At 33.0% G+C, this 71,056-nt stretch overlaps 5 protein-coding genes and 3 non-coding genes across 9 annotated transcripts in view; 2 read left to right on the top strand and 6 right to left on the bottom strand.

Annotated features, from left to right (window-relative positions):
* Positions 1-2,135, bottom strand: part of LOC130625658 (dual specificity protein phosphatase 7-like) — a 4,558-nt gene extending 2,423 nt beyond the window's left edge. Inside the window, exons 1-2 of the mRNA XM_057440758.1 lie at positions 1,669-2,135; positions 650-1,081 (exon numbers count right to left, since the gene is read on the bottom strand). Coding sequence (XP_057296741.1) covers positions 650-1,081; positions 1,669-2,044 — 808 coding nt within the window. The 5' untranslated portion in view covers positions 2,045-2,135. The remainder of the gene's footprint in view (positions 1-649; positions 1,082-1,668) is intronic.
* A 23,452-nt stretch (positions 2,136-25,587) lies between these two features.
* On the top strand, positions 25,588-54,253 carry LOC130625958 (trichohyalin-like). Of its 2 annotated transcripts, XM_057441081.1 has the most exons (53): positions 25,588-26,040; positions 28,275-28,389; positions 31,092-31,265; positions 32,386-32,492; positions 32,840-32,977; positions 33,510-33,703; positions 33,786-33,813; positions 34,809-34,872; positions 36,769-36,829; positions 36,899-37,134; positions 37,237-37,314; positions 37,434-37,449; positions 37,643-38,223; positions 38,323-38,521; positions 38,680-38,760; positions 39,824-42,179; positions 42,410-42,528; positions 42,716-42,857; positions 42,951-43,046; positions 43,203-43,242; positions 43,905-43,974; positions 44,077-44,209; positions 44,486-44,665; positions 44,944-45,094; positions 45,360-45,530; positions 45,649-45,753; positions 45,842-45,976; positions 46,158-46,322; positions 46,490-46,546; positions 46,634-46,753; positions 46,857-46,903; positions 47,142-47,241; positions 47,316-47,363; positions 47,781-47,906; positions 48,167-48,229; positions 48,460-48,525; positions 49,134-49,283; positions 49,360-49,479; positions 50,672-50,842; positions 51,102-51,152; positions 51,239-51,312; positions 51,606-51,675; positions 52,205-52,303; positions 52,405-52,486; positions 52,615-52,643; positions 52,726-52,866; positions 52,944-53,000; positions 53,084-53,173; positions 53,256-53,339; positions 53,426-53,499; positions 53,581-53,647; positions 53,718-53,778; positions 53,867-54,253. In XM_057441081.1, the coding sequence occupies exons 1-53, from the start codon at positions 25,754-25,756 to the stop codon at positions 53,980-53,982; spliced, it is 8,385 nt and encodes a 2,794-aa protein (XP_057297064.1). In that variant the 5' UTR covers positions 25,588-25,753; the 3' UTR covers positions 53,983-54,253. The 2 variants fall into 2 exon arrangements, with proteins under 2 accessions (XP_057297064.1, XP_057297065.1); XM_057441082.1 differs by lacking the exon at positions 47,781-47,906.
* Positions 43,082-43,155, bottom strand: Trnan-guu (transfer RNA asparagine (anticodon GUU)). Its single transcript has one exon. It is a non-coding gene; the product is annotated as a tRNA-Asn (tRNA).
* Trnae-cuc (transfer RNA glutamic acid (anticodon CUC)) lies at positions 48,567-48,638 on the bottom strand. Its single transcript has one exon. It is a non-coding gene; the product is annotated as a tRNA-Glu (tRNA).
* Positions 48,998-49,069, bottom strand: Trnah-gug (transfer RNA histidin (anticodon GUG)). The gene has a single exon. It is a non-coding gene; the product is annotated as a tRNA-His (tRNA).
* A 692-nt stretch (positions 54,254-54,945) lies between the features above and the next one.
* On the bottom strand, positions 54,946-61,399 carry LOC130625959 (transmembrane protein 209-like). The gene is made up of 17 exons (XM_057441083.1): positions 60,963-61,399; positions 60,610-60,668; positions 60,370-60,504; positions 60,132-60,269; positions 59,624-59,892; positions 59,397-59,467; positions 59,291-59,322; positions 58,833-58,922; positions 58,495-58,652; positions 58,244-58,306; positions 57,996-58,092; positions 57,555-57,680; positions 57,224-57,321; positions 56,748-56,862; positions 56,502-56,596; positions 56,098-56,171; positions 54,946-55,141 (listed from the first exon to the last, which is right to left on the bottom strand). Exons 1-17 carry the CDS (start codon positions 61,172-61,174, stop codon positions 55,084-55,086), a joined length of 1,890 nt encoding a protein of 629 aa, XP_057297066.1. The 5' UTR covers positions 61,175-61,399; the 3' UTR covers positions 54,946-55,083.
* Positions 61,400-61,598: 199 nt separating this feature from the next.
* Positions 61,599-67,025, bottom strand: LOC130625960 (smad nuclear-interacting protein 1-like). Its single transcript, XM_057441084.1, has 8 exons — positions 66,873-67,025; positions 63,993-64,574; positions 63,613-63,715; positions 62,986-63,076; positions 62,595-62,647; positions 62,359-62,468; positions 62,182-62,272; positions 61,599-61,964 (listed from the first exon to the last, which is right to left on the bottom strand). Exons 1-8 carry the CDS (start codon positions 67,019-67,021, stop codon positions 61,848-61,850), a joined length of 1,296 nt encoding a protein of 431 aa, XP_057297067.1. The 5' UTR covers positions 67,022-67,025; the 3' UTR covers positions 61,599-61,847.
* A 139-nt stretch (positions 67,026-67,164) lies between these two features.
* On the top strand, positions 67,165-70,855 carry LOC130625961 (mesencephalic astrocyte-derived neurotrophic factor homolog). Its single transcript, XM_057441085.1, has 3 exons — positions 67,165-67,385; positions 69,944-70,068; positions 70,235-70,855. Exons 1-3 carry the CDS (start codon positions 67,301-67,303, stop codon positions 70,535-70,537), a joined length of 513 nt encoding a protein of 170 aa, XP_057297068.1. The 5' UTR covers positions 67,165-67,300; the 3' UTR covers positions 70,538-70,855.
* The last annotated feature ends 201 nt before the right edge of the window (positions 70,856-71,056 follow it).

The raw sequence follows: 71,056 nt of genomic DNA, 5'->3' as shown, positions 1-71,056 counted from the left end.
CCATTTGACAGGATAAAAATGTATTGTGAAAGCATTAGTGACCCAAACCACTATTCTTATTAAAGCATTTAAAAAACAGTTTTTTAGAACAATAGCAGGCAAAACAAGATATAAAAGTACGAGCCTAGATTATCTCCCTGACGTAACTTTCATGGGGTGCTTAGTTGATAAATTTTCTTTAATGTTTTTTTTTCACTTTTTTTGGAACATTTCTAAAATATTTGCACAGGGTAATTGCTTGTGTTTTGTAAACAAAATCAAGTTGAATGTTATTATTTTTACTTTAAAACTTCATCAAGCAGATAAGCTACCTGTTCGTCATGTGATCTGGAAGAAAAAAATGTTTGCAGCACATCGTAAAAGTTCATTCAAACTATACTCAAATTGTAATTAATTTTTTATTATTGCCTTGCTGGTTTTTTTCGTTTTTAAAGAAATTACCTGTACTGACCGAGAAAAGAAAAAAAATGAAGAAAAAATAGTGCATATTTAACACACCTTCGTTTTACGCTCTCCAGCGTTGGTGTCATTTTGTAAAATTAACAACGAATGACGTCATAGGGAACAGTTCTTGTGAATGATTAAACAGAGGAGTAAATAAAAATAAAAACAAAAACAAAAATAACAATAAATTCAAAAGTATGCTTACCGATAAATGAAAATGCTTTGGGGAATAAATCCATCATATTTCCATCCCAATTATCTTGAATCGGAAGTTGTAGATACTCGAACTCGGATGAACTTTCGTAAACATTCGGAAGATCGTGTGTAACATTTAATATATGTGTGATTCCAGCGGTCTGAAGCAGATTCAACACCGAAGAGTCCTTCTTATTTCCTAAGTATAATCTAGGCATAATTTCAATTGGTCCCAGTGAGTCTGGTCGAAACAAGAGATCTTTAGCGTTGACAGTTTGTTGTTTTGGTGGAACGTTGTTGTTGGCATCTCGGAACGGCATGGGAGATGGAATATCAGAGTGTATGGATAGATTGGCCAATGAAAATAACGCATTGTTCAATTCAGTGCCCTCTCCACATTGACATAAATGTGGGAAACAGTCTTCAAATCTGCTAAAACCACCTATAAAAAACATAAAATATAAATATAAATATGAGATATTTTTAAATTGGCACTAATAATTATTATTTTTTTCATGATTTGTAACACCAACTAATGTTTTTCCTAAATATTTATTTAATAAACCATCATTGTTTATTTTACATATTTCATTGAAACCTATTATGGTAGAGGACAACACCATAGTCAGCTTTTGTGTGAAAATATAGACAAGTTTTTGTTTGCAGAACAAACACATGCTTGAGAGGAAAGGATGTATATTTTTAACACAAAAATTTTTGTGGTGGTGTTGAATAGTGATAATGATTGACGTCGCGTCAATTATGTGCTCGTTTGAGTGCATTGCAATAAAAGTTACGATGTAAGGTGTCCATTCATAAAGAATTAAAAATATATTTATAAATAAATATTCTATTTATTATTGTTACTGAAAAGAAGGAAAAATAATCTGTTTTTAAAAAGAGCAAGTTATGAATTATTAAAACTGTTTAAATATTTATAATCAATTCTCAATGGCGACATTCCAAAAATGAAGAAGTTATTTTCACCATTGCAAACCCAAAAGGTCAATTAAATATTCTTTTACTTACCATTCAAAAGTGCAACACTATTATCCTCAGACATCTTCTGTTGTAAAAAATCCAGCACTGAGCTCTCACGATAACATTCAGCTGTGGATTGATCATCATACAGGATAATCTTCTCAACTTGTCTTCGTTCGTCAAACTTTTCTTTGGCAATATCAGAGTTAATGAAGTTCTTAAGTGGCACGTTCCCTTTTCTAAGTCGACGTAACATTAAAGAAGGGACAGAGATATTAATTGCTCCTTCAATATGTGCTTTAGAATAGTCTGTAAATGGTCTGCAGTCAATTATAAGAAGGTTGGAACCTTGTTGGTACTGTGTAAATAACCATTGTGGATCCTCGCCAGATATTTTTGTATTCTCAATCATCCTTGAAGGCATCCTACTACGATTATGACAAGTGTAAACAATTGGATAGGTACTGTTTATAAATGCTTGCTCCCTCAGAGACTTCCAAACGTAACTGATTGTGTTTTATGCTCAACTATGCTTATAACTGTTTTTTGAAAACAAAGAAGGTAATTGAACATAATATTCTGTTAACCAATAGGAATACGTTGTTTTGTAATATGACTATAGTTAATTGTTTTCAAACAAAAGGTAATTCAATCCATCAAATTCCATTACATGAGAAGGGTGAACCAATATTTTTGTTAGGGGGTTAGGCCAGATCGAATTATTTTATTTTTACAGCGTAATTTTCTCGTTTATCTGACATTTTAAATATATTGTTATATTTTATGGCCACAAATTTTTGAAACATATATTTTTCATAAGTTGAAAATCAACATAAAAATGGATTTTTCCCAGCTTTAGAACATTGGAGTTAGAATTACGACGAAAAAAAAATTTAATAATGTTTTTAATGACATTTATAAACGTTTAACGAGCTGATTAATTAGAATATTTTTAATTTTTCAAAAAGGGGTACCTTAAAAGTAAAAAAAAAATTAATTTAATTCCTGAGAAAACTTTGAAATCAAGCAATGAATGTTATAGTTTTAAACCTTTTTAGGGCCGCTATTTGTTATTATCACTTCAATGAAACATTATTAAAGATGTTATTCTAGATGTCATAAAAAATGTACACTTATAAATAGGATCTTTTTTTAAAGCTTGGTACAAAAAACATAATCGAATTTTATTTTGAATCGATAAACTACTTGATTTTTGAAGAATAATTTAGAGTGGTAGGGTTTACATAAAGAAGAGAGTCTTTATTAAGAATAGTGAGATCACTATTGTCTCAGAGATTTGTCTAGTCGCCAAATATGTCGATAGTCTAGTGAATAACGGTGAAACTCTGGGCTGTTTTCATTACTTGAGCTTAAAGTTCAGCTAGATATTTGCGAAATCGACACCCTTGATCAGTTATTGTACCTAAAAATAAACGCACTCTTCTCCCCTGTGGTTTAAAAACTTTCACATTCTTAAAACTCTTCTTTGCATTCCAGCGTAGGCGAAGGAGAGAGTGATAATACATCAGAAAACATTGTGAAGTTTTTGTTTACCTACGTCACAAAGTAAACAAAATTTTCGTTCATCGTGTAAACAAGAAATGACTCCACGCTTGTTATTTTATTTTCTTTATAAACACATCCTTCCGTGGAAGACGAAGTAACTTAACGTAACAGTTACAATCATGAATGGAATGTTTATAATCACAAGAGTTTTGTTTACAACTTTATAAAAATAATTAGCAATATAATTTGTGAAGTTTCACTAACTAAATTTCTAGAGCTTTTCTGTCTGATGATACTTAAGAATATCTCTATTATGCGCATGCGCCCTGTCAGGTTAACCGCAGTCTCAAGTCATTAATTACAAGTCTGTATTAACCGCAATTTTTCCGACATATGCAGATAGATCCTTTTAAATTATCTGTATCATTTTCAAGTTGGCAAGAAAAATGGAACGTTTATTTTTATTATTAGTTCTTTACACACGTTCATGAAATCGAATAATTTCATGTTTGGTTACAGTTTGAATGAATACAAAAATTGACAGCGAGTTGAGTTGCCGTCGAATCTAAAAATTGACGGCGAATTGGGCTACCGTCAAATCAAAAATTGACGTCTAGGTAAGCGTCTAGAAAATTTGAATGAGGGTTTTCTAGCGACTTTATGATGACATTATTTTAATTTTAAAAAAACGTTTTTTAAAAAAAACTTTCTCATGTGTCGTTTGTGGACTTATCATTTTTGGTGTCTATAATCGATGTTAAACAGGCATAGCATGGTCCGATGTTTTTGCACACACAAAAAGAGGAAATAGCGGATATTTTTGCAGCCATAAGCGCCCTGATGTTATCACAAAAAGCTTTTTGGCGCGTCATTTCAGCAATGACCTGTAAAATTTTATAAGCTTCCAGCTGACACCATATTAGTGAGGTCGGCTGTCATTTCCTGGTCATATAACGTTTTTCATGAGGGTGAGTCACTCTCTAAAGTTACAAAAAAAAAGCATATAGGATTAAAGCGTCTGAGAAACGTGTTGAAATATTGACATTCATCAATCTCACAGTACCCACACACAGAAAAAAATAATATTTCTTTATTTATCTTCTACACTTTTTATTTTATCTTCTTTCAGGTATTTTATTTTTTACGCAATATCACTGATGGTGTAAAAATGACGTCACACCCTGTTTTTTAATTTTTTTATTTTGTTTATGTCAGCAGAGCATGTATTTTTACAAAAACAGGAGTAAACAATTTTGATGAAATTATCAGGTATAATTAATTGTGATTAAATTTTCGACATGATAAATTGTTTGGGAAATTAAAAAACATTGACAATTCACTTCTGCGCATGCGTAAATAACATTTGCGTTAAGTAAATTAGTTTTTTTTAATATATTTAATGTAAACAAAGCGCATTTATGTTATTATGGTGAATGTCATTTAGCTTCCAGACGATTTCTTTTCTTTTCCAGACACGGTAAAAGAAAAGAACTGGGAACTAATTTGTAAATGGCTTACTGTCAAGTTAACGGTTTGCCATTCTTTCGGATATTAGAAAGTCTCTTATCATTGCTTATAATTAGTTCCCGGATGAAGGGATAGCCATACCGGATAGAATGCATATATAAACAGAAGATCTTTTTTTAGCAAATTGAAAGACTTTCTAAGTTTTCGTACGACGAGAAAGAAAAGGACATTATATTGTGACTCACGAACTTTTGAGAATTCTTTACTAAATTTTTATGAGATGGCTTTTTGGGGAAAACAGATATAAATGACACAGGATAGGTGTTGTGTAGAATGGAAAAAATAGATGATATAATGACAAAATAAGAGTAACGACTTTTTAAAATTTTTATAAAAAATGTAACCCCGTCTTAAAAATGAAGGTTTACCACAATTAAGGAAATTCAAAATATATTAAAACTTCATTAATACGACAATTCTTGTTTCCAACAATCGTCGTGACGTACCGGTTTTATTTCGGTATGAAGAAAGAAAAAGTCCACCAATTTTTACGCAACATAGGGAAACAGAGAGACAAAATTATGTTCTTAATTTATGTAATTTGTTAATAAAAGCTTGCTTCCTTAGTAAAATTACAGAGGAAAGGAAGATATTTTGTCTAATATTAAGTAATTTCTCTTTAAATTCCTTCTTCTTCTCGTTGGTTTTATATCCTCTAATGTGGTCGGTCTCCATATTGACATGCACAAAGACTGTTGTTGAAGAGTTCTAAATATAGTTCTAATGTAAACATTATAAAAATGTTAAATTTGTCAAGTACGACATTTCCAACTTCCGTATTGCTTGTACGAATGCTTAATCTGCAACATCAACGAAATTTTATTTTCCACTAAATTTGTTAATACACATGCAATTTCAGTTAGTTGACAAATCTATTTCATTTGGCGCCAAATTACGCTTCGACAAATCTTCTGATAGAGTGTACATGCATTCTGGGATAAACTTGGGGACTTGCAATTTTATATTAATTCTTACCTGATTTTTTGTTTGTTTGTTTATTTATTTGCCTATTTGTTTGTTTGTTTGTTTTATTTTTTATCAACGAACGTTCTTTTTATAAGAAAGTCTAAATACACTTTAGCTATGTTGAATGTGCTTATTTTATTTTTACAGATTTTAGCCTGGAATTTTCTTATTTGTGTTGAAAAGTAGATGTAATCGTAATAAAGCAGTAAAAGTGCATAAAAGTAATTTTAGACTCGCCATAATGTTTCTCATCTACGAAAAAATTCAATCTTTTTATGGTTTTTTATTATCTTCTTGAGTAAATTCCAGTCTCGACGTTCTTATTAAACTAGGTTCTTATAAGAAAATGTTTTCTCGAATTTCTTCAAAATTTTCTCGTCAAACATATAATTTACCCTGTTTCGAAATTCATGCGCCATAAAAACACATAACGAGATCATAAATAAATACTTTCATATGAAATTGACGTGAGTAATACGCTTTTTTCTAATAAATGATCTGTTGTGTTTTTTGCTACTTGCTACAACTTTAGTTTCACAAAAAATTATGTTATGGAGCTGGTTGCTGATCTTTATTTTTTTATAATTTTTATTTCTGAAGAAATTTCAAGCGTTTATATATTTATTTCAGTTAGGAGGATAGATAAAAACTAATTTAAAACTATTTTTCAAAAAAATCATTCTGATTATGAAATTGAAGAATCGGGATGACAGGCAATGCAAACGTCAGCAAAATTATTGACAAAATCATCAGATTATTATCAGTATTTATTGCAAACGTCAGCAAGTTGTGTCAATTCTCACGTTCACTATATAACGTCATCTAATTTTAACAAAATACTAACGTAGCCGTAAACCCTCTACACATGTATAGGTTCAAAAGGTTAATAGTATAAACATGAAGAGCGGGGAGAAATGCTACTTAAGATTTACTCATATACATATCTCTATGTTACCCACTTATGTTTCTCTTGTCCATAGAGATTCTTGTTAATAGCGGTATTTTTTCTGTGTGTGTACGAGAAAAGATGCTGTGCTATGAACACACAAAGTTGCAAATGCGATATATTTTAATCGACCTTGTTGTGAATTCCTTTAAGGCTGCAACTAGCAACGGGCAAATTGCCGCGGGTTTTTTACGACCGAATTCCGCTGTCTTTTATAAATAGCGCGCGATGCATATGCTTCTATACATTGGCACGGTGGAGAATCTAAAACTGTTTTGGTGCGGAGTTCCTAGCAGAACATAATTGGAAAGCAGCTATCAGAAAATGTTGATAAATAACATGGTGATGGATATAATGATCTTCCTGAATCGTTTATATTTTTTTAAAAACAAACTTATAGTAGTCACATGATCACAAGAAGCACAACCCATAGTGTTTTAGATGTATCCGCTAACTGACGCAAATCAAAATTATAAATAATCAATAAACGATATTTCGTGCGACATATCGTGAAATTCCATCACGAGACGTGTCCAAAAGCAATGTATGACGTACGTCATATCAGTTTCCATGGCAACAAGTCCCAATCTTCGATATTAAAGGTTACGCGTTTATTTCATTATTTTGAATTGATTTCGCTACTTTATGTTGACTATTGTGGCGCGCACCATTTTTCTACGCAGGGGGGGGGGGGGGGGTATAGCTTTTTGAATTATATCAATGACGCACAGTTGCTGAAAGGTTTCCTCTACTTATTTTGTAAAGTGCCTTTATGTTAATCAGCTGAAAGAATTACAAGATAAACATCTTCATTGTTTAACTTTTTGTAATGTTGTTGATATTCAATAGATTTAATTTGTTAATGAATTTATTGTCTCAACGGGAAATGTCATCATATATTCAAATCATATACTATCAGTTAGATATGATGAACTAATTACATCTCAGACCAGCCAGGATAGTTTTTTTCCTTTTTTTTTAATAACTCATTCAGATTCTGTTTTTTATTGATGATTGCTTGACTAAGTCAGGATGACGTCAACACAGCTGGGCTATCGGGGTTTTTCGCCGCTATTGAGATAGTCAATTACTTTTGTGATAGCTTGCTGACGTCTTTGGAAAAGATAACTCTTTGATCACAGTGATTTCTCAACTGTATGTGGTAATCCATCATATCATTATTTTTTTTTAAAATTACCTCTACGTCTTCAGAAAGTTCTTGATTCTTTTCGTAGCTACTTTTTCTTACTCATTAAATATGTTTGAACAAACGGTGTTTTCTTGTAAGAGAAAATTAAAGGGAGCCACTCATTTGAGGAAGGTACTGTTTGAGGGAGGTACTCATTAACTGAAGGCACTGTTTCAAGGAAGACGCTTATTAAAGGGAGGTACTTGCTTAAAGAAAGCACTAGTATGAGAAAGGCACTTATTCCAGGGCCGCTTATTTGAGGGAGACGTTTATTTGAAGGAAGGAGGCGTGTGAAGGAGACACTCGTTAAATACGTAGAAAAATGAATAAAATAGTCTCCACTTTACAAAACAAAAGAAATAATGTAAAAACTTCAATTTTGAAATGAAAACATAATCCCAGTTTTGTTGTGTTATTTTGACTTTTTCTATAATTTTCAAATGAAATGTCACTACTGAGTGGTATTTTGTTAAATGGGGCTCTTTTTTGACATTATTCAAGGGAACGCTCATTAGATATTTTCTATCAAAAGGGCGCGTTTTCTTGAGTAATCACAGTATATCGGGCTAAGATCGTTGCCATGGCTACTTGCACACTATTGTTAAAAAGTTAAAAAAAAACTCTTGGAACAGGGTTAAGGAGTGCAAACGCGAGAGGGTCGGAGTCTGGTTTATTTGACAAGAAGAAAACAAGATACACAAATGAAGTTTTAACATTTTAGAAGATATATGAAGTTTATATGTTAATAAGAAACCATTTTGATTTTGAATTTTAAGAGGTTGTGTACACATGCGCAATGCGTCACAAAGTTTTACGACAACAAAAAATACTGTCTACAAAACAAATGGTCAACGCTACAAAAGATTCCTATACATGTTTACAAAACAAAACCACCCTAGCTTTGTTGTTATCGAAAGTACGGAAACGTTCTAATCGTTTTCGTATGCTTGACAACATGTTATGTTCAATTTACAGACGGGCGTTCGCAGTGATAAACTGTATAGTAGTTATAAACAAGTGTCGAATCCGGTTTATGAGCGCCAGATAAACTTTCAATCCAAAAATGTTTTTGCATTCATATATAATAGCAGGACGCGACACATTTATATGTTTTTTCCTCGTGTGATTGTTTGTGTTAACCAATGTTTATTCTATACTGTTTTTACATTCACTTCTAGATTTTAGAGGATTCTAAGAGCATCAAAATATTCAATATTTAACAAAGTTTCTCATTTTTAGGGGAATAAATATCCCATTCATTAGAATGGTCGATTTCTCACAATTAATGATAAAAACTGAAATGGGTCTAAATTTGTCTTGAAATAGGCCTAATTCTGTATGTCACATTAAATCGGAATCCATCTTTTAAATATTTTTTCTTTTTTTTTAAAAAACTTTTAAAATTGCTAAGAATGTTGATCCATTCATCTTGCTCCCACTTCTGTATATTTTCTGTTGTAACTCCCACTTAAAGCTCTTACGAATACACCTAATCATAAACGTTCATCTGAAAACACCTTCATTGTAGGTAGACCGGAAAGAAACACTCACATTTAAATTTTTAAAAAAAACAACTCTCACATTTTACCATAATATTATATAATATAAATATCTTTAATAAAAATAAATAGAATTATATCTTCATATATTTTTGAAGAGGTTTTTCAGGGGTATATGCCATGACAGTCCTACATCCGTCCCACCCTCGTTGAGAAGGCAGTTATTACATTCCTATCAAAGTTACATGATGTTAAAGTCAAAGTTATTACTGGCAACGGTCTGTAAATAAAAACATATTAAATTACTTTCAAATTCTTCGACAATTTATTTAATTTGAGGGACGATCAACTGAAATTGGTCACTTATGACGAATATGTCAACACAACATTGAGGTGGCAACACAAGTCTTGTAAGACAGACAACAATGTATCATAGGGAAGTCTGTGTTAACGGAGAAAGGGGTGCGGCCTGAGGATAAAGGGTTCAGTAACAATCCAAAAAAATTGGTAATTTATTTTTATCGATCTGTCTTGACAAACGATGAAATTTACCTATTCCGTTTTCTATTTCTTTCACTGTTATTTTTCTTACTTCTCTAATTTATATCTATTTTCTTTTGTTACTTTCTTTTTCACTCTTATTTTAAATAAGAACCGTACACAACTGTCTTTGTCCATGGAAAAATTTCTGAACTGGACAGCAGAATTATTTTCATCACCGCTGGAAACACTTAACTATATTTTATATTTGGGTTTTGAAAACCAAATTAACAATAATAATTAAAAGAAATAGACTAAAGTCTATCTTCGTCTTAAAAAAATGCTGCATTTGAAATTTTGATTTATTGGGAAACATGAAGCGTCAAAATAACCCCCAACCGAGTTGACCGCTTCCTCTAAATAATTGATTTATGTCATTAAAATAAAAGCGCCGAATTTCCTTCTGGATGTAAACAGGTAATGTGATTCAAGTAAATTTATTATTACGAAAAATTGCAGGATGGCAGCAAAATGTAAGTAAGATTGAGAGTGATTGAGGAGAGGTAAGCACGCGTGTATTACGCCTAAACAACAGGGCTAATGAAGATAAGGATTAAAAAGATTGTTAACAGGATACACCATAATAAGCTGGGAAATCTAATTTAAAAAAAAAACGATTATGAGCAATCTAGCTGGCTTTGCGCTTTGCACTATCAGCAAAAAATTGTATACACTTTGCCAACACAAGATTTCAGAGATTTTCCAATCAAAAAAAAAACAATAAGATAGAGTATGTCATTAAAAGCGATTAAATCGGAAAGTATTTTTTTCCTATAATTTGTTCCTTTCGATTTAATGAATTCTCTATAGAGTTTCTTTATGCGCAACAACTTATCAAAGTATCAAAGCAGGACAGCGTGACTTGTTTCGTATTTATGGCTCGCCACATTAAAGTAAGGTCTTGAGTTATTTGCAAATTAAAGATCCCTTACGGCATCAAAAATGCCACTGGGTATACATTTACTGAAACACAAACATGTTCGACAGTAGGGCATGTCATTCAGCCGTTACTAACTGCACAGGTTTTTTTAATAAACAACCGCTTAACAAACACCATTTGAAAATAAACTTAATTTGAAATAAGCAACAAGCCAGGTTCATGTGAAGTTGTGAGTTACATTGATAAGCAGCGTTGCCGAACTGCACGGTTAACCAAAAATAACATTGTTTACCTAACACTTAATCTGTTTTGATTTGGTCGACATGGCAACGCTATTTCTTTGGTTGCATGCGTAACTCAATGATATTTTACGTATTGACCTTTTTAAATCTTTTTTTTATCTCTGTTTAATTATGTTGACCAGTTATGTTATTTTATTTACATGGTTTTCACGGATCAATTATCCATGTTTCTTAATTGTTCTCTTGCAGTCAATAAATCAGAATCAACTAAAAATTGAATTTGTAACAACAAAAAAAGTATATTTTGTCTATAAATTTATATCCACTCGTTAATTTACTGATGAAACAAACATTCTTAACCTAACTATATTCTAGTTGCAGTGTTACATCAAAGAAAGATTGTGTTTGATGCATGACACCGGAATTTTTGCATGACAAAATCTTCCACTGACAAAAAAGCAAATTTGTAGCAATGTCTCCGCATTTGAGTGACAAGAACATTTGCAATTGGCAACAATATAATTATGAAAGGGAAAGATATTTGATCATCTTCTGTTTCTTGACCTTTTTAAAAACATTTTTCCCTTTTAGTAAATATAAAACAGTGAACTTTGCTGATCTCTAATAATGCCGATTTTGACCAAAAAATGTTTTGGTCATTTTCCAAGTTTTTTCTACTTTTCCCTCTATCTGGTTTTTTGCAAATTTAAAATAGCCTACTGTAGCTACGTAGCAGGAATTTTGCTATCATACATGAAATGATAAAAAAGACAAAACAGCTTTTTAAAAGCTCAATCGGACAGTTTTAGTATGCTTAAAAAACGTAATGGCAACAATTTCAGTTTCAATCACTAAATTTGCCCAACGTCATCAAAATTTAGACTCTCTTATAAATAACATGTTGTGAAAAAAAAAACGTTCAAATAATGTAATTTAGTTAGCTACTTAGTGTGTCTTTTCGAGTAAATAAAAGAAAATTTAGATTAAAGATAAGACAAGGAAAGAAAATCAATCCAATAAAACGCGTATTGTAATAAGTTCTTAACGATTGTAATAAAAAACTGTTCTGTCAGCTAAGCGTATTGATGGGATTACAACTGAACGTAGGTGTTTTTAAGATGAGGGATATCTTTGTTGACAAGAAATTCAAAAACATGTTTACATTACTCATTTTGTTTTGTTAAAAGAAGATTAAATAACTTTAAGAATTTGCAATCTTGTATAAAGCAATGATGAATTTTTTCTTCCCACTATAAACTTACTTAGCTACTCACTTTCGATTTCAAGCCCAAGCCGTGACAAAAACGTCCACAGAATTTAATGATGACATTGTGTTTGCTTAGACGACACAAAAGTTAAAAATTGATACAGTTCACACCTAAATTACGTGTAAAACCTAGAACGTAGTTTAACAAAGGTCATCATTTCTTTCTTCTCAGTTTACATCAGTTATCTGTTTAAGATATTTATTATTTATTTGTCTGTTGCTTCATCTCACGTTGTTTATTTTATACAGTGTGAGGCTTTTATTTTCTCACGTACTTTTATCCTGTTTTGGTTGTCTGATCTTTGAAATTAACAACAAGCTTATGCTCGAAATATCGCAATTAGCGTATTTCAGTTCTTAATCCTTATGAGGAGTAAGGATCCTAAATGACGAACGTTGTTTTCTTTTAAATACTTTCCATTCATTGTTATTGATTTAAAAAAAGTAATAATCTCACAGAAAGAAGGTGAATATTCTCCCGATTTTAAAGGGGTTAAGAAAACAAAACATTGACAAGAAACTTTTTAAGTTATTTCCTCACACTTCATATTTTTGAAACCTTAAAAGTGATTTGAAGTTTTGTTTATTCTCTGGAATATATCCGCTACAACAACGTCATTTGTGGGTTTTCTGATCTGGATATTCTCAAGCATGGTAAAGGAGGTGCTTTTAGATGAAATCTTAAAGTTGATTAACAGATTTGAAGACTGTTTTTCCCGTTTTTTAGGCATAAATAAAGAGACATAGATTAACATTATACATGGAAAAAACTTTTAGCAGAATAAAGGTCACTTTTTTTTTCTCTAGTCTTAAAATTATATTTAAATTTTACCAAGCTTTGGGTGTTTGACATCAGCCTGAAACGAAAAATGTGAATAGAACTTTCTATGCATTTGCGACTAACTTTATTTGTACGAGAACTAAAATACTTTAGAAACGATAGGGGTGGAGCTGGTGTGTAAGTGGTGTGCAAGCAAAAAAGTGTTTGCAAGAAAAACATTTCCATTTTATTATTAGGTTGATGTTATCTTTTAACTTCGGAATTTTTCTTTTCTTTCTTTCACAATTTTAAATCCTTCAAGCTTATTTTTAAATACTTAAATCTTTCTTGTTTGATAAATAATTGACTATGACAGGCGCCAAAACAGCAATATGTATACAGTATGCATACTCCGTAGTAGAGGTTTGCAATTATACTCTCCATAATAGAGGTTTAAAAATCTTGTCACGATACAACGCACGACATCTATTGGATAAACGAACGTGTTGCACAACTTTTTTCATGCTGATTATTTTGACCGTGAATAAAAAGAAATATTGCGCAAAATAATTTTTATATAGACAGGATTAGTCAGGTCGAAAACACAGAACATAAGACGATGACGTCACATATATTTTGTGTCACCCTTTATCTTTCAAATGGATGCTGTAAATTATTATTCTTTATTGCGCAAATTATTAGTCTTATTACAATTGTTAGTCTACATCTGAAGACTTCACGTCTTATATCCGTTGACTAAAAAGACTGAAAACAATTGATATTTGCAATGGAAAGCCTACTACAGATTGAAAGATTTCGAAATTTACATAGTACTTAAAAACTTTAAAAATCAAGACCTGTTCCAACATCGACCATGGTGATGTGTAAGCGACATAAATGCAATGTAATACATCACGTTCGGCATATCAAATTCTCCCGATACTAGTTTTAATTTTTAGAACGTTGACGTCAGATATTGTGACAAAATTCAAAGAATCGACAACACATCGTACTACAATATGAAATGTTGACGTGATTCCGAAGGGACGGGAAAGCAAACCTTGAATGGAATTATATTAAATTATAAGTTAATTTATTTCTAGCCATTATGGCAATGGCGTTCCTTAAGATATAAAGCTGCTGCTGTTTCTTTCTTAACCAAGGAAGTCTTTTTAACAAACAGTAATCCTTCCTATACTTCATTGCATTTTAAACTTTAGAATGTTGGACAAAACATGATAAAGCTAAATCCCACAAAACCCATGCGATAGGGATTACTTGCAACCGTAGAGTCTTCCTTTCCGTCGAGTTTTAGTTCATTATTCAATAGAGAATTAGTTTTCCTGTGTTATTTTCATAGCGACACTTTTTACCAATTTTTACGTCACATTGTCGTTAGTTACAATTTGATTCGTTTTGTCAAAACATCTCCCCGTCACTATCTTCTAAAAATAAGAACTAAATTTTTCATTGTCAACTACTACAAAATATTCCCAATGAAACAGCAACCACTGTAAATTCCGGTTTTGGTCCAATCATTTTTGACGTCAAATCAACGTCATACCGACATTAGTTGAATCACGACTGAAAATACGACGACATCAAATGACGTTTATTATTTGACGTTTAATCTAATGTGGTCTCGTTTACTTTGTAACCGCAATAATTTTTTGCTTTTACAAAATGTTATTGTGAAATTTGTTTGCAGAAAAAATATCATTGCAAACGGAAAATTCATTCTTGTAATTAAGATGCTTGTGGGCAGAAAATAAAAGACAATCTAGGTACCTAATAAAAAAAGTAGATATAAAAGGAGACTGGACCCGTCAAAAAGAAAAAAATGGCGCCACACTCATATTGAAAAAAATATTAAGGTTTTACACATGAGCTAGCTGGGAGACTCGGCATGACAAATTGTGTATATGTTCACAAATTACCAAAAACAAGAAAAAGAGCAGACGGTACATGACATTATATTTGCGTTAAGAAATAGTAGCTACCGGTACTATCTATATTATAATACCCGTATAAGTCTTTCCGTTTGTCTGTCTGTCACGTAAAATAGTAGTTTAGCTGCGCAAGTAGCGAGGAGCACGCAATGCGGTATAAAAAAGGACAGGCGAACCCGTGGATTTTTCCACGGGCTAACGACTAGTTCAATTAAATTTTTTATCAAAAAAAGTGAGATTTGAAAGCTAGATGTTGGTACTAGAGGTTCATATGTTGACTAACCTCTATTGTCGTCATAGTACAGCTAGCTTTGTGTTTACAACATGTTAGCGTGTGACGAAGTGGTTGGGGAAGGTCTGTGCTTTAGTTCAAAACACGGACATGTTTAACAAATACTGTTAACACTAGTACTAACCAACCAAGTTATTGGCAGTAACAATTACTATAATTTTGTAATTTATGCTGACGAGAGCATCCATAAAAGTATAGTATGTAATAATAACTCGCATCAGAAAATCTCTTTTAGCCTATTTATTATTTTTACTTGTAAGCCTTGGTACTTGGTAGCCTTGTCGTAGAGCGTTCGCTTTCAGTGCGGGAGGTCTTGGGTTCAAAACCCCGACCGAGTCATGCCAGAGACTATAAAAGTTGGATCCTATTCTTTCTGCTTAGCGCTCAGCATGAGAATAGCATTGATATCTTAGGAGGTTGTCTAGTTGAGCAATTACTGTGCTTGCGCGATTTTCGTAGCTCAGATGGGAGTTTTAAATGTACTAGGACTCCTTCGCTGGACCTTCGTTGATAGCAGTACCAAAAGGAACTGAAAAGGCTATCCTGGGTAAGACTCCTGTTTGAGCATGATCAAGATTGCAAATACATTTTTGGAATTATAGAAAATTTTCTGCTTAAAAAACCATCTATGTCATGAATTGTGGCTTTAAAGAACATTTTTAAATAATAATTATACGAAAGGTTACCAGAAAACAAAAATATGCAAAAACCAGAAAAACATGCTTGATCGTAATAAAAATTATACAATTTTCAGAAATTGTATTATAGAAATTATTTACCAAGGATAGCCTCTTCAGTTTCTATTGGTACTTCTATTAATAAGGGTCCAGTGAACTGGGTTCTAGTGCATTTAAAGCTCCCAATTAAGCTACGAAAGTCGTGCAAGCACAGTCTTAACTAGACAACCGCCTAAGATATCAATCCTATTTTTATGCTGAGCGCTAAGCAAAAAGGATAGATTCACACTTTCATAGTCTCAGGCATGACTCAGCCGGAGTTTGATTCTAAGACTTCCCGCACTGGCAGCGAACACTCTACCACAAGGCTAGGCTATATAATGTGCGATGCAGATGTTTAAGCATATCAGTTGGACATCTTAAAAAATGAAACGAGGACCATGAAAATCAACGTACCTGTTATAATGAATCATGAGTTAATGTTAGCCAATTGCATTCCTCTATACACATCACGCACCAATACTTCTCTTGAATTCTTAATAAAAACTTATGGTTCGTTCTTGTGTTCGATCATATATATACCAACTGATACACTTAGCCAGAAAAGTATGCTCATCAGCTATTGTTTCCATACTATCCTTTCATTTTGAATGTACTTGATGATACTTACACGGAGGAGCTTAGCAATCCGAGAGTTTACATATTGTCATTGCGAAAAAACAAAAGGCGAAACCATATGGCGATATTGTGGACGAAGATTTGCAACTTGACGAAGCTCTTAGAAATGCTCTTAGAAGTGTTTAAATGTCGTTGATTTGGGATAAGTATAATGTTTCAATACTGAATAGCTGCCATTTACACTAATTATTTCAGAAACAGGAAAATGAAATTGACTTCTTACCATTAAGAAAAAAAAATAATACAGAAATTGAAATCACACCTATCATAAAAGTACTTTAAAAAGCATCATAACTGTATCGTAACTACTGTTGTTGTCTATATTTTGAACTGGTGAAGGCGGATGAAAAATTTAGAAGAGCTAATTTTTTCATACAAAAAACAGTAGTTTTCTAAAGAAAGCATTAAAATTGAAATTGATTCAAACAATATCTTTCAAAAATATTTTGTTCAAGAAAAGATACAAGATTTTGTTTTACCTAAGAAATACTACGCTTTTCCACTTTGATGACTAAAGTAGGATAAACATCTGAGAATATACAACAGAATAAAATGTTTTAATAACAGCTCTATATCCAAATTCTATTCGAAACCACTTAAAATACCGTATGGTGCAACAACTGTATCCATTCAAGTTCGAGATGAAAATATTACTTTCAACTCATAAGACGCAAAGAGAGCATCATCCTTGGAGAGAGAAATAAATGTATCTTGGTTGACGAAGAATTGCAGGGGCAAAGATGTAGACGCCAAAAGAAACATCTTGGCCGATAGAGTTGGTAGTATATAAAAGGAGAATATTTGTATTTTAATCGCTCTTATGTAAGTCTGTAGAACCATAATTATCTAACTTTATGTCGAAATGCTTTTCTGCCCCCACTGCTTAAAGTGTTTAACACTTCTAAGCCTTTCTCTGTTATAAGTTTAGTTCTAAGGTCGTACCATCTCAACACCCTTACACGAAATAGTGGAACTGGGTAGTGCAGGAAGGTTAAGCGTGTGCCACAAGTATCTTGCTGACGCAAGTCGCATCACTTGGCAACAAATGCAACTTTCGTACTGGAGAAGTAGCTATAATTTACACACTGAACAGAAAAAAATTGATTCCATAAAACTAGCTACAAAATTTGGACAATTTATCCATTCCACGTGACTGTATTTCAGCACACACAAGTGTTCTGTTCGGCAATGGTACAGGTCGTTACCACCCATACCGTTCCGTGTAATGTGGTTAAATAAATTATCCAATGTTGGATGAAATATTGGATCGGATGCACGTAGCTTAAGAGCTTGATTACGTTATTTGTTGTCTTGGGAGTGAAAATCTTACTTTCTTCGACCAGGAAATTCTACGAAAAAAACCCAACTGATTGACCAATCAATTCAATTTTAAAAGAACTTTAGGTGCGAACATATTTTTATGGTGGCTTTTCCGCCCGGCTAACCAGATCCACAGGACCAGGTAAAAGATATGTATTTCATTTTGTCCGAAAATTTAGTTAAAATTTTTGAAGTAGCACACGTCTATAAACAAAATGTATATTTGTACTGAAACATTTTAATTGTTCCAACCTATATTTTTGAAAAATCGACAGTTTTTAATCATTTCTAAGTGTGCTTTATTTAGAGTTAAGAAGTTGTGCAAGCAACAATTTCTTCTTGTCGCAGTTGACACCTTCCAAGTATGTGGCAATATTGCTTGCAGAAATAAAAGGTTTACGCCATACTTCGGTTGCGTATTGTAGCAGAATAAAAGGTTTACGCCATATTTCGGTTGCGTATTGTAGCAGAATAAAAGGTTTACGCCATATTTCGGTTGCGTATTGCAGCAAAAAAAAGGTTTACGCCATATTTCGGTTGCGTATTGCAGCAGAAAAAAAGGTTTACGCCATATTTTGGTTGCGTATTGCAGCAAAAAAAAGGTTTACGCCATATTTCGGTTACGTATTGCAGCAGAAAAAAAGGTTTACGCCATATTTCGGTTGCGTATTTTAGCAGAAAAAAGGTTTACGCCATATTTCGGTTGCGTATTTTAGCAGAAAAAAGGTTTACGCCATATTTCTGTTGCGTATTGCAGCAGAAAAAAGGTTTACGCCATATTTTGGTTGCGTATTGTAGCAGAAAAAAGGTTTACGCCATATTTTGGTTGCATATTGTAGCAGAAAAAAGGTTAACGCCATATTTTGGTTGCGTATTGTAGCAGAAAAAAGGTTAACGCCATATCTTGGTTGCGTATTGTAGCAGAAAAAAGGTTTACGCCATATTTCGGTTACGTATTGCAGCAAAAAAAAAGGTTTACGCCATATTTTGGTTGCGTATTGTAGCAGAAAAAAGGTTAACGCCATATCTTGGTTGCGTATTGTAGCAGAAAAAAGGTTTACGCCATATTTTGGTTGCGTATTGTAGCAAAAAAATGTTAGTGGGTAAATGTCTAAATAACGTTACTTGCAACGTGACAATCGAAGATCAATTTACACAAAAAGAATAAGATGAACAGTTCTTATGGCTTGAAACAAATAATATTTCCTACGGCAACAGAAATTTCATTAAAGAAATCCCTATTCAACATGATTTCTACATGCGAAAGTATCGATAAAGATGATCTTTTGTTAGATACACAAAAGTAATGATGGAATCATTATGTCGCATCACACATGTATAGCTAGCTATACTCTTTTTGTTCTCTAACTTACTTATGGGTCACAAAAATATGAGTCCAAAATACCAGATTGTTAGCTTTGTTTGTCGGCAACACAGAATACTTTAGTACTGGACAGCTTTAAAAATATATTTTTAGTTGTAGATGATAGCAATCTGTGAAAAATTTCATATTTAAAGATCACAACTTTTTGAATAATCGACCGCCCGAGTTCATTTCAAGCCGATCGTGTGCGAGAATTTGCAGTCTGGTTTAAATCTCGCACCCAGTTAATCTTTCCATTTTTACATTGTTTTTGAAAAACTATTGAATGCATGGGAACACTAGTACGGTCCGACCGCCAGACAACTTTTCCTTTGTTTAAATAGGATAAGTTAAATTGTCAAATCAAAAAACAACCTACGCGCATGGATCTGCTCCACTGTGTTCCTTCATCGATATAGACTAGCCACCTTTGCTAAGAACTTGTACCTATGTAGCAAACTAAAGGAGATAGTCATCTCAAACATGCATGTTCGAGTCAATGAGAATGATCTTCCTAATCCAAAGATTTCCGTTGTTCTTACCTCGTGAAAACAATAGATAAACTGGCACCGAAGCTGTGCCTAAACACCTAAATAATATCAAAGAATAAAGATCGCTCCCTAACTGACCGATGACAGTTCGCCCTACGGCGATCCATTACTACGATGGTTAAATAGATGCCATAGTACCAAAATTATCGTTGTTTTGTCCCCGCGCATATTCCAGGGTTCCTAATAACTCGTTCGCCACCGTTCACTTATGGTGGAGAAACAAGCCGAATTAATGTACATTTATTACACAACAAATTTAGAGCCTGGTAAATCATCGACAAGCAAACAAGGCGCTTCATATGCTTTATGGAAACAAATTGATAGAATCAAGAGGGAGCTGTACGGAGGTAAAGAAATCTTGTTAATTCGAAATACCTCTTGCTGAAAAAACGTTTGAAGAGTTCCACTTTTTTTAATCTGTATTCCTTCTTCTCCGTGTCCAGTGAAAATACAGCATTCACCATTTGTTGACATAAATCGTGAAAGGACAGAGTTGTTAATAACGCTTTGTCTGTCATTCCTCTTGTTCAGATAAGTGGCACAAGTAACTGAATAGGAAATAACTCTCAAAATGCTAGTATATTCAGCTGACAATTTTACGTTACGTCCAACACCACAGTAATACTACAATACAACGCAGCAATTATAACAACTAACAGATTCCTCCACGAGCTTTTACAGCACAAAAAATACAACAGCAAACGGCTTACGTCATCAACACCACGTCGAGAATCAGCAATGCGATAAAAATAAAAGAATAATTTTCACCAGCTACCACAGTAACAGTACAATCAAGTTGCTAAGATGTCAATGTACAGAATGCAACAGCAGACAACGTATTGTTTAGACGACCGAGTACATGGCTGAGTCGTTATTGGATTGCTTTGTAATCACGTGATCACGACAAATCTCGGTTAATGATGATTAGGAAGCGCTATTATTAGGACCAGGACCGTACGAACACGAGCACAACATACGATACATGGTACAATCAACATCAACTTTAAGTTGATTAAATTTTGACTTATTTTCGTGAGGTCCAACAAAAAAAATTAATTTTCGCGAACCAGTCATGAGATATTTGGCGAATATTATTTTTCGCGAAAGTTTAAGTTTTTCAGTAATAATTATTTTCACGAATCTATTTTTTTTTTTTTTTTTTGAAATATTAATTTATTTCAAGCCTATTTATTGAGATAAAGTAAGCTTTAATTGAACTTCTTTATATCAAAAATGCTTGCCATTTTTTACAAACTATAAAAAGTAGAAAAATCACCGAGAAAACTAGGGGTAGGGGTAGTGATGAATTGATAATAAAATATTAAAATCGCCATCATTTACGCCACAAAACCATCAAATAATAAAATCGCTATCATTTACGCCACAAAACTATCAAATAATAAAATCGCTATCATTTACGCCACAAAACCATCAAATAATAAAATCGCTATCATTTACGCCACAAAACTATCAAATAATAAAATCGCTATCATTTACGCCACAAAACTATCAAATAATAAAATCGCTATCATTCACGCCACAAAACTATCAAATAATTGTCAAAACACAATTATTTAAGCAGCAGTCAGCATTTGGAACCGCAATAATTTATGATGCAAAATCAATTTTTTTTATCACCCTTGAACTGCATTAATTTGTTGCAACAATTTTTATTCTTAAGGTATCTGTTGGAATAACATTTTTAGTGGTTTAAATTTCACAGTATTGCAATGTCTTTTGATAAACACGTTTCCAATTCACTTTTCACTTTAACAAAGTAAACAATTTCAATAAAGTTAAATTTACATCTTACAATGCAGCAGTTGTACATCTTTAATATTGTTGGAGTCTTGAGGTTTCATTGTTGTTATTTCTGCATAATTTTACACCATTTGCTTTAGAACAATGCAGAAGAATGCAGATTTCGACTGCCCAATATCCAACTGCTGGTAGTGTTTTTTTTTGTTGCATATTCCTATACTTTAGTATTTTTTCCATCAATTGAATAAGGAATACAGTTAATTCTTCCACGGGCATACAGCTGGTAGATTTAAACACAATTTTACAAAACGTAATATCTAAGATTGCATATTAATAAAATACACATGACACCACCTCGAACTTTAATATACATATTATTCGTTTCTAAATTATAAATATATATAGTATATAATAGTAATTCGTTTTATATTTAAATTTTCTTTAAGGAATTTTCAATGTGCATCATCTTCATATTATATGTAAAATTCAAAAGATTAATAACTCTTTAATAACTAAGATTTTTGTGTGCATTAACTTTCGCCCAACGGAAGTGTAATTTCGCGCAATGCCGTTTTAGAATATTTATATTTATTATATATAAATATATACGCATATTTATTTCCAAACCAAAAAAAGAAAAAGCAATTTATTTTTAGCGTACAATTTTTGCATAACTTTGTTTTGTGCGCGCGTTATACTTTTTGCCTTTTCGCGTAATAATACCAATTTTGTGCATCTTAGGAATTTTGGGCGATCTTGTGAAAGTTTGAACGCAAAAAAATTACTACAAATCAGCTACATTTCTATTAGTTCTACAAAAATAAATTAAATATAAACATCAAAGTATGAGTTCGCATTTTTAAAACACTAACAAACCCATACACATGTGTTTTTCATAATACACCAAGCTGCTGATATCGAATTGGTTTTCTTTCAGTTCTATCACGAAACAAATGTATGAAGTCAATTATCCCAATCAAATTGATAACAATTCCACAAGCTAACGTTAACGGACATTCTTTTGGGTTAACAAATGCTGGTATGGTTAGCAAAACATACAACAAAAGTTTTTTCCATGTTGTTACTCCTAATAAAAAATCCCAGACATGATGCAATTTTGTATTTTTTCGTTCAACACCACAGAAAAGACGATGCAGTATAAACATAGTTTCAAAAAACGTGACAAGTGTCGTTAAAAACACCATATAGTAACCTATCTTTCTGTCCTCTCTTTCCATAAGTGTCAATACTAAACTCCATGTGACAATTACTAAACACAATGACAGCAGTCTCGCAAGCGTTGACCAATGTCTTACAATGCAGTGTTTACTCTTCGACCGATCAGTTAGTTCGCCACGCATTTCGGTTGCAGATGAAGAGCACCAACCAGGCCTGTTGTCACGTGATGTAAATTCTTCAATGCGAAGACCAAGATTTTTTCTTACGTTACTCATTATATTAACAAAAATAAATTCATCAGGTGGTCAAAAGAATTGGAGAAATAATTTTGTAACCTATAAAATATCAAAATTAACATTTTAAGAGCTCTGTTCGAGATGAGTGTTACATGATCTGCATTCAGTCTAGTGTCTCATCATCATTCATCCTCGACTTAACGTCCGTTTTCCATGCTAGCATGGGTTGGACGCGGTATATTAATGACCCTCTTCCAATCTGATCTAGACTGTTTTAGATCTACACTCAACTTCCTCTGTATCAAGTCTGTCCTATAACCTATCAATATCATGAATCTACATTTTTTTGTGAGAATCTAGATTATAAGAACGTCTAGACTGAGATTTTACTAAAAATTTAAAACATATATATTAAGAATATACTCAGCTTGAATTCCTTCATAGATTATAAGAACAAAATAAATTGATTCTAGAATTACTAAGAAACAATTATTTTACTATTATGTGAATTTTTTTTTCACAATAACATAACTGAGATGTTCTATTTTTCCAATCATAAAAATATTTATCATCATCAGTAAATCTGAAAATATTTCAAATGTTGTGGAAAAACATAAGATTAAAATTTTTGACGCTAAAAAAAACCACATCCAGCCATAGATTTAGACGTTTTTCAAAAAAAAACATGTACCACAAAAACATACTAGCATTGTTAATAACTTGTTGGACTCTTGTTGATAATTTTCAAAAAACAATTTGCTGAGTTTTTTATATCTAAAACCGAAAAATTTGTACATGTGCAAAACATGTATGACGATGTGTAACAAAAAATGTTAAAAATGTAAGAACAGATGGAATGTGCAGAAAATAAAAAAAACACCTTGTGTTAAAGCCAAACTTTCTGTTTGTTTTAAAAAGTGTATACCACCAGCCACAGTAGGCTTTTTATGTCTGTTAAACAGACAAATCACAATTGAAAATACCAGTTGACTTTTTTGAATTAGGCATCTATTTTTCTAATGACTTCCTAATTTCTCCCTGTTATCTACCTCGTGTATTTTTTCTCAAATCCTACCAAAAAAAATTGTTTATTTCATATGCATTTATTCATCAAAGTACAAAACAATGCAACGATTTGAATTTGATTGGTGTTACATCTCAATATCTAAATAGCACACTGGATAAGACAAATGTCACATTAGCCTGCAAAAAAATAGGATCTTTACTTGCTCTTGTCATCTTGACTATGCAGGTGTAAGAACTAGAGTTTGTTGCTGACATTTTAAATTGATATCTGTAAGTCCAGGAAACACAATCATAAAAAACGGGAAAAAACTTTAGAATCCACAGTCTTTTCTGTTGATAATAATTGTGTGGCTGCTTGGTTTCATTGCTACATGATAGCTGTGTGGCTGTGTCTTCATAGTTGCACGGCTTTAAACCCTAACCTCAACCCTAACCAATACTTTGATGTTGGATGACCCTGCAGCCATGCAGGCGCGCAGCCACAGCAAGTTAAGGCCAAGGATTTAATAATTTATTGCACATGTGCAAGGTATTAAATATGGTACGATTTGATACCAAAGAATGTAATTTTGTATATAGCTAGCTGCGAAATCATGCAGCCAGGTAATTTTTTAAGAGCAAATTCTATAGTTAGCCAAAAATGAAATCTCAACTTCAAGTAAGTACATAACTGGGGATTCTACCCAAATTGTTTTGTAATGTCTTCTGTCAGGGCTAGAAATTAGAATAACCCCTTAACTTTTCTACCTAAAAAGCAGCTGGCTCTGTAGATTGATGCAATGACTTTAATTATTTATTTTTGTTCTTTAAGGGAAGATATTACATTGCTTTGTTGAAGCCACAAAAAAGCCAGGAAACCCATAAAGTTACAACGCCACAGAACCTCAAGTCACCAAGGCACGATGGTGAAGCCATGAAGCAGCAATGCCAGAAAGTCACTGAAATGGTAAAATAGTTAGGTAAATTGGAAAATTGTAGTTGTACGAATTGCTCAATTTTATTATAAAAAAGGTACCATTACAAGCAAAATTGGGGACTTTGTGAATAAAATTTGTGGTTTTTACTAATAATTTCAGCCTTCCTAAAATTTTTTTATATTTTTACAGCATATATATGTAGCTTATCACTCCCTGATAAAATCTTTTGGTTGGCATTTGACCTTTGGCATTTAAGAGGATTGATGATGAGGTTCTGGTTACATATATATATGGGTTAAATTTTTAGTTGGGAGTTTTTATCCCTCTAACTACACACTATGAGTTAAAAAAAGTACATTTTTGAATAAAAAAAACTCGTTTCTTGAAAATGAAATGGTGCAAAACAAAACAAACATTGAAAATCTCAGCATTTGACTGTTTGACTAACTGGAAGCCGCCATCTTTTATTCCACATTTACGATGCCGAATTCCCCAACCGTCTGGGTCTTGTTACGACAGTTTCACTCTGGGGAGTTGTGATATAATGGAGAAATCTGAACATCAAAACATAAAGCATTGAGGTTGGCAATTAAGCTAACACGATGTTGCTTGAGTTTTCCTAACCGTAATTAAATTTGCCTGTTGATTGCCACTTTGTTTTTGATGCGGCTGTCAATTATGGCGTTTGCACAGTCAAAACAAATCAATTCAAATTTTTAAAATGTTGGCGCAAAGCAAATTGTTGCAGCTGCGTTCATAAAACAAATGAAAAATCTCTGCAAGTGAATGAAAGTATCGGAATGGAAATACACTAACTGTTTAGGGTCATGTACCAAAATAAAAGCAACGAACCTGCATAACTATGTCCGGAATAAAAAAGTTATTTGGTGGTAAAAAGAAGTCAGGAAACGATAGGGGAGCCAAGGGTAGTAGAGAATCTTTTCGTTCATCTACTGGTAGTTTACCTGGACTTTCAAAATCTTCAAGTAGTTTGAATCTTGCAGCTTCTGTTGAAAGTCTTAATGGCTATAATTTAAAAGAGAAAGACTTGTCTAAATATTTAAAAGCTTCCTGGACAGGTGATCTAGCAAAACTAAAACAAATAGCTAGCAAAAAAGTAAATTGGAATGAATGTGATAAAGAAAAAAGGTAAATGTTTCAGGTTGACTTATCAGAATTAGTGATGAACAAAGTAGTTCTTCTTCAATATAACCACCACAGTTCTAAACAAATTTTGCGATATTTTGTTTCAGAAGTTTGTTTAAGTGATCTAGGTAGAGCTTGAAATGCTAATTAAAAAAATTTATTGTTACCATGGCACACATGTCTTCTTGATCTCTACCATGGATAACTATATATGGTTTAAACCACATATTAAAGTCTGGTAATATATTCATAATTACCACGGTCAGTCATGATATCGAAGTGATACAATGATGTAACATTTTTTTCAAATATTGATTGGAGTATATTGAATCTAGGAAATTTTGCGAAACAATTGAGTTTCAAAAGTTACTGTTGTGAACTTGAAAAAAAAGGAATTGTAGTGTTTTTTCTCTCTCTTTATTTCCACTTAGTTACTTACTGATGTAAGTAAGTAAGTAATACTGTAGTTATACTGGACTAACATACCTAATATCTTGTGGTTGATATGTCTTTATATAAACTATGCACTGTTGATTGTATTTCAGTAACATAAAACCCAGTATATATACTGGGTAATTTTTATAACATTTTGTGTAAGTTCATTGATTTTGAGCCGAGAAAAAACGAAAGAAAAGGCACTAAAGAAATTTTAAGTAAATATTTTTATTTTTTAGTAATTCTACACCATTCTCCATAATTTTTGCTGTTATTTGTTAGCTTAGGATATCAATTACAATGGCATTGCCAATTGCTACTATTGACTTCTGACAGTTCGATGGTCAATTATGGTCAATGTTATTATCAAATTAAAAGTAATACCTATAAATATCATATGTAACATGTTCTTACCTCTCACCACTGAGAGATTTTAAAAAACTTGATAAAACGAAATCACACTAAAAAAATTAAATTAATTAATTAAAAATCCCTAAGAAAAGAACTTAATTAGAAAACATAAACATAAATTACATACATAAATCAACCATTCAGCATGAAAGTTAAAAAAATAATTATTTGAGGAAACAATAATTTGTGATATATGCAGCTTTTTAAAGGAAATTTGTTTCAAACACTTACATATGTGATAAACTACCACCTGAAGAAATTAATTTTGCAATACATTGCACCTTTTTCCAGTGGAGACTTCAATATTTTAAGCACATCCCTTTTTTGTGCTAAAATTCGGTCCCAATAAAGAAAGAAAAATAGGTACGCAAGAAAAAAAAGTGTAAGCACAATAAACAAAAAGTGCAAAAAACTTGACACAAAGAATTGAAGGAGCCAATATGACAAGCTAGACTGAAATTATTTGAGGAAACAGTCATTTGGTGATGCAGCACATCTTTATTTGGTATCAATAGTGATTTTTACTAACTTTGTTGGCCTCACTAATTTTAAGGAATATGCCCTGTCTATGGAGCGTTAGAAGCTTCAATTTGAGATGCAGAAATTTCTTAACACTACCTCAAAGAAATTAATTTTTGCAAAGTATTTTCGAAAAGAATCTGTCTGAATATCTTCTCAATTTTACATTTTCAAGGTCTTTTTCTTGCATAATATACAAATTAAATACTGCTGAAGTTGAATCAATTGTTTTTTAAAGAATAATAGAAATCAAGATATGGTGAAAATTAATTTTTTTAGAAATAATTTAATAATAATTCCAATAACTTGCACAGAAACTACCTTTTGTGAAATTGACAAAAACTTGTGATATTTGCAAAAATTAATTCCCTTAACAATGAATTTATGTGGGGATTGACACTCACAACCTTTCTGGGCAGGGGTTGAATGTTTTACCAAAGGGAGGTTTAGAGGTTAAATACTTTTTCATTTTTGAATCATCCCTTCTTTGTTTACATGATAACAACGCCCATCTATTAACTGGTGAATGCAATTAGTTTACTTGTGTAATAAAAGATGTGTCTTTGAATACTGGTCATTTACTATATAAAACATCTATCTCTATATGGACTGGTTATTGCTAATATCATTAAAATATTTTTTAAGAGATCAGAGTTTCTAAGAGGTGTAAGAGTTCAAGGAGGTAAGAGTGCACACTCTGCTTGTTGTGAGCAAAAACCGGGTTTATTTGAAGATTTCCAGAAAATAGTAAAAGGCTTTAGGAAACTGGGAATTTTAGTGTTCAAACTGGTCTTTTTATTTTTTTTATGTATCAGCTCCATTTTTTGTATATATACATATATATATATATATAACATCTTTTGTTCTTTTAGATCTGCGCTACATCTAGCTTGTGCTAAGGGCTTTGAAGAAGTTGTTGATTTTCTTGCTAGCCATGGTGTAAATGTGAATGCCAAAGATTCTGAAGGAAAAACTCCATTGTCTAAGGTAAAATGTTTGTCATTTTTTCTGTGCGATGGAATTTATGTTGCACGGAAATAAAATATATTGCACAATATTATTTAGAACATATATGAACATTGTTTCCTGAATGTGAGTAAATGTTGTAAGTGTAATTTAATACAAATTTTTTCTAGATATTGAACAGCAATAAACCTACTTATTGTTGTTGTAACACAATGCAATAAACAGCTTTTAACCCTATTCGGTCCGGGGGGCGGATTCCGCCCCCCCTGACGGTTTTTTTTTAATAACTCCTGATTGCTTTGTTATATGGCTATGATGCTTACTGAGTTTCAACATTTATCTATTAGACACCTGCATGCTAATTTTTTATGTCCCACACCTTTCAGAGGCTTTGATATTGGCCATTACTCAAAACTACCCCTAAAAATCTCTATGAAATCCTTATAATGGGAAAAATATTATAACTCCTGTTAGGATTATCCTTAGAACTTGAAACTTGCAACACAACTTTGTTTCATCAAGAAGAATCATTTTGCATAATTTGAACACGTGACTAATCCGATTTCCCGATTTTGTCGGATTTTACCCAAAAATCGGAAAAAAACGGATTTTCGGGCAATTTTTGGCAATTTTTTATCCGATCCATGTAAAAACCGGAAGATATGTTAAATAATTTTTATTTAGCTTTCAGAAACTTCAAACAGAATGTAAAAATTCGCTCTAGAACAAAAGTAATTATATTTTAAGCAGATAGTGGCATTTTTAACAATTTTCAAGCTTCTGATGACGTCACAGAAAATGTGCTGACGCAAGCAAATTTTTTTTGGCGCCATTTTGTTCTTTTTATGACGTACTATAAGTGTGCCAAGTTTGATTCAATTTGAACAACCCTATGAAAAGTTATTGAGGGGGGGCGGAATCTGCCCCCCCCCCCCCCCGGTCATAGTATGTTCGAAAAACCCCGGACCGAATAGGGTTAAAAATATCCAGAAACCAAGAAAGCAATTTTCCCGCATTGTAAAACTTCCCTGCTCATATTGTGTATCCAAGTTGGATTTCCCCAGTATCAATGTGCTCAATTTTGCCTTGACAAGCCCTTAAATGCAGTGTAAACTTGTAAATTCTGTGAGGATTAGGCTAGTTTACTGTTCTTTTTATCTTTTGGAGTACTACTTTGTTAAAAAATATGACAAAAAACATTTACCCTAAAAAAAAAACAAGATCCATTATTTCACTTTATCATATGCTTTTAGAAAATGTATCAATGACAATAACAGCATGCCTTGTTTACAATTTTATCAGGCATCTTTAAACCTCTTTCTTTTGCTTATTAGAATTAACTTTAAGTTTATGAACCATTCTTTTCATATACTTACTGTAAATAGGTGTATTGCTAGTCTGGACTGACTAAATTTTCAAGTCAATGCCTTTAAAACTTTAAGGGAAATATGCATGTTAAAGATTAGCTCTAAACTGTTTCTAACTGTTTCTAAACATAATGTTAAAGGGAACCCAAGGTGTAAAATGATGTTGGACTTATATTTTAGAGCTTAAAAAGTTGGTTAACAAGTCTTTTTAAATTTTTTAAAAAGCTCTTTTCGTTCTCAAGATATTCACATTTAAAGAATTTCAGATTTAATTATGTTGCATAAATTATGACGTCATTTTAAGTAATAGCAAATTTTGCCATTTTCTATTAAAGGTAGTGCATTCAAACTTTATCAATGCATAGACAATATAAAAGTGAATTGATTAACATAAATTTTGTTGCCATTTTATTGCACTTGTGCTTTTATTTATAACAAACTTCCTGTAAATATCCGTAATCAAACAATTTTAATATGTATAAAATCTTAATTAGGAATCATTTCAATTGTTCCTAGTTTTTTTGTTGCTTATCTAACATTATACATATACTTTTCTTCTTTAATTTACTCTTTGTGCTAATATTTATTCTTTGTGTGTCTATGTCATGTCAGCTTAGAGACTTTTTACCTTATATCTCTTTGTGCTAGTTTCTATCCTACGTTCAGTCATGTTTTTTTATCATTTTCCCCCTTTTAATCCTTCTATTTTGGTTTTAAAGTCTTTTTTCTTCTCAAACATCAATTTTAATGTCTGAAAAATCTTATTTTTCAGAGGACCCATATTGAAAACAGAATTGTTTATGTAAATACTTTATATAATCTGAATTGACAATCCTTTATAAATATTGGATAAATAAATAAATAAATAAATTTCATTGCTCTTATGGTTTTAAGTACCTACTATAATACCTCTGTTTCTTAATTTGTTTGTTGAAAGAATGTAGGGGGATAATTGGGTAAGAAAGTGTAGAGACTTGATAGTTCCTGGGTCAAAGCCCAGAGGCAGACCGAAAAAGACTTGGCAGGAGGTTATAAGGACAGACTTGATACAGAGAAAGTTGAGTTTAGATCTAACACAGTCTAGATCAGATTGGAAGAGGGTCATTAATATACCCCATCCAACCCATGCTAGCATGGAAAACGGACGTTAAGCCGAGAATGATGATGATGAATGATGATGTTTAAAAGTATTGCTTAAATTATTAAAAGTTCTTCAAGCAATAGCAACTTTTTTTAGGTCTTTTGTTTCCTTTTAAATTACCAGTATTTGAAGACCAGTATTTTTTCTTTCATGTGATTTGAAACAAAAGAAGACAGAATAAAACAATTTTATACCAAAATACATTTTCTTTTTAGGCTTGTGAAAGCAATTCAACAAAATGTGTTGAAATTCTTTTAAGAAATGGTGCGGAAAGCAATGTGTTTGACGTGAATCATGTATCACCCATACATGTTGCAGCGGCTTTAGGAAATGTTGATATTGGAATTCAACTTGCTGATCATGACGCAAAATTGGATACAAAAGATCAGGTAAACATTTCAATGTAGTGTATTTTAGAGTATATTATTATTGATTTGAATTAAAATAAATTGAAGGCCATTTTAATTACCTTGCTATGAACAGACATAATCAGCAGGAAGGGAAAATATTTTCTATTTGCAATTTTTACTATTGCAACGAAACGAAAACGAAACGACAACGAAATAACGAAATAAAATATGTGTCGCTGTCATTCTTTTCTGTAAGTGTACACTTGTTAAAAAAGAACCATATATTTGACATTTGCGATACATATTCTCAATCCAAGTTTCACAGAATCTTAACAATTGGTTCTACAAATTCTGCCATGAAAGATGTATATTTCCCCATGTTTGTTGTGTTTTGTCATTTTGCATCGTTTTGCCATAATTATTATGTGGAGTGAATAAGGATTTATACATGGATTTTTTTGTTATTACATTTGCAACTTAAATCTTCCAGAAAGTAAGAGTAAGAAAATGATCGAACATCAATAATATTAAAAACTGTTTTCTTTAAAGCCTAAAGATTTAGTAACAGTGTTTAAATATGTTTTTTTTTACAATCCCCAACTAATTTCAGAAGTTATGCTGTAGTTACACTCTAAAATGATGCGGAAGTTTTGTGTGCAATATAATTTTACTGTTTTGCGTTTCTTTCCTCTGCTGGGAGACTGCACGGCCAGTTATCTTTCATTAGGTTTAGTGAACAAGCAATTGATGTTGTACTCCACGTTTTTTTAGTATGTGAAATATCTACAAGGTTTTAACTCAATAATCTTGATTATATTTTCAAATTTGTGACACTATTTTTAGCACTATGTACTGGCGTTATGACACCATCCTTATAACCCTTTCATGCAACTTCGAAACAATTGACATGATATATATGATATGACTAAGCAGCACGAATTGTAAAGTTACTTTAAAAAATAAAACATTTTTAATTTGAAAAACATGTTTTGACAATTCTAATTATCATCATCAGGTTACAAGGTTTTAAAGTTTTGATAAATATATACTAAAAGTATTTACAAGTCAAAAAGTTACACTTACAAATATCAAAAAAAATAGTGCAACCTTATAATTTATAATTGGATTGTCTTAAATATTATATATTTAATTTCTTTAGAATCAAATTACTCCACTCCATTTATGCTGTGGACTTGGAAATAAAGATTTTGTTGATTTTTTGATATCAGAGTATGTTGGATTGGATTGTCTTGATAGCCAAAAAAGGTAGAATGTTTTAAAGATACCTTTAGCAACAATTTTTTTCTGTCTACTTTAGTTATGCCTGTCTTCTAAAACTTGCTTGAGAGATTAGGGTGACACACCGAGTTTATTTATGTGCCATTTTGACAGAATACTTTTTCGACAGAACAGAATTTTTTTAAGACAGTTATTCTATTTACTTCTGTATTACTCCCAAAGAACCTTATTACTTCAAATACCAACTTATGTCACAGACAGAGACTAACAGAATTAGCTTTAGCTGTGTATTGTGACCAGGGTATTATTTAGGATGGGCACAATTTGTTAATTACCAGGCAATTTAAAATATCAATAAAATGTTTATATCTTAGAACACCATTAATGATGGCGTGCATTGATGGGCATATGGATATTGTTGAAGCTTTGCTAGATGGCAAAGCTGACACATCTCTACTCGATAAAAATGGAAATACTGCAGAGGAGCTTGCGAGTATCAACAATAATGTTTCGTACGTTTCTATAAATAAAATTCATCTATTATATTAATATGCCAATGCCAATAAGACATTCACTTTTCCCTTCAAAATAATACATATCTCAATTGCTAACGGAAAAATTTGACGTTACATCACAAAGTTGATGAATCATATTGACAATGTTTCTTTTATTTAAATTAGTGAAGCCATTGCATTGCACTTCTTAAGTTTAAGACCAAATAACATAGAAACAAGTGGAAAGAACTTACATTATCTCCTGCGTGGGTAACTAGGGACCAAAATGGGACCAATTTCCTACACCTGGGTCAATCCATCCGTTTCAGAACAATTGAATTGATGACATCATCAAAAAACCTGTAAACCCAGAAATCTCCTTAATCATTCATCCAAAGTACATGACATACACGTTTTCTTAATCAGCATTTTAAGATCTGCGATAGAGGCAACATGTATGCAAATTTCTTAAAAAGATGGGCTTATTGACAAGTAATACACTAATTTACTTAATTTTGTAGATGTTTTTTGTTTGTTTATTTATTTTTAGAATCTCTCGGTTCATTTCTGAAAAGTCAAAACCTAAAAGTGATCCTTTATCACCTATTGGTTCTATACATTCACCCAAATCTCCTGCAGAACTATTTTCGCCTGTAGCCAAATCTTTAAATGACATGTTTTCACCATCTGGTTCACAGACTTCACAAAGTAATGTGTTTGGTGGTCCAGCAATTGATATGGGAGGTAGGGATTTTCAATTTATTGTCAGCATAGATTTAACTTCCAGTATACATGGTTTTTATTTTTTATATTTTCACTCTTGCAGGTCCCACATTTGACAAGTCTGAAGAAAGGTTTGTTCTTTTAAAAATTTGTTTCTTTGCATAAAATTTGTTTACTTCTAAAAACTTAGACAACATATTCTTTCTACAATACATCAGCCAGTAGCAAAATACTAATTGCTAAGATGATGTGTTGTTGGCTTTACTCATTTCACACTAGAATTTTAAAAGACACTCTTTTTTTGCTTTAGCTGCTGTAAGTGCAAAACAATAGAATGAAAATTATGCACAAATATTTGATTAAAAGTGAGGATTTTGAGCGGGTATTATGAAAGTGAAAGTTCATTCGTATGTGAGAAAAACAACAACATGAACGTTTTAAATTTTGTTTACAACTCTCCCTTTGATGTAACCGGCAACTTGCTTTAGTTAAAGCATGCTTTTATTTTTATGGTAAGCATGCTTTATTCTAGTGTGAACCCCCCTTTTTTGTTTACAAAAGTTTAAAGAATTGTTTTTGTTTCAATTTCTACCTTAGTTTTTCGTTGATCATATGTTTTTGTTCATAATTTCTTGCAATGAAATAAAAACTAAAATTGTTGTCTAATGTGACAGCAGTCCTTGATGATGACATCTCTATATTGATAGTCATTGTCTCTTTTTCTGTCTACTCAAGCTACAGAACACACAAAATATTTATGCTTGAAATAGAGAATGTGACACTTTCACTGATTCAGTACTCCAAAACTATCCCATTTAATTTTTCCTCGGATCAGCAAATAGTGAATTCAAAATGACGTGGAGATAACTGCAATGCGATTTCTTTCTACTCTGTGTTATTTCAAATTATCACTAATGGTTTCATTCAGAGGTCAAATATTAGTGTCAATTCATTCTTTTTTTAAAAAAAGAAAATTGAAACAGGTTATTAAGGTTAAAGGGATCCCAATTTGAGAAGTGTATAGGATAAGAATTACTTGTGTAAAAGTGGTCTAAAAGTTAACGAAATAATTAATAGTTGTGTAACATTTTGGCTAAACGTTTTTTATATATATATCTTTATTTAGCCGATCAGAGCCACTTGGTGATAATTCATGGGGTGATTCTGATTCAGACTCTTTAACTGAAAAGGTATTACTTTCCGAAAAATATTCTAAATTGTGTAAATTCGCTAGTTCAAGTTTTTTTTCCAGTTTACAGCAGAAATCTTCTTTGTTACTGATTTCTTGCTGCGCTTGACCTTGAAGCAATGGAATAATTTCAGAGTGTGTAGTGTGGCTTAAACAAGCAATTTAATTATTCCACAATCTCCTTGTCAAAATAATGCAAGATCTTATCAATCAAAATCCTAGTAAAGTAAACATGGTTTTATATCAATCGCAGTGCAGTCGCAACAGTTGTGGAGTGTTTTGAGTGTAAGTCTCATGTAAGGTCTGTAAGTAGGTGCAGTTACACTACTGGTCTAAAATTTTTTTTCTTATTGTGGTAAGTTTAATCGTAGAAGTAGCAAGTGAAGAAACTTCAAGTCTTAGATATGTAAAACGTTGAAATTATTTAGCTTGCTAAGACCTTTTCTTCACATGAATGGAAATAGTTTGCATTTAAAGTTAATTTATTTACTTTTGTCAGAAACCAAATATTACCCATTGCTACTTAATTACGGTAATAATTTATAAAATAATTTTTTGAGGAAACAAAGTTTGGAAAGATATAAGGCGTAAATTTTTGTGAAAAAAAATTGGAGGTTAATTATTGACAAGCAAAATTTACCTCAGCCTTATAATAAAAAATAATTATTTGGGGAAACAAAATTGGAGAACAAAAAACATCAGAGAAAAAGTCAATTAGAAAAAGTAGTTGCTTTATATTGTAACAAATTACTATCTGTTTCAACAGGCACAACAAACAGAAACTTAAACAATAAATTAAACTTAATAAAAATTGTATTATTCCCAATGCCTTTTGGTAATCGGTAACAACTATTTCTGCTAAAAAAATGAACATTACCTTCCCGTCCTCATTTTTTTTCTCTTTACTCGAACTTTTGCAATCACGACCACAGGGTTAATCCATTTTAAAATCTGATTATTAGGAAGGGGATGTAAAGTTAATCATCAAACACAAAATCCGGGGGGGGGGGGCAAACTAAGTTTTATATTTATATTATGTTATAGACAACTTAATTTGCGTTTATATCTAATAAATAATTTTGTAAAATAAGCAAAACTTTTAAGAAATAATAAATATACTGAATATAAGTCTGATCCAATACAGTATCCTAACCGTTATTTTCAAATTCGTCTTAATGTATTAAGTCTTAAGCCTTTTTACCTTTATAACTGACATTTCACCGAAACACTTTACCAAAAACACACTTCATGGGGGTATCAAATTTTAAGCGTTAATTAAAAGGAAGACGCAAATCTTTATTATCTGAATACAGATCCATCATAGTAAACTAATTTCATGCAGTAGAAAAAAGCAATCAGCTTTAATCAGTTACGTTACGTGTTTATGGCGCCGTAGTTTAGTGGTTATCACTCTCGTACTTTGTGCGGGAGACTGGAGTTCGGTTCCCCTTGACGGCCATTCAATATGTGTAATTGTGTGTGCCGTTGGATGTTGCAGGGAGTTGTCTGGCAGAGCGCGAAACCTAAATGATGTTGCGTAGCTCAAAAGAGAGCATCAAATACTGCAGGCTCCCCATCAAAGCCATGGCCCCTCCTGGAAATAATAGACAGTGTATGTCCCTCGATATTTGTGAGACTAGCCATGCAAAATATTGAGCATCATCATTACTTAAACAACGTCAAAGGTAAAAAAACTGATTTGCTTTAACTTGAAACTCCTACTCCAGGTGAACTCAGAGGGCGGGTTGGAATGCGTAGACGTAATATTGTTACAAGTTAAAAATGTAAAATATACATTATCTATTTATTTCAAGGCGCTTAAGGTCATTGCTTTTTTTCAAGATGTTCTTAAAAAACTATGGATTTTTTCCTCTGATATGGTTAATGCTTGTTTTAGAAACCTAAAGGTCCCAGTTTGTCTGCCTTGATGAAACAAAAAGAAACAGAAGCTAAAAAATGTAAGTAGTTGTTACAAGAATAAACCGAGTGATTTTGTTGGCAGGTTGGAAGTATTCTCTTTCTTTTAGCTCCAATAAAAACTGCTGAAAATGTCAAAGCGAGTAAATCTAAAGAGCTTGTGGATCAACCAAAACCGTCGACAGAGAACAAAACACAACAAAAATCTCCTAAAGTTACACAAAATTTGAATTCGCCTACTGGTAGTGAAAATTCTTCTCCAATAGCAAACATGAAAATACAGCAACAGTCAACGTCGAAGCTACCATGGCAAGATAATGATTTTTCCGATGAAAGTGAGAGTGAGGTAAATTTCTTAACCATATCATTGGCCTGGCCATCTGATCATGTGATGCTTGCTGCGAAGCAAGTATGTAAACAAGTCCACAATATATTGTTACTTATTTAGTGGGGAGATGAAGGATTGGAAAAACAGTTTGCGGCTGGTGTAATGGGAAAACCTCAACATGAGCAATTATCCAAGACGGTGTGTGTATTTCTGATAAATTTGGTTGAATCGGATTTGTCTTTTTGTTGTATCTTTTTTACTTATTTGTGGTTTCTGTTGATTTCTTGGTAAATGATTCTTTTATATTTATGTTTTAGACTCCAGCCTCGACAGGTACGATTTTTCATTAAAAATTTTGTGAAAATTACTGTTGTGTCCAATAGCTTTCAATGTTATCAGGGTTATAGTTTTTTAAAAGAATGCACATTGCTCTTATAAATTTTCTACACGTACTAATCTACGATTCAGGGTTAAAAGAAGGGGTTGAATTTTTTTGTGAATATCTTCAACTTTTGTTTTATTCTAGCTAAAAGTAAAGAAAACATCAAGAAGGACAAAGAAACTCTCCCTCATGTTGTACCGCCACCGCCTCCCCCTGACATCGATTTCTCGCAAGCCTCCTCCGATTTTGACTCTTCACAGCCGGAAGAAACTTTTAGTGATCTCCCATTGAGTGGCGTGAATGGGGCAAACAAGATTGATGAGAAATTAAAAAAGAAAGCGAAGGATTTGTTTCTGTCAAAACAACCGAAAGATGATGAGAATGCTCCAGATGAAGAGGATACGAATTGGGACAGTACAGATGACGAATTCTCTGAAGGGAATAATTCACCAAACGTTGAAAAAAATCTTAAAAGCACACAGCCCGACACCAAAACATCTGCTCAGAAAAACCCAGCTTCAGAAGCAAAAAAATCCCTACCAAATAAACCATTATCAATGACGCCAGACAACGATTCGGATTGGGACAGTGAGTCAGCTTTGCCATCAGAGGCTAGTGAAGAAGTTATACCACCGCAAACGCCTGAACCAGAAAGCGAATTCGAGCCTTCTTCAAGTGAAGAAGCAGAAGAATCAGATATAGATTTGGAGAAACTGAACAGCAAGGTAGGTTCAGAGTCTTGTTGCTGTGTAGTGAATGTTTGTGTGTGTTATCTTTAACATGCAAATGAAAGTTTATACTAATGAGGACCCTTTTCTTTATAGAAAGTTGAAAATGCACCAAGTCCAATTGGAAGACAAGTAGGGATCTTTCAAACTGAAGTTTTAACACCAAGAGGTAATGCAGAGAATCAGGATGTTGTTAGTGATGATAGTGAAGATGAAATCGAAAAACAAATGATGGGCTTAGTATCTTCGCAAAAGAAGAATGTTGAAAATGAGCAAAATGAAATTGCACCAAGAAGTAACTAATTTTTTAGTCGTTTTTATTTTCTGGTAAAGAAACTTTTATTTGTTGCATGTTTAATGAAATTTTTGAGGATGTACATGATGTCAAACCAAACTTTTTTTCAATAATTTCTTGTGTAACTTATGAGGTAATTTGGTGTACTCAACTTTTAGCTTCAACAAAAAATGTAAAGGAACAGCTTGGTTTGGATCTTGGTAGCTCTGTCAGTTCGGTGTCTGATCCGGAAGGTTTAGGTAATTATATTGAATTTGCTAAGCTTGTTGCAAAAACGTCTACGTAAGCGCACCCGGAATTAAAAAAGAGTTTACGTAATCTTTGTGTGAGACATTTCACATGGGCGTATATCTTCTGTATAAGGGTTGCTTTTCATTAAGCGTGTATATGCCAGCAAATTTCAACGTATCAACTGATTGAAGCGTTTTCCGAACAGCTGTTAAGAAAGATATCCACCGCACACGCTTCGGAAGCTATATATCTTTACTCCTAATTCTGCTTAACTACGAGAGCTATGGCAAGATAAAAATCTTAATGTGCACGCCCAGATACTGAGCGTTGAAAAAACGCTCTAATGTAAAACGGCCTTAAAGTAGAAAAATGAATGTACACTAAGCCCTTATGCTTTAGAATACATACACCAATTCTTCAAAGACGCGAGAGTTTCTTCAGAAAATTATTTTCTGACTGACTACTGACTGAGAATCCTTAGAAGTTTATTAAAAACCCTTAAAAAATCGTACTATATCGTTTTTTAAGTTTAAAATAGTTATAGTCCTTGCAGGCTTGAAGATTCTAAATTCTAAATAACACTTGAAAATAATTTTTTATATTTGTATTTCTGGTCGACTACACGTTTTTGTTTTTAAAAAATTAGTAACCGATTTGTTCAAGTAGAGGCTAATATTTTGGTCAAAGACAACCTAAGCAATTGCTAATTTACGGACCAGAATGAAAATCTGGAAAGTTTACAATTAATTGCCGTTCACTCGGACCCTTAAGGGAATGAAAAAAGTGTCTGACTTATCGAATGTTAGCCGAAGCTTTCAATAATTCGGTCGGAATTATCGCGATTAGCCATATATCTGAGACAGATAGGTACAATTAAAAATATATTCGAATATGGAAAGAAACTGTACACTATTAGCTACTTATAAATGTATGATCTGTTCGTTTTATCGATCAAAGCAAGTCAGAGGGAGCAAGGCTGGTGGTGACTAGTGGCGTGTAGCTTTTATGTTTTGTTTGTTGTGTTGTGCGAATGTGCACACGTTTTTATAACTCCATTTTTTCTTGTTATAGATTCCAATGCACCCGCTAAACTTGATGACATCAACAATAATAACTTGGCAACAAAGCAGTTAACAGAAGGTGCTTCAAAGATCAGTACTGGAATTAGTGACGACGTGTCTACTGAAACTGAAAGCGAATGGGAAGTGGAAAAACGAAAGCAAAGAGAAGCCAATAACGGGATGTCAGATCCATATGAAGTTAAAAAAGAGATAACAGACGAGCTGCAAGATGAAATGTTGGAAGATGATAAACTCGAGAAAGAAAAAGATCAGCAACGCATAGATGATTATGAAGCGAAGCGAAAAGCTCATGAAGACAGACTGGCCGCGGAAATCGCTGAAGAACTGCGTAAGGAGATGCTCGACGAAAACGACAATGTGGACGATTTAGAATTCGATAGTTCGAGCGATTTCAGTTTTAGTCAAGGTGGTGGAGAACTTATGGATTTGCCTGATAATCAAAACGAGGCTAGCTTAAGTAACGATGACGATGGTGAAGCTGAGTTGTTGAAACAGATGGAGAGCAAGGAGAATGAGTACCATCAAGAGAAAGAAAAAAAAGAAAATCAAATGAAACGAAAAGAGAAGGACGAGGGCATCAAAACAAAATTACAAGATATTTTGGAGAGAGCAAAATCTCCTCAGTCTCCGAACAAAGTGTCTGAGTTGCTCAACGAAAAGGAGGCTGATTTATTTAAGCGCCATGAAGATGCGGATAACCGCGAAAAGGAGGTCGCTAAGAGGGAGGAAGAAAATGCTGCACGGGTGAGAGAGCTCGAAAATAAAAATAAAGAGTTTCAGAGACTTGAGGAAGAGAGAATGAAACAGATTCGAGAAGAAGAAGAGCGACTTAACAGGTTAAAACTTGAGCAAGAACTTCTAAAAGAAAAGGAACAACAATTAAGGGAAGCTGAAATAAAAAAAGAGCAGCTCGCTAAAGAAACTGAAGAACGTCAACGAGCTCTTCAACTGGAAGAAGAGCAACGTTTGCGAAAATTGGAAGAAGAAGAGAGGCTGCATAAAGAAAGGTTGGCGAAGGAGGAAGAAGAAAGGCTGAAGGTTATTTTGCAAAAAGAAAAACAGGCGCGAGAAGAACACGAACGAAATGAAAGATTAAGAAAGGAAGAGCTAGAAAAAAAAGAAGAAGAAAAACGCATTACATTCGAAAAAGAAAAAGAAGAAAGGTTACTTGCGCTGGAAAAAGAAGAGGAGGCGAGGAAAACTAAGTTGAGAAAGATTGAAGAGGAGAAGAAACTTCAGTTGCAGCAGGAAGAAGAAGATAGACGACTCGCTCTGCAGAAAGAAGAGCAGGAAAAAATGAGCGCTCTTGAAAAAGAGGAGTTACTCAGGAGAGAAAACCTTTTAAAGGAAGAAGAAGATAGGAGGAAGGCGTTACAGGAGGAAGAACATAAACGGCTTCGAGCGCTGTCTAATGAAGAACGAGAAAGAAGAAAGAAAATTGAGGACAAAGAAACCGAATTGAGTCAGGAATTACTACGAAAGAAAGAAGAACTCAAGAGACTGCAAGAACAAGAAACTAAACGTATTGAAATATTAGCCCAACGTGAAGCAGAGTTAAAGAGTATCGAACAAGCTACTGAGAATAAAAGGAAAATGTTGGAGGAGCAACTTTTAAAAGATCAGGAATTATCCAGACTTAAATTAGAAATGGAAGAACAGAAACGCCTTGAGGAGATCGAGATTTTGGCTAAGGAAAAAGAACGAGAAGTGGAGGGTAGGTTAAGTAGAATGGAGCAGGAACGGAAGAAGAAGCTGGAAGAAGAAGAGAGTAGAATAACTGAACGTTTGCAAGAACAGTCGTCACTTAATGCTAGTCTGAATGATATAAAAGTAGAGAGAGACCGGTGGTATGAGGAGTTGCAAGCAGAAAAATTGAAGATGAAAAACGAGCTTGAAAACGAGCTGATGGAAGAAGGACGCAAACGAAAAAGAAAGTTGAGTGACGAGGAAAGAAAGTTTCGCGAAGAGCTTGAAAAAGAACGCCAAGAGAAATTGATCGAGTTGTCAAATAAAAGCGCGGAAGAACAACAAAATTTGCAGGTTGAGTTCGAGAAAGCACAGAAGGAGAAAGAGGAGAAATTTGAGAGGGAGTTCAAAGAGAGAGAAAAAGAACTTTTAAAAAAGCTAGAGGAGGACGAATGCAGCCGTTTGAAACTATTCGAAGACCAAGTAAGGCTTAAAGAACATGAGAATGAAGAAAGATTGAAGAAATTCGAGGAAAATAAAAGAAAGGAGCTGGAGGAACAAAGGCGTGAATTTTTGAAAAAGATAGAGGAGGAAACAGCTAAGAATCAGAAAAATTATAAAGAAATGGAGAAAAAGAATCGCGATACATACCAAAAAAAGTAAGTAATTTCACTAACTTGATAACGTTGAGCAATGTAACGTCTTCACGTTTGTTTACAGTTGCGAAAACATAATGGCGGCTTCGCAGCACCCGAGTCGAATGTTGAAAATGTGCCAGGGTGTCTTAAAGCACCCTGGTATGGGCTGTTATAAAGTAACTTATTTTTCTTATTGTGTTACGTAATGTATGTTCATATGTTATATGTATATCATTTTCATTTCGCTTTAGATTTCATGAATTGGAAAGAGAGTCTCGTCTAAAAGAACAACAACTCGAACTTCAAATTGCTGAACTTCGCCAGAAACAAAGGGAGCTGTCGACAAAGGAGAAAAACACGAAGAAAAAAGGTATGTTACCTTTATGGGAGAATTTTAGCAATGTATTTGACAGAAAGGGTTTTTCAATGTACCGTTTTTCGCGCGTTTCCTTCTCAACTAAAAAGAACCCAGTTCAACGCGTTTGATGAAAATAATTTCGAATACAAAGAAAATGTTAGATAGAAATAAACAAATATTATTTTTAAAATTTCTTCAGTGTTGACCGCTATACCAGCTGAAGAGGTAATCGTGGCGGCTGTACAAGTGGAGATTGAGCAAGCAACACCTGGTATGGACATGTTTGATGACAGAGAACAGGAGAATGAAGAAGATAATTTAAGAAATGGAAATAATGAAAGGTAGTTTTTGTGTATGCTATGGGATAGAAAACGTTTCACATGTTAGACTAAAATTCGCAACACGATTTTAATGACGGTCTGTTTCGTATTTAGCAAAAATGATTTGGCAGAAAGATTGCTTCACTCCCAACAACAACGAGAAATTGCTAAAAAGAAAATTGCGAATATCGAAGGTCGTAACAAGAAAAGGTAATATATTCATTCATTTTTCGTAAAAACATTTTCGCTCCCGGGTGGGCTTGAACCACCAACCTTTCGGTTAACAGCCGAACGCGCTAACCAATTGCGCCACGGAAGCCGTGTAAGAAGATGGAATTTAATTTACTTTATTAACGTTTTTCGTAGTGTTGACGATGGCAATAATTACGCAAATACTCCAATATCAGTAAGTTTATTTTTATACGGAAAACTGTAATACTTGCAGCCGAAACGTGTTACACACTGTTCTATCAATATAATTGTATCTAATTTGCATTTTTAACATCTACCATCCTAAAATACTGAAAACATGAGAAAATGGTAAAAGTAAGAAAAATGTCAGGGATGTGAAGAAAATAGAAAGTTAAATATTGAGTCGACACACTGGATTTGTTTGTGTCGTTCTCGAGAAATAAAAATAAAAGCTTGATATTCTTATCAGTACCACGCTCAACCAACTAAGGTTTCTCCTTTTACGAATACCAATATAAATTTAGTTACCAGAAATTAAATTATAATAATTAACATAAATTTTCAGGAATAATTACGTTGACTGTAAAATAAAAAAATCTAGCATGCGTAAAGTATATTTTTTTTTTGAAAAACACGGAAATTTTGAAATGTTCAGTAAAATATATTAAAAGGAATATTAGAGGAAAAAAATAAAAATAATTTCACATTAAAGTTGCGAAAAATTATGAAAAAGGCTTATGTAATAAGTAGGTATGTGCTTAAAAGAGATGGTTACCATTTTTCATGTAAACCAGCTGTCAATTTTAAATTTAGACTGTCTTGTGATACCTCTAATAAACAACACAATTGTTCTTACTTACGTGACTCTTTGTTTAGCCAATCAAACAAAGTCCATTACGCTATATGAAAGGTACCTCGACACCGCTTGGTGGAAGTCAAATGCTTGGTATGCAAACTTCTTTGAAATAATTTGAAATAAACTGTGTTTGTGCTCATTTTGAATCACTTTTGAAGTATTATGGGTAATAAGATTACTTGTGTTTTTTAGATGGAACATTCATTGATAATTTGGAAGAGCAGCTTTTTGATGCTAGACGTCAAATTGATATGTATCGTCAAAAAACAATCGTTCAGGAACGCTTGAAGAAAGAAATGGAATATGATTTAGAAGAAATGCACAGGTATAAACAATGCGATAATTTTTTTTTCACGAGGCAAACGCTGTAGCTAGTGCACAACTTGTCTTAAAAGGTGTAAGATCATTCTTTGGAAATTGAAATTTCTAAAAACATTTCCATATAATAACCAAACTTTGCTGTACGTAGATATGTTTCTTCAGCACTGCCATTTTGTGATTTTGTTAACTTCTTATATTTTCTTGTATATTTATGCTGGAAATATTGCAAAGACATACTGTAAAAAAAAAACAAATATTTTCTTTCACCATTTGTTTTTAGAACGATTGATATCTTAAACCAATCTAACAACGAGAAGGATAGATCGCATGTGGATGTTGATTTGGAATTGCGAAGTGTAAAATACAAACTGGAACAAGAAAGTGAAAGCAAGAACATGGCGGAAAGGCTGTGTAAACAATTAAAAGACCAACTGGCAAGATCAGAGAAGAAGCTGACAAGGTAACAAGCTATTGAAAATTCATCCTGTGTAACATTTTTTGTTGTTGTATCCGATCAAGTGATATTTTACTCTACTATTTCTAAAACATGGATACGTGTTTCATTTTTTTCGAATTAGACTAGAACATTTACTGGTGCCTAAAAAACTTTCAGTATTATTTTTAATGCAAACTTTAATAAGTTTTTCCCGTAGCGTTAAATTGACTGTATAAACTCAACTATTTGCATGTGTTAAAATTGTTATAATGGTTTAAAGAAATCTTTCTTTTGTCCTGCAGAGAGACGGAGTCAAGACAAAATTTTGAACTTTCCAACCGTAAACTTGAAGCTGAGCTAAAAGCACGGGAACAGCACATACTCAAATTACAATCTGATCTTAATGAAGTGCAGTTGGTGTTGGATACAGAGAAGCAATCACGCTGTTTGCAGGTAGATTTATTGTTAGTTGTGTTATTTTGTTGGTGGTGATTGTTCATTTTGTTTGAACATGTTTCTTATTTTGTGAAGTATACGCACAACCGTGGTGTAAACCCAGAATTTCACAAAGGTGCTGTCTAGGGCAATGGCCATGCGTAGTGGCATGGTAAATTACCTATCAAAATAAAATTTGAGAAATAATTTTTTTCTCAGTTTCTCAGTGAAATATTTTTGTTTGCCATCTTGCTGGAATAGATAATCACATTTGTTTATTCAGCAAAAATTATACGAAGAACAACTACACCAACACGAACTAATTCTCCAAGAAGCTCAGCGCACTTCACACGACCATGCCAAAGCTGTATCCAAGCTGGAAGCACTGGATGAAACTTGTCGTAATACGCAAACAACATCAGATGCAATGAAAATAGAACTCGCCAAAGCCAAGGTACCATGTTCAATTAGTTTATCATTTCAGTTGATTGATACTGTATAAGTGTCTTAACATAAAAGATATTTTCGCCTCATATTGCCTCTAACGCTTTTTCGTCATATATCGTATTTAGGGAGAATTGTCTCGAGTTTTATCTCAGTTATCCGATCACCGTTCCCAGTCTGATGAAGAAATCAAGAAGCTACGAAATAAATTGGAAGAAAAGACTGAAGCATTGGTAATGAATTTGAATTTTTTTTGTGCAGTTGTTATTGTGTCAATCTTTTATTACAAACATAGCATTAATTAATTGATATTTTGTTCAGACTGCTGCAGAGAAAAATTTGTTTCAACTTCAACTGCAACTACAAAATGAGAAATCACACAAGCATGCTAACGAAGAAAGAATGACATCAACGTTGGAGAGTGAAACGAATTTGAAGAAACGTTTAGAAGAAGAGGTTGGGTTTTTATCAACCATTTCTACTTCTATATGATTACTGGCGCATCTGCTTTGTAAATAATATTTTTTTAACAAAAAACAAACAAAAAAACTCACATGTTAGAATAATTATAAGTAAACTTCCATTGATTTAGTGTTATATTTTCTTCAAATTTCTGAATTAAAAAATGCAACCTTAGATTGCTTCATTAAAATCTCAACTCAGCAATTCTAATCGCGAAATTGACCGAATCGTCGAGAGTAAAGCAACAACAGACAAAGATATGCTGCTACTGAAAGAAAAACACGCATCTGAGGTGCACCAATTGCAAAAAGATTTGAACGACGCGAAAGAACAGTTAAAGGTATGTGCGTTTATTTTATGGTGTGAAATGAGAATGGCGCAGTTGTCCAGTGCCAAGCAAAGTTCATTTTATCTTCTTTTTTGTTTGTTTATAGCAGTTGAAATATTGGACTTTAATTGCCAGAACATCCCTTTTGCAAATGTTTTACATTTATTGGATTTCTTTAGACATCAGAAGAGAAACTGTCGTCCACCGAAGCACAAGTTAGCATGCTTACTGCACAAGTATGAATTTTATCATTTTAAAGTCTACTAATTTTAAATCTTAGAATTAACAGCATGGAATTGCTAATTGCTTGATTTTGTTTTTAGTTGCAAAGCACAGGCCTGGCTCTTGCGGAAAGAAAAGGAGAAGTGGTTACAGCGCAAAATAATGTTAAAGAAACCAATAGTTATGTTCAACAATTAGAAGAAAACTTTCGAAATGAAAAAGTAAGTAGGTCGCTAACACAATTGCGGTGTTGTTGAGTATGGATTAATGTACGTTTTTTGTGTTCTTTGTAGCTTTATTATTATTTTTACTCTACTTTCGTAGCTTTTATCACATAAATTGGAGACAAAATTGGAAGGTACTAATGAAAGGTATGCTTTAGTAATTATGATTTTTTGGCTAAGCAGACAAATTTGAAACTAAGAAACGTCAGTTCCCTGAACAAATCACGGACGCAATAACAGCTCACACTCATTTGCTCTCTACCAATTAAAGAAAAAACTGAAATCTTGAAAGATTCTTTATCCAATTTATATTCCCCTACGTTGCCAAACGTAGCTCGAATGTTTCCTCGAAAAAAAATACTTTTTATGCAAAAAATAATTTTAGGGTGACCATGCTTCAAAGGGAGTTGGATAAAGTAGAAAAGGAATTGACGTTTACGAAAGAACAGTTCGCGTTGAAAGATAAAAGTGCCAGTGAGAAGCAGGTTTGTTTTGTGTTGCGTTAGTGTGTAAAAATCTCCTTTTTATTATCATTATATCTCACTTGTGGTTTTTATAGGAAGCAGTTAATGCGTACATACTGAACGTGAAAGAAGATTTTAACAAGGTATTTTTCTTTGAAAGGATAATCTAAATAGCGACAGTATTTCTATATTGTTGTGAATTGCAGAAGATTATTCTTTCTTGGTGTTACTCAATGCATCTATGTTTTGTTTTGCAATGATTGGAGTGAACCTTTGTTGTATTGGTAACAATTTAACATTTTCTACTGTCATACTTGACTATTTTTGTACTACAGCCGTCTCGTTTCTTTGAAACTTAAAAAAGGTTAAGGTGCACCAGTTATAGAATTATATTTGGAAAAGTTATACAGCAAATTATAAGTTTCTTTATCTTCGCACGTTTCCATTTTCTTGTGAGAGCACAAAAATATTACATCATAATACATACACACATGCACAACTCACCTCCAGTCCTCTCTATCACTGGAGAGTCCTGTCAGCACTTTTCATCACTGACTTAGGAAAAGACAGAATTACTGTTGAAGAACGAACAACAAAACTTACGTCTTGAAAAACTACGGACTGAACTTGTGGCGAGTGAAGACAAGTTAAAGGAGAAAATTGACGAGTGTAAAAAACTGAACGAGGTAAAGTTAAGGTCGTCCTTAGTTAAGATGTCGTAGCAACATGGTAGTGAAGCTTCCCCACTCAGTTTCTGCACAACTAACATTGAGACATTGCACTTTAACATTCGATTCTTATCCAAAACTTTTTAAACCGGAGATAAGGATAATAACACCACCCAAGATCCGGAAAATACAATTTTCTTTTTATTTAGAACAAGCCCTTGATGTAGCTATGTGTGTTCGTGTTCTGTACATTGTGAAAATGCCAGTTTGTCTTTTAGAATTTGGTGATTACGAGAGACGATTTGAATGATGCTAATACTGAAAAAAACGTTTTAACCAAGGTGAGACCGGAAAAGCGAGTTGTATTCTGGGAAATTGTAACGCCTGTTTCCTTTTTTGTGTTGAGTTGTATTAAGATTAACCGTAGCACTGAAAAAAGGCCTCGAAAGACATATTTGTCATGAAGAGAATATTCAGATACATGCAAAGTTCATAGAACATGTCCAGAGACGCCGTAGCTGTAATTTTTGTTTAATTCACAGTCAAAACTTGTGAATTTAAAATATTTTAGGAGAGGGAAAAAGTATTATCTGAGAACATGGATCTAAGAAAAGCAGTTTCTGGATTACATAATGAGGTAAACATATAAAAATTTGTCGTGGAAAAAAAAGTAAAAAGCTCCCGCGCGGGGAATCGAACCCCGGGCACGGCGGTGAGAGCGCCGGATCCTAACCACTAGACCACACGGGATGCAACAGATGAGCGAAATATAATGATCTTTATCTACAGTAGGTTATGAACATCCAGCGCCATTCATTTTAATAACAATTGTTTTATTAAACTTTAAACTATCAAAATTTATGGCTTAAAAAAATATGTTTGTCAATAAAAACAAAAAGTTAAAAAATTTTAACTGCGGCAAAAAAATCAATCTTTTTGTCGTATTCTAAGATTTTTTTTCTTCTTTTGCGAGAAAAATTTGGAAAAATTCATTCAATTATTTGATTGGAAATATTGTTAGCTAGCTACTCTTCTAACTAAAGTTGTTTGTTTTTATACTAAAAATATTTTATCAGCTTCATCAGCTAAACTGTAAAAAAATAAAATCGTGCCGTGACCAGGATTCGAACCTGGGTTATTGCGGCCACAACGCAATGTACTAACCACTATACGATCACGGCGCTTTTAGTCGGTAATGGTACAAAGTACACATGCATAAAGAATTTGTTTGCCCCGTAATTTTAGGTGAAAATTCTCGAAGAAAATAAATTTGAAATTGAACAACATGTACATGAAATGAACTCAGAATTAGAAAAATCGAGACATTTAACAGACGAGACTACTAAACGTCTTGTATACAAATCTGGCGAAGTGGAAAATATGAGAAAAGCAACCGTAAGTCGATTTTGTAAACTTAAAAATTCGTGTACATTGGCAGCAGACGTAAAGAAATGGGTTTATTCAATTTTAGTTCGACTTACAAGATAATTTAAAAGACCTGAAAAATCAAAATATAACGGCAGAGGCCGATCTTCGTGAAGAAAAAGCGAAAGCTGAAATGCTGATACAAGAACTTCGATCCGCGAACGAGGTGTGTAGTTACGGATACAAAGTGCCATTCTTTTTAGTCTGGCTAGTTAAGTTATTGTTTCATGTTAAAAGAAAGAAAGTAATAATAAGAAGCCCGGCGACAGAAGCTCCTGCCTACAGCCGACGACGGCTTGTGGTTCTCTAAGCACAGAACGCGGCCACGCTTGCGAGGGCTTCCGGTGCCTCTCACATCTCTGCTCCGGTACTAAACATGCTCACCTCGACCGCCAGCGAGGCTACTTCACATCAGCCTGAGCCATCAGTATTAAACGTATAAAATCTATTTAATACATTCACAATTACATTTTTTACTACTTGTGGCTTTAAGATATTTTAATTGTCTAAACAAATTGCTGTTGATGTCTTAAGCTATTTGTCCGATTAAAAAATTATACTGGAGTAATAATAATTTATAAACTGCAAAATAATAACACAATAATACTAAATGTCTGTAGCTACATTTTTTTAAGTTGTCACTCAGTTTTTTCTTTCGACTAGCGCATTTTCAGAATAAGTGCGTTCATCCGTACCGCAAACAACGCCGTCGCGAAAAAAAGCCGCAAGTAAAATCGTAAAAAAAATCAAAATGGCAGCCGTAAGCTTCAAAAACAACAAAGAAACTTTTGATGGGTTACAATATTTTGTTGGATGCGCGAACGCTGATTATTTTGAGGTGAATGAATCCACAGCTATTTTATTTTGCTGTTTTCATCTCGGATAAAATTTTAAAGATTCCTGTATTTAAAATACATATGATTTTTTTTAAGATTTTTGAACTAGTAAAAAAACTCGAACCTAAATATTTCAGAAATATCGAATTTGGGATTTCAGCTCAAATTTACCGGTCTATTATTTCATCATCTTTTTTTCAAAACTTTTCTAAAATTTCGTCACTGTGGGAAAAGGGAAGCAGTGCAGGCTGTTCCTTGTCGAGCAAAAGTTCAAAAACTGTTGAATAAATGCACAAAATTAGCGAAAACTATTTTTCGCAGAGTAAGTAATACATCTTGATGTCCCAAATTATTCGTCGTTCTAAATAATTATACCGTCTCATGCTTTCGTCGGCCTGAATGCCTTTCAATTTGTTGGCAATCTTTTGAGTGTAGTTCGATTAAAATATGATTCACAAAGAGAACTATTAGGGAACAAGGACTTTTAGATGTATGCAACTCATATTGTGGACTTAATTTTAGGCTCGTGAAAATTTAGAAGCATTGTTATCAGACGTGAAGGGAAACAACATAGCGCTGGAAGAGAAGCTACATTCAGAAGCGCTGCATAGATCACATCGACAGAGAGAAGCGGAAGAACACAAAGGATTATGGGAATCAGAAGTGAAATCAAGATCTAAACTTGGGCTAAAGGTGAATTGGGTTATAATTGTTATTAAGATTGATTGATTTAAGTGTGATTTATGTCAATCTACCGTGATGATTATTTTCTGATATTCTGTTTGTTGTTGTTTTTATTATGTCCAGCAATGTGAGTGACAACATATGAAATTATCCATGCATGATAATCATTTTTGCATTTCTTTCACACACCCATTCCTCTCTTCATAACTTGTTACACAGTTGACAAGTCACACGTCATACAGTTATTGTATCTTTTGTAAAATTGTAGGTTATTGAAATGGAGAAATTAATCAACAACTTGAGAAGCGATATCGAAGAGGTTAGTTTCTTATCTCGTCACAACAGTTTTCTGATGTTTACAAAACTCAGTCTCACAAATCAGTTTTATTTTGATTATATTTTAAGGAGAAACGCAAAACAAGAAGAGCTTTGGATTTAAAGAAGGGATCAGACAGCAAAATTGAGTTATATGAACAAAGGTGACCACTATACTTGCCACTATACTTGCGAACTAAAAAATGGAACTGCCGATTAAAAACGTGATATTTTAATCCGTATGCGGTGTACTGGAAAGTCGCGTAAAACATTTTTATCCATTTTTGACAGAACGCGTTATTATAGTCAACCGAAGAATTGTCTGGAAACACAATAAATAAAATAAAATCAGAAATCAGTCTTTCATTCAGCATCTGCGTTTTAATTATAAATGATTTCTCACTATTACGATTTCTACAAATCCAATTTTTAAACTCGTTAACCTTTATTGCTTCAGATCATTACAACACCACAAAGAAGTTTCTGCATTGAGAAATAAGTTAAAGCAGTACCAACGAAAAGTGAAGGTAGCTAAGATTTTTTTCTTAGAAATTTTTTTTTTGAAGAGCTTGTTATTGTAGGCCATTTGACAATATGTTGGTTTTGTTTAGATGTTTAAGCTCTTCTAAAATTCCAAAATATTTTTACGTCCTATATTTTGATCTACTTTAAAGCGTAATCTTTCGCACGCACAAAATTTTTCGATTGTACTTTCGCGAATTCAAAAAATATTCTATGTGCAAGTTAGCTATAAACTTCTGTACATGTAAAAACATTCCAGAACACAAACGTGACGAGTGGGAAAAATGCCATATGCGTATTTTCACGTCAATAAAATGTCTAAACAAACTCAACCCTAGTCTTGATATTGTTGTGTTTTTTTTTGTTGTTGTTTTAATGATATAATGTGATCATTAACGAACTTAAAAATTCAAGCGTTTGCGAATAACAAAATTTTTAACAGCGTAAGTTATCGCGAAAATTTGTGCTCTCGGAAGTCCGCGCGCTCAAAAAAGTTCTGATTTGTCTGTGCACGTGAATTTACCTTTGTTGTAGGGGTATGAAACTGGAGAATCTCGTATTCCTGCCCTTCATGCCGAATTTGATCGAGAACGTGAAGCAATAAATTCGAATGTTACTAAATTACGACGTCAGGTGAGTAGTGCAAAGTAGTTGGGAGTGTATTACGAATAGTTACTGTTATTGTATTGCATTTCATTGTGACATGAACGCTTTGGTGGTATTCCTTTCTATAGTTGGACCAATTATCAGATCGATTGAGTCATGAGCAGGAGATGAGAACGAATTCTGAAAAGCTATGTCGGCAACAAATGAAAGGTATTTGAATTAATTAACTTGTGTTTTTCTGTATAGTTATATATGCCGAAAGTTTTGACAGGGAAGCCAATAAATGCAACTATTTTTATTCTTTATGTTCTAAATTCTTAATACCATTACTTTCTTAGAATTAACTGACTACAAAACACAAGATAAGGTAAAGCGATTTTTTTAAGATAGCTTCTAAAATTCATTTTCGTCTTCCAAATTTACCGTTTTCTCTCTTTTTGTGCGAGCAGGTTCACGCGTATGAAGTGGAGAAGTTGGAAAAGAAATGTCGCGAATTAGGAAACGAGCTGGAAGAACAAAAGAAATATTTTAACAAGAATTACATCCCCCAAGAAGAAATTGAAGAGTTTAAACGCGCTTTGGAAACGAAGGTAATCTTGCTTCCATCATCTGGCCTTAGTACCGGCGTATTTTTGGTTTGATTTTCCTCAAAAAATTATTTTTTTAGGCGCGACTTGATTTGAATAAAAAATTACAGGAAGTGAACATGCATCTTGAAGAACAAGTATGACATGTATTCGTTTTTTTTTAAATGTCTATTAAAATCTGTTTTTTTTTATCAGTAAATTTATTGCGGTTTCGTTTTAGTCTCTCGCTCGTGAAGCTTTCGAGAAAATACGAAACGAAAAGGAGTCCAGAGCTCGTAAATCTTTCGAAGAAACGGTTTCGGATCTAAAGGTTGTTATTCTCTCAATTCTTAGTGCTTTAGAGTGATTTGAAATATAAATGCTTGTGATAATAGATTGATTTTTGACTCTAGAATGAATTAAGCATGGTGCGTTCAACTTTGCACGAAGGTTTGGCAAAGCGAGACACATCTGAGGTTGAGGCAAAAAGATATAGAGTATGCGGTTATTTAAAGTTTTAATTTGATTTTAATGTTCATTAAATGACGTGATGTTTGAATGTTTTGCATCCAAATTTTTTTAGGAGTTATTTGAACAAGAACGAACTGCAAAAGATTATCTCTCGGAAAAACTAAACCTGACAAATGATCGTCTAAGGTATGTTTTACACTGTGTCATTTCCTTTTGCTTGTTTACGTGCATTTTATAGTTTAATATGAATACACTTTTATATTGTAGTCATGAACGAAGTCGAACAAATTACTTATTTGACGAAACCATAAACAAATCAAAAGTTTCCAAAAAGGTCAGTTACTTTAAATGCAAACATTTTTTTTTCTTTTACCCTTATGTATTTATTGAATCTTTATTTTCAGTTATTCGACGATGAGTTGGGAGATGATAGAAACCGATCGCTGCTCTCACCTCGAGCCACAAGTAAGTTAATATGTGGAATAATTTTCTTTTTTTGTATTTGCTAGTTTACATGAGACGATCATGGAATTTGCCTTCTTTTTTTTAAAAGGTTTACTTAGCGATTTACATCACCAAAAGTTGTGGAGCACGCCTGCGGCTTTGTCGCCTCACAAAACAGCTGAAAGAGATTACCTATCGCTCAAACGACGGAATGTGCTAAGCTGAAGTCGCCGACGAAATAACCTAATTCCAGATATTTTCGCACCCCTTTGAATTCCACGCGCGATTAAACGTGCCAAATGAATAGAGTAAAAAAGGTCGCGAAAATTTCTGGCATTAAGATATAAACTATAGTTGACCATTTATTGTATAAAAAACAAAATTATTTTTTTTAATTGTTGATAGATTATATTTGTTTTTATACCTGTTTTTATTTGGTGATGTAATTTATTTATGGATTTTTTTAGATCTTTAAATATAGTCTTTTTGAATTCAATATTTCTTTTTTTAATCCTTAATTCTGTACAGCCTCTGGTATTCTGCTCTTTTAATTTCATCGAAATAATACCCGGCTTTCTGTTTGTGAGCTATGCGAGTGAAATATCGTGGAAAACGTCATCATTCATATCATACACTCGAAGAACAAAGAAACAAAGAAAGCATTGGTGAGTTACATAACTCCTGCAAAATTCGAGAGGAAAAACAAAACAAAAATGTTCGGATTTTTTTCACTGAAATGTTTCTTCGAGTTTTTTAGGCGTTTTCCTGTTTTGTTTCAATGAATTGTCGGGTTTAAGATTGTTAAACAAATCATGTTCTCTCTGTACACTTGACGTCATGTTGCAGTTTACTCATTTTGTTCTCGGTGGTTAAAATTTGTTTACATATTCTTTGTGGGCTGCAAAATTTAATTCCGCGAAATTTCAAAATGATCGTAGCACTTTTTCGGGACACATTCAAATTTTGAATGACATTTTTAAAAGTCAAAATGCACAGCGGGACTCTTTTTTTTACCCTACGTTTTTATATTTAGTTCCACTGGTACATATCGCAACACATAATCCGCACACAACTTGAATTTTAAGGTGTCCTCTAAAAAAACATCAGGTTTGGAGAGACCAATTTGAAATAAACAAACCTCCCTCGCTTGCACACTCGTCCTTAAAAATTAAAAATAAAAACAAGAACTTTAAAAATATTTTTCTTTGCGCAAGAAAATATATACACGCGTCAATTAAATATAATGTCAAAATAACTACTCGCATAAAAAGTTAAAATAACGCCCTATCCTCATAACGCCCTCTCATCGACGACTCCAACGTGGCGTTACTTCTTGTCTAATATCCACAAAACATTGATGCCAGACATGCCAAGGTTTACTCGTCTAAAAGTTAAAATATTTAAATGTTGAAAATTCAAGTATCTATATTATAATACCCGTATGCGTCTGTCTGTCATGCAAAATGGTAACCGCAGTAGCGAGACACACAAGATGGGCGAATCCGTGGATTTATCCACGGGTTAACGACTAGTTGAAAGAATTATTATACTGGATAATTAGAACTCCAAGTTTAGTTTTTATCCTACTTCGATAAAATGCTTAGTGCGCGAATTATGTATCAACATTTTGTATTCTATTTATTCTACATCCAAAATTAAGGTCTATTTGTGTACAAAGCACACTATTAACAGATTTAGTAAGTTGCTCTCCCAATAGCTCCCTAATGTTAAAGGGAACCCGAGGTATAAAATGATATTGGTGAATTGATAACATAATTTTTTTCTGCGTAAGCTTGTATAAGCCCTATATGTTTACTCACGAAATTTGATTGCAAACCGACATACAGATCCCAAAAAATTATGAGGCCTGGGACGAGCAAGCGAGTGTCATTTTGGCAAAATATGTTAATGAATTCACCTTTATAATACCTATGCATTGATAAAGTTTGAATGCACATCCCTTAACAGGTCTAAATTTCTGATGAAAAAAATGCCAAAATTTGCGATGATTTATATATGATTTATGCAGTATAATCAAATCTGAAATATGACATCATAATTCATGCAGCATAATTAAATCTAAAATTCTTTAGATGTAAATATCTTGAGAATAAAAAAAGCTTTTCGAAAAAATTAAAAAAGACTTGTTAACTAACTTTTTAAGCTCTATAATATAAGTCCAACACCATTTTAGACCTCGGGTCCCCTTTAATCCTAACTAATGGGGTGTATATCAGAAGCGTATGGCAATATTACAAGTTTATTCAAAAAGAATTTACTGCAAATGCGGCTTACCCAACTCTATTCCGTAAAAATAAAAGCTACAGAAAAAAAACTTACTGTAACATGCCATGATAATTTCTTTTCGCGTAATACAAAAACACGACAATTGCACAAAACAAATTGTTTCGTCCCTAAAAGAGAAATAACAGGGAAGAAATACTTAGAAACATGAGATTTATGGAACCAACAAACCAACAGTTGAAATTTAATATTTTAGAATTTTTTGATATTTTTCTTAAATTGAGGTTTTGATATCTAACCAATTCCCTTTAAAAAATATAATGTTAACATGTACAGTCACAGAGTCTTACACAAACATTATACTTTTACAATTACTGAGAAAAATATTGAACACTTTAAGTTAACATGATGAGAGAGAGAGAGAGAGGTACAAAACTATTTTTAAAAAGTAAAGAATATTCGTCTCTTTTTTTTGCTGTACCCTAAGATAATTAGTTCACCTTAGGAAGCTCGCAAATTTCGTCTTCCACTAAAACTTTAAAATACGGTTTCTGCGTTCTGGATTGATATAACACCAACGAACTTTTCTTGTCTCCTAAAACAGAAAAGTAACGACGTTACAGTTTTCATGGTTGATGCTCAAAATGTGGTTAGAAATCCATGGAGTAAAACTGGAACAATCATCTGTACAAAATCTGTACATCATTCTAGCTTCGGTTGCTGTCGTATTAAGCGTCACTGCTTACCTGGTTTAGCAGGTGTCTTCAGATAGTGCAAGCCAGTAAAACTTTTTCCCTCTGCGTAGCGTGGATTCGAAGGTAAGTGTGTATCCATGTACGTACAAAATAAATTGAAAACAATCTAGATAAAATATCGTTGACAAATTTTTCATTCTTTTCCGTTTCTCGAACTTTTTGATAAATAACACAGTTTCTTAAGTTAAATTTTGATTTAAAAAATATCTTTATTAAGTCTACCGTTACAATCAAACGTGGAAAGTCTAACCTACTTGCAAAGCAGTTCAAATTCTAAATTGTAAAGCTGTAACTTTTTTAAAAAATTGTCTCCGGGCTAAATTAACACTAGATATTGGGAATTGTTTTATTTTTTAAAGTTTTCGAAACAAGCTTGTGTAGTTCTACAGCATATAGTCTCGTAATGATTCAGAGGCTCTAGCACTAGGTTTCTCTTAAAATAAAACATTTAAACCTCCATTTCTAACCTGCGCATCAGTTGGAAGATCAGGATTCCATGGTTTGTTTTTATACGATCCTCCTTCATCCCAGCGATACAAACGTAAACATCCACCAGTAGCAAGTTCTGGAAACAAAGAAGAGTAATCACAAGTTGGTCTATCACACAAAAAAAATCAGTACCTTGTTGGCCCTTAGCCCTTACTGGCGCAAATGAAAGAGTCGATGTTACATGTCATGTTAATTGAGGAAATTCAAAAAGAATGCATCACTGTTGAGTTAGCGTAATACAAGCCAAAGAGCTATTCAGCTGGTATATTGGTCAAACAAGCCACACACATTAAAAATTCCAAACATTACCTTTAATACGACTAACCAGGTATTCTTGGTTCGTGGTCACATCCAAGTAAGGGACCACTGATTGCAGCGATGGAAGATGTTGTCCCTTTGTAGTTTGTAAACTCTGCAATGACGAATGACTGATCACTATAAACGAAAAAAGATTTTAAATAAAAGAAGGTCGATGAAAAAACTAGTGCTCGTTGAATTAGCTATACCGGGGAACCAGCAACACATTATATATATCGGAGAACCAGAAATACATTGACTATATCGGGAAACCAGCAATACATTATATATATCGGAGAACCAGAAATACATTGACTATATCAGGAAACCAGCAATACATTAGCTATATCGGGGAACCAGCAAGACATTAACTATATCGGGAAACCAGCAATACAATACTGGTGAAAAGGGTGTCAGCTAAAACCACTACTTAGAATATTAAGTCAATCAAACCTCCCAGGTGTAGATCGGGACTTCCCATCGAAGTTAATCGTTTATTGATGTCGTCGATTTCTTTAACTAGCGGTTCTAACACTGTTTGTGCAATCCACTGAAAGAGAAAACAACGGAAGATACAAAGACAGACAGACAGACAGACAGACAGACAGACAGACAGACAGACAGACAGACAGACAGACAGACAGACAGACAGACAGACAGACAGAGAAATAAAAAGAAATAAAAAAGAAATAAAGAATAACCTTTCTGAAGTTTTCAATCCATATATCTACATCACTTCTCTCCAAACCGAGCTTTCTCAAAACCTAAATTTGTGGAAAATAAAAACAATTTTCTCAGCTTGTGAAAATGAATTTTAAGGAATTATCAGATCTGCAATCTGTATTAACACATTTCACTTTATTTAAACAGGATAAAATTTCTCTGGAAGTAAAAATTAAGTCGTGATCTCCTTATTACTTAACACCGGACTACTGTAATAAACGTTCCATACCTCATCATTCTTAAAGGGACTTCCCACAGCATCATCATCATCTTTCATATTTAACGATTTCGACTTTGTTGCAAGTTGATAGGAACCAAAGTTTGGTATCAAGTTATATGCTGCTTTCCCATACTTCCAAAACGATGAAGTGGGAGAGTTAGAGTGAACTGAAAGAAAAGAAAAACATAAAGTTTGCACAATGATAAAAATTTTTGTATGAGATTAATCATGTCAAGACTAAGGTTTGACGCGTTTGACCATAATCTCAAATTAACTCCTTTCCTTGGCAAGCTAGTATTTCTCTCTGTCAAAAATTTTTTTAAAAAAAGGCTGTATAAGAAGTGTACCTCTTCTGTTACGCAATTCAGCCTCTTCTTCTTTTTTCACGTACTTATCAAGCACTTGATAATCCAACAATTCGTCGTCTTTGCTGTTCACTACAAAGTAAACAGAGAAGTGATATGGTTAACAAAATTGACATATTGAATCTACTTAGGAAAGCTCTCGTTGAACAAGAGTTTTTATTGTTTCAAGTGATGTCCGAATTTAAACAAACAGAAAATGGGGGAACAAACATATGAAAAAGTTCGCTAAAGTAGTTTTCTGCTATATGGAGCTTCTACCATGAGAGATTAACCGTGATTTGTCAAGGGAATACGATTATTATTCGCTATATTAGCGTGTTAACAGCATGTCGACCTTAATTAAATTTGAGAGTACATTTTTTTTCTTCTATTTCTCAAGTACTTTGCGCTCCTTTTGTTATAGGCTACTAGGGCGTTTATTTAATTCATTTGGACATTACCTCTCCCAGGAGACGTGTTGAAACTTCGAAAGCTGAAAATAAAACAATACGTTGGTTTCTAACAAGTGACAAGACAACAACAGTGGCATAAAATAACGAGTTTTACCGTGGACTTTGACCAGCACTACCGTTTAAAAATGGCGACGGAGTACTGGTGACGGAAGCAGTGTGTCCAACCTGAAGAAAATTAAAATTGATAAAAGGCACGAGCAAGGACTTCTGGGCAGGTAAAGATCTCATTTGTGAGCTTATCATGACAAAAAATCGATCAAAATATTTATATCCGTTTTCTTAACGTCAGCAAAAGTAGACTTAATTCAAAAATATACCAACCATTAATGGCGATCCATTTCTGTATGGCGAATAAGAAGCGACCTGAGTACTAAGTGGAGTAAAGCGTTGTTGACTTCCCCTTGATATGAGTGGAGTATCTCGGGCTGGACTATACTGAGTTCTCCCAGGAGAATACTGACCACGGCCAGGAGATGACTGACCACGACCAGGGGAGAATTGACCACGGCTGGGAGAGTACTGACCACGATTTGGCGAGCTTGGACTGCGACCAGGAGAGTACTGAGTATGGGTTGGTGACGTTTTGTGTACTAAAAATATTTTTAGATCAGATTTTAAATTTAATCACAAAAGTAGGGCGTAAAAAAATCACTTTTCGCCCAAAAACAAGTTGGAATAAACAGAAACTCTACACAGATTCCGGAATTAGTTCAACAACCAAGAACTTGAAGCAGGTGTCAAGCAAGTAAGAGTGCACTTTTAAACCTTATATTCGCATCAACATCTCATCGGGTACGCAAACAAACAGACATAAATTGTGTAGGCTTACCTGGAGAGTAATCTAACAATGACGAGCTTGATGCCCGTGAAGATTGTCGTCGCATGGGATATGCGGATGGACTAGAAGACCCTTGATTGGTTTGTTGACAGGGAGTTGAAGTAAAGTCTTGAACGCAAAAAAGTTTCTCTAAAAACAGACGTAATGAAATTTGAAGCGGCAGCTTGGAAAACAGGTTTTCAAAATTGAAATCTTAAATTTAAATTCTAGTGAAAAATAAGATAGCTACCATTTTCTTTGGTGATTCCAAGAAGAGACTTCTGTTTTGGACTCAAGATAACATTGTGTCGTGCAAAAGTTGGTATGCAATACAAATACAAATTTGTCAATACATTCCACGAAAACATCAATGTGAAAAAATAATCTGAAAATTTAAGTTTAAGTAAATGCTGACAAAAAGTCAAAAAAGAAACAAAATAATAATTAATCAACATAAACAAAGAATCAAAAAAAAAATTATAATTCTTACCAACATATTGAACTAGGGAATGTTGCAAGGAAAACATTCTTGTAATCATAAACTGAAAGCTGAAATGATTGAAATTAAACGGTTACAATTTATTCAATTCCGCAACAGTAAAAGGTTGTCACACGTTTTTGGATCAAAAAAAAAATTGGAAAAAAAATTGTTGTGCAATTTTTTGAACCAACTAAGTATGCAAAGTTGGAACTTTTCAAATTTCTTGTTTTTCAGTAGGAATATTGTTGTTGTCAATGTTACTGTTATTCAACAAACATGCGAGATGAGTTCACAAAAATATTGACGAAAACTAAGCAAACTATAGCCTTAAACTGTTCCCTAAAAAATGAAAAAAAACTTACAATCCAAAAAAGAAGAGAAGTGCTAATATTAGATTGATTAGGCACCATCTTGCCGATTGTTTTGATGTTCTGTTGATTGATAACAAGTCATTTGTGCTACCAACGATGGAGTGCTGTATTCGTTCTATCTTTGTTGGTCTGTTCGATGGCGTTGTGGGCTCGTTGTAAGGTGGAGATGTAAAACTTCTTTGACGTGTTATAGTATGTGACATGTTTAACTACAACAGAAATACAAGTGTCACACACACAATCTGATCTGAAAAAAGACACACAAAAAACTTAAGATGTTAACAGAATTTATCGCCGTTTTAACTAACAGTGTTATAACAGTAACAGACGCCTCAATTCCGAAACTTATCCACACACACAGATATCTCAACTTCTTTTCCAAGTATCTAGTTAGTTTTAATTTCTCAATTTGTAAGTCTTTGTGTAACTTACAAGCTTTTCAAAAGCTTCGACAAACAATGGTCATAAATACAGGCACTAAAACATTATTTCATTAAAACTACCCCCATCACATATATTGATGACTTTTTACCCCACAAAATTTCAACCCCTCCTCTAAGTCTTCCTTGTATCAAGCTCCAAATTGTTTAGAAGCAAGCAAATACAAATTTATATTGAGACAGAAAATATTAGTATTGAAGTCCTTTCACATATGTATATACAAAAATGATAAATCATTAAATTTATTACAAAAGCACTTCCAAAAATCACCAAATAAAAATAAATTGATGGCTTTTTGTATAAAAAATTATACTTTTTGGATTAAAAGTATATTTGAAAATCATAAAATTGACTAAGTTACTTTTCTTTAAATTTGGGAGGTAACTAAAGCCACAAAATCTCTACAAACGCATAGTATTATATTCCTATTATGGTTTAATCATCTTTGGAATCTTTACTCTCCTCGTCCGTCCCTGACGCTTCTTCATCATCTTGTGACTTCTCGTGTAACAGTACATATTCTCGAGAACTGAATCCAAACTTCAGTACATCCTGAAATATAACAAGTTTCTTATATAACAAAGTCCCTAAATATTAGACATATGTTGAGAGATTATACAGATGTTTTGTAAGTAACATACATTTTAGGGCCAGACTAGATGTTTCTTATGGTTGAAGGAGATCTATCAATTCACTTTTCTTTTTATATTCTGTTAATATTAGTTTCTTACAAAATATAATGTGTGCTGAATGTGGTTTAACAACATACCTTTTCTAATAATTCAACATATCTTCGAGGTTCTATTTTTTTATTATTTACAAATGTACCATTTCTTGAGTCTAAGTCTATGATGTATGGTCTAAAAAATTACATTTTATATAGTAATTATGATTGCATGCTATGCTAAGTACCACATCTATGTAATTTGTATATGACACCACTTACTTAACTCGCCTACCCATTGTTCCATCAGGCCTTTCGTAATCAACCAGACGAAACTGCAGCACTGAGTGCTGTTTTGAGCAAGAAGGATGATCGACAGGTACGTCTGCAACCTTAAAAACATCAATCCTTACTTTGTACAGCGTTTTCAAAAAGTAATTTAATGAGTGGAAAAAAAAACTTTTTGATTCGTTTTCAAAATTTTTCATTTAAAAGAAGATTGTTGATGCAAAATTTACCTTTCTATCTCGTCCTAACAAAAATGCACTTTGACGATGAAGTTGAAGCATAGCTATCAAAAAAGAAAACAAACATTAAAAAACCTACACTGAAAAAATCATTTGTGATCACTACTAAAAGTTATTGGTGTGCACTTACATTGAATATAAAATAATTGACACCTTATATGTTGATTATTTTAAAATGAGTAAAATATGCCAATTTTAAGTTTACTTTTATCAAGTTTAATTTTCTTGCATAGTAAAATTTAAAACACACTAGTTAGAGAATGTTGACAAAAGAATCCATATTAAAACCCGTGAAGAAAGAAGAGGCAGCTGATGTGATCAAACATTGAAAACTGCAAATCTACTACCTTTTTTTAATAGTGAATATGACAAAACATCTTACTAAGTGCTTGTTCTCCTTTAAAAGGATATAACCGCCATTTTGTTTTTGGCTTTCTTGCTTCTACAGGTTCGTTATACATTATAACAACTCCCTAGAAAAAAAATCTAAAGCTGCAAGAAAATATATATACTATAGATAAAAAAGAACAATAGGAATGAAGTAGAAATTTGAATTACAGGCAAAGGCCTTCAGCTGTTTTTATTTAAAAATTAACATTTGTTCTTCGCAGGACTTACACGTAAAAAGTTTCATAAATTGCTTTTGATAATAATTTCCCAATATTTTACATGTGAGAATATTGACCAAGGAAAAATAATACTATGTTATTCTTAAAATATTAATCATGGCAATACACATAAGAATAAAACATGATTATGCTCAGTCTTCTAACACACTTTTGAAAAACCCGCTATATACAATAAAAAAACAGTGAATTATTATTGAGTATTCTTGTTCAGTGCATTAGCTAATAACAGGCTATAGCCAAACTCTAAATGTTAAGTGAATGTTTATCCTAGTGCTTAGTTAACTGGAAATGGCCATGGATTTGAAAAACATCTTTTCTTGGAGGAACATTTTTTCAGAACAGGAACAGTGTTTAAGCAAAGCATTACAGTGTAAACTTACATTATATGTATTTGTATATTCTGTTAATTTTCCAGATAATTTAAAATTTGGTTCTTCTTTTGCCACAGCTGTTCCATTTTTACTATTATTTGATGTTTCACTCCTACAGAAAGAATAACAGTATCAACAGAGGGTTACTAACGTACATCTCAAATTTTTCCTAAAATTCCTCAATATTCCTGTAGATATTCAGTTCAAACTGGCAAATATGTGAACCTGGATAATACAAAGAAGTTTTTTTAGTTCAAACTGGTCAAATATCAATGCCAGTGATAATAACAATACTTGTTATTTTTTTAAATAATTTTTAAAATGAAAACCACTTTCTTTACTACAAATAATTACCAACAAAAGCAGCTAAATAAGACAAAAAAGATTACTTTTTAAATGATTCACTTTGTCTTACATCAGCCGAATGAGAACCCTGTTTTCCTCTATCCCATTCTCTTACATGTCTTCGTTCACCTCCTCTGCTGAGTGACCGAGATCGATCTGTTTCCGAAAACTCTTTGTTAGAATGTTTGTCATTTTCATACCTCTCATTATTTTCCTTTCTATCATCTCTCTCATTTTTGAAGTTGCCGTCAATGTTTCTAAAACCAGTTTTGGATCTATGAGTTTTATTATCAAAAATTGAATCATTCTGGTGCCCTTTGTGTCTATGTTTATTATAATCGGGACTGGTTTTATCTTTTTTATTTTTATAATCAATATCAGAAGTATCAGAATGTTTAAATTTACGTTCGTCTTCGAAATATTCATAACTGTCTTGCTTTTGTTTACCCTTGTAGTTCTCTTTTAATCGTTTACGAAGAGCCGTTTCTCTTGCTAAGGTTGAATTATCATCATCATCGTCAGAGGAAGACACTCTCCTGATTTTTGGTCTGTCTTCTTTTTTCGCATCTTTTTTTTTGTATTTTCTTTTTTTAATTTCTTCTTCAGAACTACCCTCACCTGACGACCTAAAAATTAACAAGATTATAATTCTACACAACACCCAAAAAATTTATAAATAGAATATGCAATGATAGTACAAAATAATTTGGTAATTATAGTTTTGTAGCTTATTTTATTATACAAAGCAGTTACCTATGTTTTCTTCAAGATTCAGTTTTATCTATTATCACTCCCCAAACATTTTTAGTAGCCCTGGCAAAAATCCCAGCCTCTTATCTGGCAAGAAGCAGGTAAGGAGGACAGACATATTTTTAGACTTGGATTTATAAGGGCAACAACATAAGATATAAATCACTACTTTAAAAAAGGTGATTTTTGTGCTCCATTTACAAATGGGATGTATGACTTAGAAACAACTGCCCACACAAAGCGTTTTTTTTAGGGTGGCATAGTTCAAAAAAACAACCCTAAACGATAACAGTGACTTTATATTTTTCATATGAGGATGACAACACTAAATTACTATAGAGGGTTGAAGTTGGCTGATCAAGTAATGAAAGTAATTAAAAGAGTGATTGATAAGTTACTTGAATAAAGAATTGGTTATATCTTTAAGATGCAATTTAGTTTTGTTCCGGGGTGTCAATAGTTGGGCCTGTCCTATCTTATGGCATGATTTGTGATAGTGCAAGAGTCCTTTCTCAATAGTCGGGCCCATTCCATCTTATGACACGTTTTTTGAAAGTACGCAAGTCCTTTGTCATTAGTTGGGTCTGTCCTATGACATGGTTTTTAAGGGTGTGAGATTCTTTTTTCATTAGTTGGGATTGTCCTATTTTAAAACTATCACATACAGTACAGTCCAAATGTAAGCTTATGCATACGCTTTAAAACAATTTATTTTCGTATAACTATAACTTGTGTAAGTAATCATGAAACCAATCCAAAAAGGCTCCCAAAGGAATTTTTAAAAAGAGATATATGTTTTCTGAAAGACTCTTCTGTACTAGAAATGTAAAAATTAACTTTTGCAACATTAGAATGCTGCCATTGTTTAAATAAAACTATTAAAACAGGCCTGCAGAACGATATAAGGGCTTCGTAGCTCATAAAGAACTGTCAAACATGATGCCGTAGTGTGCTAAAAAACTTTTGAAATTGGGATTGTAGAAGGTTATTAATGGCGCTGGAGTTCCGTAAAAACTGTTAAAATGGGACCGTATAATGTTAATATGGTGCCTTGAAAATTATTAAAACAGTACTGTAGAAGACTAATACAGCTTCTTCACAGAGAATTCCCCTATAACATAACCAGCTGTTGATGGGAATTTTTCCAGCTGAAAATACTTTCATACCCAAAAGAAGAAGTTATGCTGCAAAAGTTATTTTTTGAAGTTTTGCTAAAAAAATATACAAGTAAAATGTTCAGAAGGATAATATTTGGACAAGTTTTTGAAACAAAACAATAGTTTTGTGTACTTTTTTATAATTTTTTGTGCAATGTTTTCATGAAAAAAGTATAAAATAACATGTTGAGAAAAATTTGTTTTAAAAAAAGTCTAAAAATAAAAAAAATATGCGTAAAACTCTTTTAATAACAATAATTTTGTTAGGATTAATAAATAGTAATACTTTGTGTTAATACCTAATGGGATGTAAAGATTGTGAAAATAATTATGATAAACAAAATGTTAAAGGGTTTTGACTTGCAGAAAAAGGTTTGTATAGAGGTGGAAGCTTACATTCAGACTGCACTGTACATTTGTCCAAGGCTGGGCCTAGCCTAGCAATAGATTGGCCATCCAATCTATTTACAATGTCTTGTCTGCAGACGAGTGAGTCTTTCATTTGAAGTTGGGTCAGTGTCTATAGTTAGGTCAGAACATCCCCATAAGTAATTAGGTGTGTCATTTCTGTACATGCAATTTGAACTTCTCAATGTTTAGTTATAGTGGACTTAGGCTCTTAGATTATTTGGCTATGGCCCTTGGCATGAATTATTCTGACAAGACATGTTAGAAATTGGAAATATAACGCAAATAAAAGCACTGCTTACACAACCCACATGGAACCTGCTAAATCTCATAAGACACGATTTCAGAAAAAAAATTTATTGTAGTGGGGCAAGTTGAAAACGTCACACTGACAAAATGTTGTTAAATTATGAAAGTTTTTTTTTGTGTGTGGGAAAAATAAATCTACACAGATAACAACCTAACATGATATACCAACAGCCACAATAAGCCATATTCTGTTTGTTTTTAATAGACGTGCGAACTATTTAGCTATACATAGCTAGCTAGCTGGCCTATATTTCAGTTGGAGGAAACACCTGGGATGTTTCACCGAAAAGGTATGCCAACCTGCGTTTTGTTGTTTTCTTGTTAGAAATTATTGGTTTACGCTTATCTTTCCGTTTCTTGCTTCTTATCTTCCTATCACTGTCGCTACTTTCGCTACTTGAGTCCGCCATTTTTGAAGCCTTCGCCGCTTGTTTAGAAAAATGGCGCATGCGCTCAAATAACACGGAAACCGAACGAAGCTTGCCGTCTCCAAACCAATGAGATGCCGACACACAGGGCCAGGGAAGCGTCCCCGAACACATTGGTCACACGTGTACATGTTTAAACCCCATACAAAACTTCTTAATAAATTTTACGCACGGCCGTGTCGAGCTAGAGTAGTTTAATTTCTCTTCCAAGAAGCAGGTATCCTTGTGGGAGAATCATAACGAAATAAAAATAATTATACTCTAGATATATATTAAAATTATTACTTGTCTGTTATAGTCATGAAACTTTACTTAGCTTTATGCCTAGTAATATTTACTATAGCTTTAGACCAGAGCGAAGGACTAAAAGAAGGAGAATGTGAAGGTAAGGTATTGTTTTATAACGGAGTCTAGGCGCACATACCTGAACATTCTACATACTTTTTGATTAGTCAGCTTCTGTCAGTGGTTAAACTTAAGATTCTGTATAGCTAGCTCAAAAATAATCACATAAATCTACACTGCAATACTGTTACACAGATAAATGTGTTTGACAACTATATAGACAAGTTTCAATGATGGTGAATCTTGGGTTACTGGGTTAACCCAACCCTTGTGAGGGAGATGCCACACTGTGTGGGCCATTTGATGAGCCTTAAATACTCTAGGATGTGTAGTACCAGTGGTTTTACACAATAACTTATAATAATCTGGCGCTGTGTTTTTTTTGTTGTTGTTTTTTTAATAATTACGATCCCCCCATATTTAAAAATTACGATCCCCCCATATTAAAAAGTACAGTCTCCCATATTCAAAAAATATCATCACCCCATTTAAAAATTACAGTCCCCCCATTTAAAAATTACAGTCCCCCATATTTAAAAAATATCGTCCCCCAATTTAAAAATTACAGTCCCCCCATTTTAAAAATTACAGTCCCCCCATTTTGAAATTACGGTCCCCTATATTTAAAAAATTTGGTCCCCCCATTTAAAAAATTTGAAACATTGAGAGGACAGGTCAATTTGTATTTAAAATAAATGTTCTTATGTAATGAATTTAACAAAGTTATGTTTTAAAAATCGTGGATAAGTTTATGCCGTTTTTCTGTATTCATTCACTTCAGTGTTTGAAACCTTTACAATTTTTTTGCTACAAAATTGTTTGTTTTTTTAAACATTTACAATCCAGGTGATAGTGTACGTACATGGCATTACTACTACCTTAATGAGCCTTAGCTTTGTCGTCAGAAGACACAACCCTTTGCTGTTAAAGGGGACATTGCAGCCTGCACACTTCCATAATCTCCTATTTTTCCAGTCTTTTTCTTAAATGGAGGGACCAAATTGTTTAAATGGGAAGACCAAAATGTTTAAATATGGGGGAAACCGTATTTTTTAAATGGGGAGGAGTGGTGTATTTTTTAAACAGAAAAATAGAAACCTTTGAAAACGTGTGCGGTGTCTTTTGTTTTGCCTGAAAATGAAACTGTGTCACTATTTTATGAACTGCCCTTTGAAAACCCTTCTAATAGAAACAAAATGTAAATGTGTACCATACAATCAATTTAAAGAAACAATTTAAATCAGAAATCATTGGTAAATTTTTTATTAGGATATTAGATAGACATTAGGATATTTTTTAACTATGGAATAGAGAATGATGAAAAAAGCAGAACTTAAAATTAAAACTGGCCAGAAAACGTGAAACTTTCTCCCTGTAAATTATAAATATTAATCAAGTAGGAGGATCAGGTGGAATTAACATTCCAACTGAGGGCCTTTTTTATATGAGACCGGAAAACTCGGTCCACCGAGATATCCTGCATGACCGAGATCTCAGATATTTGCGGAAGAACGCTGAAAATTGAAATCGTGTTTATATGGTGCATATTCATCTCGCCCCGGTTACAACGGGAATCTCGGTCAACCGAGATCCCGGGCAAGTGAGCCGGGATCTTGGTCAAACAGGATGGATATTTGTTCATGTAAACAGAAAAACCTGGTGGCAAAGTACGGAAAAAGTTTATGTAACCTTATTTGTTTTTGTATCATAGTGTATTTGTAATAAAAGACAACAAAACCATGAAACATGCTCTAAACACCAAGTTTCACTAAAATTACAATTGAGATTGATCTAAGATTAACTTTTAATCCTGTTTCAAGCGTGTGGGAGATGTTAATGAATAATATTTAAATTGGTCAGAAATGATGGTAATTTTCAAAAAAATTGAGAAATAATTAATAGTGATAACAAAGTTGTTTCAAGCATAAACAGTATCGCTATCTTCTTTTTTCTGTTGTTGAAAGCCATATTTGCTTACATATTCACCCGCCACTTTTAGTTTCCCGCTAATTTTTCTTCATATAAACCCGGGATGGGAAATGACAAATTTACATATAAACCCTAGTTAATATTAGCCCGCTCTACCGGGAAACTCGATAGGCGAGTTTCCCGGTTCTCATATGAAAAGGCCCTAACACTATAAAGTCTTTTAACTGTCCATAGTGCTTTAGCTGTCATTGTTGGTAGAAGGGAAAGGCATCTCTTAATTTTAACTAGTGTGGCAACAAACTTCCTAGTACCTCATGTAATTATTTTTCTCATCATTTTGAAAATTAATAAATCATGGACATAAAGATTTTGTGAGTTTTTATGTTTCTTTTAATAAATACAAGTTTTAAGTGACAAACATTTCATGGTTTAGTGGCCCTGCTGTTTCAAAGTACAAAAATATAAAAGTTTTTCTGCATAATTTATCTTCGTTTTGTACCTTACCTTGAGGCGAAGGTAGTTTAATTTGCTAACTTGCAAAATATTGAATAAATTAAAAAAGTATTTGAAGTAGGGATATATTAATATGGGTTTGTGACCCTATAATAGTTACTTAAGGTCGTATGTATTATGTTTTAATTTATTTCCTCTGATCTATCTTCTATTTAGTGTGCGTAAAGTTTTTGACCAAATTTGAAAAGACGTTAGATGAAAGTGATAGAAAAGATCAAAATGTTTTGACAGAGAAATTGAAGAAAGCCTGTCGCAAAGCAAAGAACAAAGAAAATAGATTTGTAAGTAAAAAATGCTATGCATTTTGTGGAAACTTTGCTGGCTTTGTCGTCGTGTATTTTACAGAATGGTGATTTTATTAAGAACTTTTTAAGCCTTGACACTTCTTTGCTGTTGTTAATTTTTACAAAGTCTACTTACTGTAAACTCTGTTCTCTTTCTTCCCAGTGTTATTATGTTGGAGGTACTGATGACTCAGCAACGTACGTTTTAAAAGATATCACAAAACCACTCGCCTACTTTAAAGGTGTTCCTAAAATCTGCGAAGATTTAAAACGAAAAGACAAGCAAATATGTGACTTACAATACGACAAAGAACTTGACTGGAAAAATATCAACCTAAAGAAGATGCGAGTAAAAGAATTAAAAAAGATCTTGAACGACTGGGACGAGAAATGTAGCGGCTGTGTGGAAAAATCTGATTATGTGAAAAAAATCGAAGAAGTTAAAAACCAGCACGTAGAATTATAAGTAGAGAATAGTAAAGATTTTTTATAGCAAATTCTTTACCACATGGAATAGACTTCGTTGCATTGAGTTATACTACAAATTCTTTTTTGGTGAAATGGTTTTATGTTAAAAGGCCTTATTGTTTTTAAGTAAGCTAGCTCGTTGTATCACAAGTTTCGTTCAAATTTATAATATGGAAATTTAAGCTGTTTTGTAATATTTATTTGTTTTGAAGATATACATTACAACACCATTTTGTGCAACGTTGTAAAAAAGTTTTTTTTATTTAACAAAAAGTTTGATTGGATGACACAGAGTAGCGCAATGTGAAACTGGAAACATTTATTTTGTTGTAACCATATAAAACAGGGGGTGCTATTAAGTATTTTAACCTTCCTGTCATTTTTGGTATTTTCGGAAAATTTTGTAGATAAGCTAAAAGCGTGTATTTCCAAAAATACGTTATGATGAAAACATAAAGAGACATGGTGGAAAAGTAACACCCTGGCCCAGTAAAAGTTGGATCCCGACCCCAAAAAG

Source organism: Hydractinia symbiolongicarpus, chromosome 14 (genome assembly GCF_029227915.1).
Source record: "Hydractinia symbiolongicarpus strain clone_291-10 chromosome 14, HSymV2.1, whole genome shotgun sequence".
Lineage (NCBI taxonomy): Eukaryota > Metazoa > Cnidaria > Hydrozoa > Anthoathecata > Hydractiniidae > Hydractinia > Hydractinia symbiolongicarpus.
The sequence above is the reverse complement of the archived record's forward strand: the minus strand, read 5'-3'. Positions and strand labels throughout refer to the sequence as shown.

Excerpts from the sequence above, each read along its gene's own strand:
- LOC130625961 (XM_057441085.1), top strand. The coding sequence starts at position 67,301 with ATGAAACTTTACTTAGCTTTATGCCTAGTAATATTTACTATAGCTTTA. Across the intron at positions 67,386-69,943 it reads AAAAGAAGGAGAATGTGAAG|TGTGCGTAAAGTTTTTGACC; the intron begins GTAAGGTATTGT and ends TCTTCTATTTAG. Across the intron at positions 70,069-70,234 it reads AGAACAAAGAAAATAGATTT|TGTTATTATGTTGGAGGTAC; the intron begins GTAAGTAAAAAA and ends CTTTCTTCCCAG.
- LOC130625959 (XM_057441083.1), bottom strand. The coding sequence starts at position 61,174 with ATGTCACATACTATAACACGTCAAAGAAGTTTTACATCTCCACCTTAC. Across the intron at positions 60,669-60,962 it reads CTTCTCTTCTTTTTTGGATT|CTTTCAGTTTATGATTACAA; the intron begins GTAAGTTTTTTT and ends CAATCATTTCAG. Across the intron at positions 56,172-56,501 it reads AAATTTGCGAGCTTCCTAAG|GGACGAAACAATTTGTTTTG; the intron begins GTGAACTAATTA and ends TTTCTCTTTTAG.
- LOC130625960 (XM_057441084.1), bottom strand. The coding sequence starts at position 67,021 with ATGCGCCATTTTTCTAAACAAGCGGCGAAGGCTTCAAAAATGGCGGAC. Across the intron at positions 64,575-66,872 it reads AAGAAAACAACAAAACGCAG|GTCGTCAGGTGAGGGTAGTT; the intron begins GTTGGCATACCT and ends GTTAATTTTTAG. Across the intron at positions 62,273-62,358 it reads ACAATGGGTAGGCGAGTTAA|ACCATACATCATAGACTTAG; the intron begins GTAAGTGGTGTC and ends GTAATTTTTTAG.
- LOC130625958 (XM_057441081.1), top strand. The coding sequence starts at position 25,754 with ATGTCCGGAATAAAAAAGTTATTTGGTGGTAAAAAGAAGTCAGGAAAC. Across the intron at positions 28,390-31,091 it reads GAAAAACTCCATTGTCTAAG|GCTTGTGAAAGCAATTCAAC; the intron begins GTAAAATGTTTG and ends TTTTCTTTTTAG. Across the intron at positions 52,644-52,725 it reads ACTACAAAACACAAGATAAG|GTTCACGCGTATGAAGTGGA; the intron begins GTAAAGCGATTT and ends TTGTGCGAGCAG.